This window comes from Triticum aestivum, chromosome 7B (genome assembly GCF_018294505.1).
Source record: "Triticum aestivum cultivar Chinese Spring chromosome 7B, IWGSC CS RefSeq v2.1, whole genome shotgun sequence".
Lineage (NCBI taxonomy): Eukaryota > Viridiplantae > Streptophyta > Magnoliopsida > Poales > Poaceae > Triticum > Triticum aestivum.
The window spans coordinates 719,124,929-719,197,017 of NC_057813.1; the positions used below are offsets into that span (position 1 = coordinate 719,124,929).

A 72,089-nucleotide genomic window follows, 5' to 3' on the forward strand; every position below is an offset into this window, starting at 1 on the left:
AGACAACAAGTACAGCTCATCACAAACAGTGTTGTCACCTCTGAGACGTGTTTCCAACCAACTGCTGAAAGTCCTGATGAGTTCACATGTAATCCAGTCGTCACACTGCTTCGGGTGTTTGGAGCGCAGACTGTTCTTGTGTTCATCGACATAAGGAGTCACCAAGGTAGAGTTCTGTAGAACTGTGAGTTGTGCTTGAGACCAAGAATATCCGTCCCTGCATATTATTGAGTCCCTTCCAAGCGTGCCTTTTCCAGTCAGTCTCCCCTCATATCGGGATTTAGGGAGACCTATCTTCTTAAGGCCAGGAATGAATTCAACACAAAACCCGATGACATCCTCTGTTTGATGGCCCATGGAGATGCTTCCTTCTGGCCTAGCGCGGTTACGGACATATTTCTTTAGGACTCCCATGAACCTCTCAAAGGGGAACATATTGTGTAGAAATACGAGCCCCAAAATGACAATCTCGTCGACTAGATGAACTAGGACATGCGTCATGATATTGAAGAAGGATGGTGGGAACACTAGCTCGAAACTGACAAGACATTGCGCCACATCACTCCTTAGCCTTGGTACAATTTCTGGATCGATCACCTTCTGAGAGATTCCATTGAGGAATGCACATAGCTTCACAATGGCTAATCGGACGTTTTCCGGTAGAAGCCCCCTCAATGCAACCGGAAGCAGTTGCGTCATAATCACGTGGCAGTCATGAGATTTTAGGTTCTGAAACTTTTTCTTTGCCATATTTATTATTGCCTTTATATTCAACGAGAAGCCAGTCGGGAGCTTCATACTTAGCATGCATTCAAAGAATATTTCCTTCTCTTCTTTGGTAAGAGCGTAGCTGGCAGGACCTTCATACTGCATCGGAGGCATGCCGTCTTTTTCGTGCAAACATTGTAGGTCCTCCCATGCCTCAGGTGTATCTTTTGTCTTCCCATACACACCCAAGAAGCCTAGCAGGTTCATGCAAAGGTTCTTCGTCACGTGCATCACGTCGATCGAAGAGCGGACCTATAGGTCTTTCCAGTAGGGTAGGTCCCAAAATATAGATTTCTTCTTCCACATGGGTGCGTGTCCCCCAGCGTCACTTGGAACAGCTAGTCCGCCGGGACCCTTTCCAAAGATTACATGTAAATCATTGACCATAGCAAGTACATGATCACCGGTACGCATGGCGGGCTTCTTCCGGTGATCTACCTCGCCTTTGAAATGCTTGCCTTTCTTTCGACATTGATGGTTGGTCGAAAGAAATCGATGATGGCCCAGGTACACATTCTTCCTGCAGCTTCCCAGGTATATACTTTCGGTGTCAAGTAAACAGTGCGTGCATGCGTGGTATCCCGTGTTTGTCTGTCCTGAAAGGTTACTGAGAGCGGGCCAATCGTTGATGGTCACGAATAGCAATGCCTTTAGATCAAATTCCTCCTGTTTGTGCTCATCCCACGTACGTACACCGTTTCCATTCCACAGCTGTAAAAGTTCTTCAACTAATGGCCTTAGGTACACATCAATGTCATTGCCGGGTTGCTTAGGGCCTTGGATGAGAATTGGCATCATAATGAACTTTCGCTTCATGCACATCCAAGGAGGAAGGTTATACATCCATAGAGTCACGGGCCAGGTGCTGTGATTGCTGCTCTGCTCCCCGAAAGGATTAATGCCATCTGCGCTTAAACTAAACGATATGTTCCTTGGGTCACGTGCAAACTCAGCCCATTACTCTCTCTCGATTTTTCTCCATTGCGACCCGTCAGCGGGTGCTCTCAACTTCCCGTCTTTCTTACGGTCCTCACTGTGCCATCGCATCAACTTGGCATGCTCTCCGTTTCTGAACAGACGTTTCAACCGTGGTATTATAGGAGCATACCACATCACCTTCGCAGGAACCCTCTTCCTGGGGGGCTCGCCGTCAACATCACCAGGGTCATCTCGTCTGATCTTATACCGTAATGCACCGCATACCGGGCATGCGTTCAGATCCTTGTACGCACCGCGGTAGAGGATGCAGTCATCAGGGCATGCATGTATCTTCTGCACCTCCAATCCTAGAGGGCATACGACCTTCTTTGCTGCGTATGTATTGCCGGGCAATTCGTTATCCTTTGGAAGCTTCTTCTTCAATATTTTCAGTTGCTTCTCAAATCCTTTGTCAGGCACCGCATTCTCTGGCTTCCACTGCAGCAATTCCAGTACGGTACCGAGCTTTGTGTTGCCATCTTCGCAATTGGGGTACAACCCTTTTTTGTGATCCTCTAACATGCGATCGAACTTCAGATTCTCCTTTTGACTTTCGCATTGCGTCCTTGCATCGACAATGACCCGGCGGAGATCATCATCATCGGGCACATCATCTGGTTTCTCTTGATGTTGAGTAGCATCACCATATTCAGGGGGCACATAGTTGTCATCGTACTCTTCTTCTTTGCCGTCTTCAACCCCTATTTCTCCGTGCCTCGTCCAAACATTATAGTGTGGCATGAAACCCTTGTACACCAGGTGGGTGTGAAGGATTTTCCGGTCAGAGTAAGACTTCGTATTCCCACATATAGGGCATGGACAACATATAAAACCATTATGCTTGTTTGCCTCAGCCACTTCGAGAAAATCATGCACGCCCTTAATGTACTCGGAGGTGTGTGTGTCACCGTACATCCATTGCCGGTTCATCTGCGTGCATTATATATAATTAAGTGTGTCAAAAATCATTACAGAACATCATGAATAGATAATTAAGTGACCAAATTAATAGAAGTTCATGATCACATTAAAATCAAAGGACTACATAGTTCTCATCTAACAACATAAAGCTCTGCAGAGCATCTAAATTAATTAAACCATACATTGAAACTATGTAAAGCATTTCAATGCGAAAACAAATGCGATCATAATCGCAACCAAGGTAACAACTGATCCAACGACATAATGATACCAAGCCTCAGTATGAATGGCATATTTTCTAATCTTTTTAATCTTCAAGCGCATTGCATCCATCTTGATCTTGTGATCATCGACGACATCCGCAACATGCAACTCCAATATCATCTTCTCCTCCTCAATTTTTCTTATTTTATCCTTCAAGAAATTGTTTTCTTCTTCAACTAAATTTAACCTCTCGATAATAGGGTCGGTTGGAATTTCCGGTTCAACAACCTCCTAGATATATAAAATCTATGTCACATTGGTCGGCATAATTTTCATAAACAATAAATGAACCAATAGTTATGAAAAGATAATATATACCACATCCGAATCATAGACAGGACGAGGGCCGACGGGGGCGGATACCAAAACCATAGCACTATATAAGATGCAATAATAAAAGTAAGAAAATAATACAAGTATCTATCTAAACATACAAGTAAGAATATTTTTCCTTTCAGAAAGAAGATAAGAAAAAGAGGCTCACCACAGTGGTGCCGGCGATGAGATCGGCGCGGGTGATCGACGGCGGTGAAGACGGGGACGGGGCATGATGGACCGCTAAACCTAGACAAATATTGAGGAAAATGGAGCTTGGAGTTCGAGCTTGGAGAGGAGAAAGCTTAAGTAGTGTGGCTCGGGCATTCCATCGAACACCTTGTGTGCATAGGAGGTGAGCTAGAGCACCACCAAGCCCTCTCCCCCTCGGCTGCGAGAAAAAATAGAGCAGTGTGCTCTACTCTTACGCGTGTGGGGTATATATAGGCACCTCATTGGTCCCGATTGGTGGCATGAACCGGGACTAAAGGGCAGCCTTTGGTCGCGGTTCGAGCCACCAACCGGGACCAATGGTGGTGGGCCAGGAGCGAGGCCCATTGGTCCCGGTTCGTCCCACCAACCGGGACCAAAAGGTCCAGACGAACCGGGACTAATGGCCCACGTGGCTCGGCCGCCCCCCGGGGCTCACGAACCGGGTCCAATGCCCCCATGGGTCCCGGTTCTTGACTGAACCGGGACTAATGCGCTGACCCGGCCTGGACCTTTTCCCCATTTTCTACTAGTGGGAGTAATAACTCTAGCTTCGAGGTATTTCATTATTGTAGTCATTTTCATGTTCCAATTTTAGGGTATATGCGTTTGCATGAGAGGCACTGACATCAGTTGACCCCAGTCATACATTGTAGATCCACCCAAGAGCAAAATCATTTCTTAAGGAAGTAGTGGGGAGGAAACAGTTGTGTTGCTAACATCATGGAGCCAGAAACCAAATTAATTCCACTAGATTTATTATAAAACATATTATCGTGCCATATATAGTTGATGTTCTAAATATCAGCATGTGTTTTCTTAAGACATGGTCAAAGTAGTTTGACTTAGTATAATGCTAATTTTTTTATTAAAGTAATCAATAGTTTTCTCGGTAGAGTAAACAAAAGACAAAGAACAGAGAATTAGGGAAAAAAAACTTTGGAGATAACTCTAATTTTACTCCTCTTTACCCCTAGGTGTTTTATTTTCTATGCGGTTAGGCAAGCAATATAATCCCACCCGTGACAATCACACGAACCATTTGATACGGAAAAACACGGCCTAGATCAATGCTCTCATTTACACGTGCACTTGAGTCATTTTTTCATAGAACACCCCCTACGGTGACACTATGTGTTGGACTCTTCATCCTCAATCATCCCCAAACCTGCCCCTCTCTTCCTCCTTTGGAAATTCATAGGACTGAATTGTTTCTGTACGCCAACAATGCAATATGAGATTCATCTACCCACTGCCATGAGGTGGTGTTCCAAACGGTTAGGCTCAGGGACGGCCTAATATAGGGCAATAAGACCTAGTGGCAGAGCTTGAGCCAAAAACATTAGGGGGGGGGGGGGCTTGAGGGGGCCAAACATAATTATTTTCAACTGATTTTGAGGGGAAAATAGGCCTATACAAAGGGATATATGCTTGTTTCTTTTGGGCTGGGGGGGGCATGGCCCAGGTTGGTCCCCATGAAGCTCCGCCGCTGATAATCCTGCCTACCCACCCCTTGTTCGCAGGACTCTAAAATGTACCATGCTTGTACATTAGCGCGATATACAATTTTCAAATTAGCAGGCGAGGTGAATCTTCAAATCTTATTAAACTGAGTTGGTTGAAGCAAATTTAAGAGAGGCTAGTTCAACGATAATCTTGATATGGATGCACGTTTTAGGCAAGTCACACCATTTTTGTAGAAATAATCCATGTAAGAAAACAAATGATCAATACTGCAACTTACTCAAGTTTGTATTTGTAATACCACACAATCTAGACATTGTGTAAGCTCTAGATTTATCTATTTAGTCACATCAAAACTTGTTAGTATTGATCCAAAGAATATCTACCAGGTTACTCGATTCATACACAGTAAACAATTCTGCCAAATTATATAGATACTTAAGGATGCATTGGAAAATTCAAAGATATGCACCCCCGTAAATTTATTTGTGGAGTATGATGATAATATTTGTTTGCATAGATCTTTGGTGAAAACTATTTAACAAGATACTTTGTTAATTATCCAAACTAAATAAAAATAGTTTGGCCAAAAAACTGCAAGTCACTTAGCACTAGAAGAGTATTTATACTAATAAATATCACATTTTTTTTGAGTTTTTATAATTAAATATGTGAGAATTTTCAAATACTTAATTTTGATAGTTATACTTATAAAATAAAATTATTATAGTATATCAAAATATTTTGTGAACGAGAGAAGCCTAATTTTATGAGAAATTCTTATTGTGGAGTAGGAAAGTTCAGTATAAATTAGGAAGAATAGTTCATCATAGTGTCGGAAACTTCATGCTTAATTAAACAACCCATATGTGGGGAAACTGAGAGTATAAAAGTTTGTGAAAGCGAAAGACATTGATGTTCTAATGATAGACCAGCATCTCCCAATTACTTGGAATCAAGTTTTGATCGCACTGAAGGTTCTGTATATAACTACCCCGATCGATATCATCCACCTCAGAAATATCATGCTCCATAGTAATAAATGGATCCTGCCCAACATCATCCCATCTCGTTGAGTCGTCCTAAGATCTGCAGGAATAGAAAAATAGTCGCTATGATTTTCCATCTCACTGTTTTGTTGACTATAACACTAATATAAAGATAATAGAGAGACAAGAGTGACAACTATGGAAGACAGTGTGACTCGTGGAGTTGCTTGCACCATTACTTGAAAACTTCCTAAGTAAATCTCTCCGTACTCAAGCACTTCGAGCAACACTTGGGAGCACAAACAAGATAAATATTCAAACTAAATAAAAATACTTTTTGACATAAAATGCAAGTCACTTAGCAATAGAAAGTTATTTATACTAATAAATACCCCATTTGTAGGAAATATTTATCATAAAATACATGATCATGTTTATATTCTTAATTTGTTAGATTCCGTGCAAAGCACTCGTCGAGAAGATCGAGGGGACAATTAAGAACGTAAAGAAACCACACCAGCTATGATGTAAAAATTTGAATTTTACTTGGTTATGCGAACTGAAATGATGCTTTGCTGGAGTTGTTGTTTGATCTCAGGCTATATTTGAATTAGGAACTTGAAAGGATTAGTACGTGTTGTGCCGCAATAGCTAGTGCATTGTGTAGACACTAGTTGGATATTCACAGTAATATCATAGTTAGTTCTGCTCAGTTTCAAAACAATGTGATTTTGTTTAGTCTAAGGGAGTGTTCCGAAGGGATTTGAGATAATGTCCCTGTCACAAGCTCATTTTCTATGGTATCCAAAATTTCTACTAGGACCCATTGCAAATAAATGTTGTTCTTAACCATGTGTTTAACTCCACAACTTTCTTTTTAAATTTTGGTTGCCATCTCAATCAATACTCCCTGTCTCCTTTGTTCTTAAACTATGTTGGTATTGTGTCATGTTGCAACATACAATACAATAAGAGTATTGAAGTTTGCATTGTCAATATAGCCCTTCATCGTTATGACCCTTAGCGCATCAACTATATTGTTTTCTAAACTTAGTTCATTTGATTCAACAATAAAAGTTGAAGGAAAACAAAGATATATCCTACGATCTACCTTGTCTGCTAATGAAGATGAGTCTGTACATGCACTCGTAATGTGCATGGCACATCAACGATTGGCTAAGAAATGCTTGAACTTCCTTTATTAAGAAAGAAAAGTCATCTTGCCTTCTACTCGAGGTGGTTCAGTGATTATTTGTTAACTACTGAGTATTGATGGTGCCTCCATGGCTCCATATTACCTGAACACGTCAATAATGCAAAACTTTGAACAATACATGTTCCCGCTCCCTCTGTCAATATATTATCATGAAATATGAATGATGCAAAGACTTCGAACAATTTGGAATACTCTTATGTTCCTAAGCTATGTTGGCATTGTCAAAATGCAGCATGCACAATATGTGATATGACTATTGAAGTTTGCATGTGGCTATATAGCCCTTAATTATTTTTCCTAAGATTTCACGATTGGTATAAGATTCCACTGGCAACCGAGTAGCACTAGTGTCTTCTCTTCAGCAGGCCATCTATCTTATCGGGATAACACATATCATTAGCATCAATAATGCAAGCAAGCACTTTTCCCATTCTTCCTATCCTTTCCCAATTCATTTCACGGCGACGTCCACCTCCATCTCCGCCGCTCTCCTCCGCCCCAGGCAGGCCCCAGCTGTACGCTGCGCCGAGAGAGACGAGAAACCCCGGCCGTACGCGTCGCCGTCTCCGACGACCCACCCACCGAATTGATAATGCTAATAACGTCGTCCATCACGGGCTCTGCCGCCGCCACTCGCCAGCCAGCTGCATGCATGGCCGACTGGCTTCTTGTCGGCGCCGCTAGACAAAAGCATGTGCGACATGTACGACTACAAGAGGAGGAGACGTACCTCAACTCACGTCAACTTAATTTCTTCTACCGGCCGTAACCGTAAGTGATGATGAGCAAGTCGTTGGATGACACTACGTCCTGTACAATTTTCCTCCGCACACGGCACACCATACGCGTGGCTTCAGAGATGCTACTAGTGTCTTGAACCATCTAGAAGACGAAGAAGAAGAGGCTAATTCCTGGCGATGTCAAGACAAACGCGGCGTGGAAAAGTAAGAGGTACATCTATCATCTACACTAGAGGCAGATGGAAAACAAACATAAGAAGTTTTAGATCAGTACGTACTACAAAGACAAACGAGTGCAGAAAAATCAAAGGTCGGTCACGGTAGATCATTGCGTGCAGATGCGTATGTAGCTACCACTTTCGGGCGAACGTGTTTGTGGGCGACGTCAACCGGATTCCGATAACCATAAAACACTGGAATATCAAGTCCCCAAAAGTCCGAGCAATTAGATACGCAATCCATTGGCCCATCGACGTCTCAAGGAGCTGAACCTTCGGGGGCAAGCAAGGATCTATCACCCAAGGAGCTACATATTCGAACTTCCGAATTCGAATTCGCACAACCATAAACGCCAGAATAACAAGTCCCCCAAACGACCACACGATGAAAGAATATCGGCACCATCTGTCCGAGTGAATTGCAGAAAACGTCGACATTAAAGGCTAGGGTTGCCGAGACCACACTTCTACGGTTTTGTGTTAAAAAAACATTAATTCTGAGACTTTTTTTTTTGCAAAAAACACTAGTTGCCCGTTTAGGCTGTTTTGAGCACGATTATGATAGGTGGGCCTTGCTGAACATAGTGACGTGGCATGACATAACCGATCACAAATAGATAGAAAGATGATAGACTAAACTGTAAAAGGGCCAAAAAGGGTAAGGTGGTGCTGTTAATTAAAAAAAAAGAGGATAAAGTCTGACTCGTCGTTCATCTCCCTAGCACCCAGCCGAGCGCAGGCCAGACTTGGTGGTGGTAGCCTTAATGCCATCGTTTAATCACTCTCGTTGTGGTTGATACAATATGCATGCTGCTCTTTGTTTATTGGCAGTACATGCGCGCAAGCATGCATCCATGGTACCTTCAATACACATGCATGTGCACACTACATGGTTTAATATGCTGTCTAGCATAGTGCGTATGAGAAATGGGACCTACGGTCTTGTGAATTGCAGCACACGCCAATGATTCTCCATAAACATGCATGGTACAATCACAATCGCTAAGAGCAACTCCAACGCGCCGACACATTTCGTCGGCACGTGTCCATTTGGGTTGCCGCGGACAGAAAAAAGGCACAGCGCGCCGACCCAAACCGACGCACATACGCTTTTCGTCCGCTTGCCGACCCGATCACGGCTCAAATTTGAGTCTCGTTTGCGTCAGCGCGTACAGAAAACGAACGTGTGCGACGCGCGCCTACTCCTCCCCCTGGCCCGCCAGTTGGTGGCACAGCGACCATCATTTCCCTCCACTTTTCCAAAATCCTCCCGTCCGTTCGTGCTCCTCGCCATGGACGACGACGCGCCGACCCTCGATGCCGCCGCCGACCTCGCCTCCGTCGCCTCGTCCGACGTCATCACCTTCGTCGCCTCCGCGAAAGGCAAGCCCCGCGGGGCCCGCAATATCGCGGCCACCCAAGAAGAAAACCTGACGCCCGAGGAGCGGGCCATGCAGTCTGCGAAGAGGAAGGACCGGAGGCACGCGCAGGACGCAAGGGACGAAGCGGCGGCCCTCGCCGCCCTCTTCGCACAAAACCAATGCCCGAGTCGCCGCGGCAACTAGGAGGCACTGATCTACCTAGGGTTAAACCCTGGCCATCACGGGCTCGTCAGCGCCCCGTGGCCGCAGCCAGCACGGGCTCATCCGTGTTTCCTCAGATGGTGCTGCCAGAGTCGCCACGCGCGTCTGCCACACAGCCGATTTCCGGCTTCCACGTTTATCCGCAAATCTCCCGCTTATTTTCGCTCAAAATTATATTTTTCACTAAGAAATAAAGAAGTAAACATAAATAAATATATTTCACTTAGAAACAAATTTCTGGTGATTTCTATTATCAATAATAAGTTATATTTTAGTTTTTCCAAATGAATATACGACACACTTGTTTATTTCCAGCAAAATTATCAAAGACCTATATAAACCACGTAGAAGTTGTTAAGAATGATTCATGCGTATATGCCTCCAGTTCTCACATGTGGTAGGCGGACCCAGATTGAAGATTACCCAATGTCCACATAGAAGAACACATCAAAAAATCAATAACCTATACACTAAATCAATGGATTATCTTAAGCAAGTGTAGATTAGACCCGGTGCCAGTGACATCGAGTAGCTGTACGTAGCTACGCCCCTGGCTACGATACAGAAGATATCATGCAATGTAAGCAGATGCACATGTGCTAATATGCCAAGGTGAGATATACTTCTGCTAAGTATGCCATGGTCCAGCGGGCCCTGCAAATCACTAGAGTGCTTAAAGAGTGGCACAGCGGTTATGACCCAAATCGATGCTGCCACACTTGCATGCATGCACGGCCAGAAATAAAATAAAAGATTGACCCGAATAGTGGCTTGGAGGCTACCTCCACTAAGAGGGTGTTTGGATCACTAGAGACTAGAGACTAGTAGTAGTCATCTTTGGTCAGTAAACCTCCAAACACCCCTGACTAGTGGGTGACTAAAACTAGTTTAGTCCCTAGTCACCCCACCCCCAACTTTTACTGACTAGAGACTAGTAGTAGTCACCTTTAGTCCGTAAACCTCCAAACACCCCTGACTTTTACTGACTAAAGTCCCCCTCTCTCTCCTCTAATTGGTGTTGCACAGGGGACATTTAATACTGAGACATTTAATGCTGACTAGTAGTAGTCACCTTCCAAACAGGGCCTGACTAAAAACTTCTAGTCTGACTACTACTAGTCACATGACTAGAGAGTATCCAAACACCCTCCAAGTCTGGCGGTAAGGTAGCTAGCTATGGCGGCAGGCCTCTGTACCTAGAAAATGCCGTTTTAATGTTGATCAATTGCTATCGCTATTGACTATGGCGGTAGCCTGTCTTAGCATACCGTCAGAAACGACGGTGGTAGGAAAAAGGGTCAAATTTCAAAAAAAAAATCTGAACGGGGTCAGATCCGGATAAACTTGCTTCAAAGGGTCAAAACACGATTTTTTGCCCCGAGCACACGAGCTCCTGGCCGGCGAGCTCAGCATGGACGACGGCTCCACGACGCCCCGCCTCCTCCTCCTCTCTCCCCCGCCTCCACCTTCCTCCCGTTCCCCGGCCTCGGCCTCCCACTCTCTGTCCTCGGGCTCCCCTTGCTTCTCACCTACATTGGCGCCGGCGAGGTGAAGAGGAGCCGTGACGACGGCTTGCGTTGGCGTGGTGAGGAAGGAGCCTCACCGTGGCCACAGCTGCGTTTCGACAAGCCAAATCCACTGAGTGTACTGTTGGAGTGGAGGTGCGGTCCATATGCTTGATTGTGAGCTCCGCCGCTGCTGGTGCCCTCCCTATCTCTCCCATCTATCTCTCCGACGAGCCAAATCATTCTGATGCGTGCTGCCACCTGCAGGAATCGCGCCGTCAAGCTCATCTAGGGCCGCCCGATGCTCAAGCCGCCGCTGCCGGAGCTCCATTGCTCCGCCGTTCTAACCGACAATGTTGCGGTGTCCACGCCGTCCTACCACTCGTCCACGACCACGCCGGAGCTCCCTTGTGCCCCACCGCCAGAGCAAGTAGTAGCTGCGGCTACGCGCACGTGGAGGGAGTGGCCGGCTGCGTTGACCACTGGACCGGAGGCAGATAGAGTGACCGAGGACCCGATTGCTTTTTATTCTGGGCCCTTTTTGCAAAATAAAATTCTATCGGGATGTAATTGCTTTTTTCTTTGCCATGTCACCCTATTCAGTGGGACCCATCTGCCATAATCATACTCAAAACGGGCAAAGCGGGGGACTAGTGTTTTTTGCAAAAAATTAGCCTCGAAATTAATGATTTTTGGCATCAAACCGTAGAAGTATGGTTTCTGCAACCCTATCATTCAATGTCATGTTTTTTGCAATTCACTCCCATCTGTCCGCATCGCGAGAGCCGAGAGCTAGCTCACTGAAAAATCGAATGGACAAGTGTGTGTGCGCGCGCGCGCACGCGAAGAGTCTATCGAACAAGTTGGGAAGCCAAAACATATTCTCATACTATCATTTTGTTAAAACAAATTGATCATATTGAAACCGCAGTCCACAGGCACCTGTATATGAATGAGTGGATGCGGTAATAGAACATCTGTCGACACGCAATCGATTAGTTCAGCCGGCTGGGACCTTCCAGAACAACGGAAAAATTTAAGGTGACTCCACGTGGAGCACCCATGAAAATGTCATGAATTCTGGTAAAAACAAGTCGACAATATAATACATATCTAAATCTTTTTCACAAAGAAAAGTCACCATATCAAAAGAGAGATACGAAATTCGAATGTTCCTGATAATCACAGACACTAGAATAACAATGTCCCAAGTCCACAGCATGAAAGAATATCGCCACCATCTGTCTATGTCACAAGACTAATTAAGGGAGACTGCGATAACCCTCGCAAGAAAAAAAATGGAGACTGGGATAACAATAACAGTAAATCTGCCGTCCAAGTGGGGAAATCCAACACAAAATTTATTGTTCTTTTAGACAAGTTGGCGATATTCAAACCATGGGCCGACACCTATGTATTCTGTTATGTCACGATGATTTGAAAATTCAAATTCGATATGTCAGCGCACCAAGAAAACAAATAGAACTATCCACAGCTCGATCTGCCATTTTGGCTTGAAGCTTTATTTATTTTCCCAAGCCATGCCATGAAAACAAATAGAGCATCTCCACAGCTAGAGTTCATACGTGACTTGTCATGCCATGCCATGTGGACTATCATAGAGATATCACTATCATATGGGATGCTACATAGCATCTCGCGCGCCGATGGGGAAGAGAAGTTGGAACCACAACTGGTGTCACGAAAGCGACTTTCAAGGAGGCCGACAAGCAACACGCACTGGGTGGCTGACTCAGCTGGAGCTCAACTCACACATAATCTTCTTCGCTTGGATGGAGATAAGATCGAGAGCTGGCGCGTACGTGCCACCACAGCTCCACTCCGTCCTCACCCCCAGCCCGGATCCATTATAAATCGATCAGCGTCTCTGCTCTCTCCTCAACGAGGACGAACAACAGTGCAACGAAGAAACACTCTGCTTTGCGTCAAGGAATCAAGAACAGAGAAAGGCGAATCCATGGCTACGTTCGTGACGTCGTCGCCGGCGGTGATTGTTTCGGCTCGCCCAGGGCGGGTAGTAGGGGCTCGGCGGTGCGTGGTGGCGCGAGCGTCCGCAACGATGGCGGCACCGGCGACGGTGGCCGCAGGGAGGACGCACTACGAGGTGCTCGGGCTAGGCGCCGGGGCCAGCAGGGTCGAGATCAAGGCCGCGTACCGGCGTCTTGCCAGGGAAGTGCACCCTGACGCCGTCGGAGGTGGCGGCGACGAGGGGTTCGTCCGGCTGCATGCGGCCTACTCCACGCTCGCCAATCCTGACGAGCGCGCTCGCTACGACCGGGACATGACCTGCCGTGCCGCGGGGATGATGATGCGGCGGGCGGCCGCGGCCGGGCCGGCAGTCCGGAGGAGGACGTGGGAGACCGACCAGTGCTGGTAGGAAGGGCGGACTCACGCGGCTGCCCTCCGGGACCATCGGCCGGTCCGATCAGGCACAACGCGTCATGGAGGCGGCGCTCGCTGGACGGCTGGAGAGAAGATCCCGCCGATTGTCTTGGGCTGGCCGGTCAGAATTGGCCCATATTGGGTGTGTGGACGCGGGAGCTCTATACAGGGCAAGAGTCGTTTTTTAAAGATCTCTTGTGCGTTCGATTAGCAAAATGCAAATATGTAAATGAATTAGTTACATACTGCAAATTAAAGGCCAATGAACATACTAGTTTTTTTTACTAGTTGTACTTCTACCATCCATATCATGCTATTAATCCAAAAAAAAAAATTGTCACTGATTTAGTTCTTTAGGAATAGTAGGAATTAGTTACTTTCTAGTTTTTGCAGGAAATTAATCCTAAAATCTAAAAAGTGGCCGGCCACCAACTAACAGAAACGGGCGGCCGCTTCCTGGCCGCACAATCGCGCCAGCGATCGCGCCCGGATCCGCTAGGTGCTACTTGGTCTGGATTGGCCCCGCGCCGCGGTCGGGGGCGGTTTGTCCATATACGGACGTGGCCAGGCCCACCTCATAGGAATAAACCGACGCCCGTCGTCATTAGGTAGAAGGGATGCATGTCCACGGCGCCCGTTGCGATTTTAGGGCGATTTGACTTTTTAGTTCATGTTCCGTTCAATTTTGCAGAGGTTTGAGATCTGTTCATGATTCTTAGTCATTCTGCAAGTTGTATTAGATGTGCGCAATGTTGTGTGCAATGCATTGGCTGATTTTCCCTGATTTTGTAGTTGGTGTTCAGTAATTTAAGTGGTTAGTTGCACAAAATTCTGCTCAGTTGGCTGCGTCCATATAGTACTTGGCTGTCCATAAGCTCTGCAATTGCAGCAGTTGTTTTGGTCAGTTGGCTCACTGTTTGTACTAGTTGGTTGTCTATACGGTGTTCAGTTGCACAAGTTGCCTGCTCAGTTGGCTGCATCACTTTTACTAGTTGGCTGTTCATATGTTATACACTTTGTGCTAGTTGCTCTACTTAGTTGACTTTGCTGTTTCCCCCCTCTGCTGTGTGTAACTAGGGACTCTTGTCTGTGCAATTTAGCACCAATGCTTGCCAGTTTTCCAATATAGTCTACCCAATCCACCAGCCTTGTGGTGGCTATGGTGGTTCATGTGTTTTCTCCTGCTTTGTGCAACTAAGGCCCCTCGATTGTGCAAATTAGTACCAATGCTTGCCAATTTTTCAATTTAAATTTTCTCAATGTGCAAGTATTTGTTGTGGATGTGGTTGTTTTCATGTGTTTCCCCTCATGTGCAACTAGAGACGCTTATTTTTGCAAATTAGCACTGATGGTTGCTAATTTTTCAATATAGTATACCCAATTATTTTGTTGGATTTTTTGCTTTGCATTTTTTGCTTGTTCCAGTTTGCACAAGTTATCTTACTGAGCTTGTTGCCTTTAGTTAACTATTTTCTGCCTAGTTATTACTTGTCACAGTTGGCAAGTAATACCTAGGGAGAAAATAGTAGTTGGCTTATATGCTGTCCAGTTTGCACAAGGTTTACTGCCCAATTGGCTGCATCATTGTAGTAGTTGGTTGTCCACATGCTTTTTGGTTTTTTGCATTTTGTGTCCTGCTTATATGTAGATGTCTGCAGATCAAAACAACCTTCTATGATTTCTCTAGTTTTTTTCCGCACCTTCTAACTATGTTTTCTTTTGTTGTATTTCCTCCCGCAAGGCAAAAATGGTTATAATAGGAGGAGATGCGGATGGCAACGAAGAAGATGTATTTTTTTCACTTTTTCTGTGTTTTTGAGTTGTTTTCAACTTATGCATGTATGCTAATGTCTTTTTTTTCCTGTTTTCTTTTTGGGTTGCTTAATCAGCGTTCTGGAAGTCAGTCGCTTCGCCGGAACTTGAAGCGTCCTGCTAATCGCCATACACGACCTGCGCGGAGTGTTGAGCAGGGAGAGGATGTTGACGTAAGTGGCATGCTGATGACACAAGCCCATTTTTCGGTTTTGTTTGGGTCATATAACATTTTTTTATTTTTTTCCCATGCTCATGTTTTTTATTTTTTCTTAGGATGCTGATCAGTTCCGTGTTGTAAAGCGGACTAGACGTGCAGCACTTGGAAAGGGAGTTGAGTCATCTTCTAGGGTAAGTAAATTCTCGAATATAAGTGTTTCTCGCTTTTTAGACGCTGATGAAATTATGCAGCAGTTCTCACCACTATTTTTGTTTCTAGTTTGTGAATAACAACCTTGTAGTTGACATCTCTAGTCATCTTGATCTAAATACAGTTGACATTAGTTGGCATTAGTTGGCATCTTGTAGTTGACAAGTTGGCTTCTTTATAGTTGACATCACTGGTCATTTTTTTGTGCAGGCAGCAGTTGTTGTAGGAGCTGTCACATCTTCCGCAACAGATGCTGAGGTATGTGGTTATTTTTGTGTTTATGAGCTATTGAACAGTTCCTTGCAAACTTTTTTTTAGTTGCTGTTATCTTGTTGCAATATCATTTCTTATTGTTGCACATCCGCTAGAACTTTTTGTAGTTGCCAGGTATCGTATATTTTCTTAGTTTTTTTAAGGTTGCACACTGGAAGTCTTTCAGTTGTCCTCATGATCTTTATTACTTGCACAAATACATCATATTAGTTGGCATGATCCATTTTATGAATATGTATCTTTTTGCAATACTGATCCAAATGATGATTGCTAGATTTTTTTTCATTCTTGTTTTTTCTCTTGTTTTTAATGTTTCCTTAATGTTTTTATATTCTCATCAACAGACCAGCGGTGAAGGAGTTGAGGTGGCTGCAGGGGAAGATGTGGAGCGATCATCACAAGCGGGCGGGATAAGGGCATCACCAGCGCGGTTTGCAAATTTCAACGCCTCTCTAACCCCACCACAGAAGTCAGAGCTAGTTTTGAGGTTGTTCGGGGGGCTATTGAACTTATCAGACACACTTCCAGCGGACCTCACTAAGTTCCTGGTGCAGTCCTACCAGCCACAGACCTTTGAAATGGTTTTCCCAGGAAGGGGAAGGATCCGTGTCGATGCTGACAGTGTTCAAAGGCTATTTGATCTTCCTAACAGGGGTCTAAAAGTCGGTTATAAAGTTGACAAGGATACAACTAGGAGATTCAGAGAGACCTTCAACATAACTGGAGCTTCTCATCCCCAGATCAGTACATGGACCAAGATGATTAAGGATATGGGGGGGAAGAACGGATGGCACATTCTTTATGGCCTGGCTTGCGGTTGCCTTCAGCACTTTCTTAGCACGAACCATGGCCTTGAAGCTCAGCCCAAAGTGCTACGGACTCGTGCTAGATCATGAAAACATCAAGAACACAAACATCTGCCTTTTTGTAGCAGAACACATTAATGAAGCTTTCCGGAACATGGACCAGGAGAAGCAAACTGTCTGCTGTTGCTTGTATCACTTGATGGTTAGTGAAAACGACCACTTCCATCTGTTCTTGTTCTTTTTGTGCAGTTATAGTTTGCGGAAATACTCATAATAATAACTGAACTTGGCTTTTCTTTTGTTGGGGCTGGTGAAGATACTATACCTTGATGCGCTTGTCCATGACATCCCACTAAGCAACTGCACGATACGATCGAATGCATGGGATAGTACTCTAATTGCCAAGGTGATCAAGAAGGATACCATCTCTCCTGGTGTGTTCGGCAAATTACAAGTGAGTTCTCTTTGTTTTTTTCCAACAGTTTCTTCCTTTTTATGTTCTTTTGATGTCTGGTCCCTTTTTTTGGAAATTGCACAAAAAACTATCATCAGTTGGCACAACAATGCATGTAGTTGCACAACTTGTAGCTTTAAGTTTGGCATCTGCACACATGTTCATTTTAAATTTGCACACCATCTTTTTTAAGTTGCACAGTTTTACTAATCTTGTTGCATAGATGTGTGGCATAAGTTGGTAGAAACTTTTTTTAGGTGCCATGTGGGTTGCACAGTTCTTTGTGTCTTTGTTCAGTTGCATATATGTATAGTCGAATTGTCTACCCCAGTATCTTGTTGTAGTTGCACAGGTTATAATGTTTGGTTTCGTTCAACACACAAATCTGTTTTGATAACCTTGTTCTTTTCTTTTTCTCTTTTTTTACATCAGCTTAAAGAGGAGTATAGAGGCACAGAGCAGACACCAGTGTTTGGTGGAATTTTGCAAGCTGAAGCATTCGTGGGATCCAAGTTACCAATAACCTACAATCCGCAGGTTAGTGTTTTGCATACAAAAATTTGTACCACTTACCAACATTTTCTTTTGGCTGGGATGTATGTACAGTTGGACATGTATAACTTTTGTAGTTGCGAGAATACAGGATTCAGTTGGCTGTGATGTATGTTCAGTTGCACATATAAGCTTCTGTAGTTGCACATGTTCTTTTGGACAGTCAAAGTGTCGTTTACAACCATTGACATCAACTTGGCAGAATGCATGTTTTTAGTTTGTGCCATAGTGCATGTGTAGTTGGCTAGAATCATGTTTTTAGTTGGCCAGAAAGTGTGTATTAGTCGGTTTTTGCTTATCACATCATGGTCAGTTATAGACACTTTACTTTTTATTTTTTTCTAAATGAATCAGTACTGAATCTTTATTTTATGCAGAAAAAGACAAAGATTGCGAAAGTGGTCAATGACCTGTGCAAGGCTGTAACTGAACAGGTTGGCACCTTCATTGAAGCAGTTGCCAAGATCGATGACGAGGAACCGGATATTGATCCTTACGTACAACAGCCATCAATGCAAACTGGGGCGTCACGCCGTGCTCCAAAAGGAAAGAGATAGAGGTCAACTATACAAGAAGAAGAAGAGTTTGTTAAGGATGAGTCAGAAGAAGATGAGGAAATGGAAGCAGCGATAGATGTTGACGATGACGGGGACACAGACGCAGATGAATTAGAGGAGGAGGACAAGGATGAGGATGACAATGAAGAAGATGCAGAGGAGGAGGAGGAGGAAGAGGAGGAGGAGGAGGAGGACAAACAAGAAGAGGACAAAGGAGAGGAGGAGGAGGAGGAGGAAGAAGATAGTGAGGCAGACGAGGAGGAAGAAGAAAGTGAGGCCGAAGAGGGGGACGGGGACAAAGGTGCAACAGTTGATGGCAGTGAGAGGGGAGAAGACAAAGGCGCGGCAGTTGATGGCAGTGAGAGGGAAGAAGACGATGATGAAGAAGACGAGGACGGTTATGGTGATGATAAAGGGGGGTCCAATGGAGGCAGCGACAGCAGCGATGATGATGATGATGACAACGCCCCTGGTTCTGGTGGTACAGGAGGCAACACATCCAGGAGGACTAACACTTCTGCCACCCCTGCCAGCAGGAGCAATTCATTGAGTAGCAGGAGCACACTACAGATGTTAATCGACAAAACTTGCTGGAAAGACAAGGATTTGTCGAAGTCAAAGAAAAATGACGAAGCAGAGTCTCAGGGCAGCATTGATTTGTTCAAGCTCTGCAACTTGAAGCCAACTTTAGCAACCACCTTTCCTGTGCCAGATTTTAGTGACCAAGATATGTGTGAGAAGATCAACTTTGCCATTGACAAGAGCCTGTTCTTATCAAGTGTTGCTGAAAAGAATCAAGTTGACAAGGAGGAAGCAGGAAAGGGTCTTGACTGGGTTCAGTCAATGGAAAAATACAAGGAATATTTGAAGCAGCTTTCAGACCTAAGCTCCGGCAAGAGTAAGGCAGCATCCATGGCAAAACCTCACGTGGTCCAGAAGCGTAAAGCAGTTCCAATGAAGAAGAATCTGCAGTTGCCTCGAACCAAGGAGAAGATGGTGAGTGCAGATGCTGAAGTAAATATGGTCAAGGAAGTTGTGCTTCAAACTGATATGCCAACTGTAGTGAGCAGAGAGCCAACCACCATCACAGGAGCTCAACAGATCAAGGGGAAGACTCCCCTTTCAATAGTCCCACCAAAACCAGCTAAGCAATAAAAGATTGTCAAGTTTGCCAGGGGCACAAAGGGGGAACAGGCCACAAAAGGTTTGGGGTTCAGAGACGAGAGAGAACTGCGAGCCGCAACCATTGATGCAGGGGTGCCAAGTTCTGCTAGGTTGCTGCCAACTCAGACTTGAAAGATGCCAACTACAGATACCAGTGTGCCAACTGATGTGTCAGCTAGTAGCGTGGTCACAGTCAAAACCACCACAGCTGCTCAGGAAGGCACCACTGCAACGGCAAGCCCCAAGGTGCCTACTCATAGAGATGCTTCAATGCCAAACACAAAAGGAGGTGAGCCAAATACCAAATTGTTGTCCCCAAGAGCCAGCACACAGCAGCCAAGCAAGCCTGCATCACGAAGAGCTGACTTTCAGCAACCATTAACACAAGAGGAGGTGTTCAACATTATAAGTAGGTGCAAGCCTCCAAGGCCGCCAACTACAACACTACTGCGAACCAAGTCAGTGAACGATGCACCCGTGTTTGTGCCACAAGGAGATGCCCTGGTCCTTGAACCCATACGAAGATCAAAGTCTTATCACGGTGACGGGGTCTGCGATGCACCATCTTTTGACCTCGGCATAGATGGTGATGCTCCAGCACCTGATCCAGCAACAGAAACAACGGAAGCCGGTGTGATTCGTATTGATGAGTGTGAGTTGGACCCAGCAGCTGTGAATGAAGGATGCGCTGCTGCTGATGCTGGCAAGGCAATAGCTCAAGAGCTAGATGTTGGATCACCAGAGAATTGCCACACCTCTATATGCGCAGAACTAGAAGCTGGCACGAGCAGTTCTTCGGGACCACCTATTGCACGGAAATAGAGGAGGGTAATAAGGCCTGCAGCATCTCAAAGGTCTCCATTCATTGATTACAACAACAAGAAGACTTTCAACTCCAATGAGGCAGTGAACAAGCTTTACGCTGTCCTCTTGTATTGGGTCAGGCATCATGAAGGAGCAAATGATGAAGCTACCAAATAAACTAACTCCCCACAGCCTACATACATATCTTTTTCAGTTGCACAGGACCAGCCACTTAGTTACACAGAAAGCATAGCATATTGCAGAGAACAGGGCTTTTAGTTGCGCACTGTTCTGTTTTCAATTTCATGCACATTTTTTTTACTGTTGTGACCCTTCGAGCCAACTTGTCTTTTTATTGCTTTCAAAAAAAATTCAGCCCTGAGATAATCAGGTATGGTGCTGTCTACATTTCTTTAAAGGAGTTAGTTGATTCGATGAAGCCGGTTCAATGGCTGTAATTTTTTTTATTGAGACTGGAATCTTACACATCATGGATAACTTACCAGAAGGGTCAAAGAAGGTTGTTATGCCACTGAGGTTTTCTGTAAGTTTTTTCAAAACCTTCTTTACCCTCATCTTTGTTCTGTAGCACTTTTTTGTTGACCAATTGAGGGAGGCCTTTCATCTACTAAGGAGTTTGAGCCATGCTTTATAATCTCTGCAGATGAATTTACAACAAGGGATCCACAACGTGAATGAGATAAACAAGAAGTTTGATTACAAGAACCGTCTCGACAAGAAAGACATGGTGAGTGTTGTGCCCACATGATCCATCTCTTTTAGTTGGCACCCACAGCATGTTCAGCTGCACATGACACATCTGTTAGTTGGTACATACTTGTTGCAACCTGTTTTTAACTTGACCAAGTCTTTTACTGTTTTTTCTTAGCTACAACCTGTATCTGTGTATGAAATCGTTCACACTTGCAGGTCATGCTACCAGTGCTCGAGTGCGCTGATGTAACCGATAAGGAAGGAGGGAGGCATTATTGGGTCTTCAATGTCAACTTGAGGGACGGACGCTTCGAAGTTCTTGACTCAAACAGGACGCTGGACAACATTGAGCTGATGACCACCGCCTCTACCATCGCGGGGGTAGTACGCCAGCTATGGAGGAAGCATTACCCAAAGTTCAGCATCGAGCACTTCTAGATTATTGACAATGACGTACCGAAGCAGCTCGGCAAGTAAGACAATAAGCATGGCTCTCTTCTCAATTTCTTACCATCATTTTGTAGTTTTTAAATTTTTCTACATGTGCAATCTTTAGTTTTTTAAGACACAGTACTAGTGTGCAATCTGTTTATCATTTTTATGAGTTTCTAATGGATTATCTAGCCAATTGCAGAGTGGCACATAAGTAGTTGTACACTGGCACATAAGCAGTTGCACAGTGGCACATAAGCAGTTGCACAGTAGAACATAATGAGTGTGGGCTGTTCGCACTGCTTATTGCTGAGATACGACATTATCACCCCATGGAGGAAATTGCTGAGATACGACAAGGACTAGGTCAGTACTCTTTTTCTTTCTCTGCTCCATGGAGGAAGTTGCTGGTTTGCATAATTTTTAAGCAGATTTTGTAGTTGCACACTAGTAGTAATTCCGTTTGCAAGTCAATATCATCACTTTTGTTGATACATTAGGAGCACTGGACATACAATTGTTCAACAACTAAATATTTAACCAGTTGCCAACAAAGGCAGAAATAGCAACCTTTTTTACACAGTGCACGAACTAATTCAAGGAACATAAATTAGATGAAGAGAAATCATAGATGTTGAATGTGTCCACTTGGTCCCAACATTGCTAAAAAAACATCATTATTTTCCTTTTCTGTCTGAAAGTTACAAATGATGAAACAGAGTCATAGTAGCCTGAGTGGACACACACCAGCAGTGTGATCTGTAGATTGGCACTGGCTGCATTTGTTTTTCTTCTTTGGGTGTAGCTCCAGTTCCGATTTGTACCATCGATTCTTTGCCCTACCCTTTGTAGTAGACCTTGGAGGATCCCTTGGCACAAAATCATCAGAAGCTTGTGCAGGGGATGCAGCCTCCAACGGGGCAGTAGGACCGTCACGATCACCTGTGTAATAATCATATAAAAAATTTAGTACTTTTTTATTGTGCAACCATCACTGATGTTCTCTGCAACCACACAGCCCATGCTGTGCAACTAACTGGTTGTTGTGTGCAAGTTAGGTTAAAAAACACCTGTAGTAGCACGACCCGTCATGATACTTGGATTGTAATCGCCTATGGGCAGAACAGGAAAAACAAGTTAGATTTTTAGCTTCATCCTCAAACTAACACAGCGCATGCAACTAGGCAGCATGTTCTGTGCAACTGGGCACTATGATATGTGCAACTGAAGTCACACACCCTAGTTTTGTTGGGAGTTGGGGAAGGTATTTTACCTGGGTGATGAGCCCCCTGAGTCCTGCCTGTAGGTCCATTGGGAGTAGCATGCAGGGCACTTCTAGTTGGGCCAGGCGGGGGAGGAGGTCTTTGAGAGTTGGCATCACCTATAGCCAGAACAGGATAAACAAGTTAGTTGTGTTATCTTTGGTGCTCGAACTAACACAGCGTGCGCAACTAGGTAGCCTGATTTTTGTGCAACTAAGCACCATGTTGTGTGCAACTGGAGTTACAGACCTAGTTTGATGGGGAGTTGGGGCAGGTAATTACCTGGATGATGAGCCCCCTGAGTGCTGCCTGTAGGGCCATTGAGAGGAGCACGCCGGGGAGGAGGTGGCAGAGGATGCCGTGTACAACCAGGAGGTGGAGGAGGTCCTTGAGGGTTGGCATCACCTATACCCAGAATGGGAAAAATAAGTTAGTTGTGTTATCTTGATGCCTGGACTAACACAGCATGCGCAACTAGGCAGCCTCTTCTGTGCAACTGGCCACCATGATGTGTGCAACTAGGCACAATGATGTATGTAACTGAAGTTACACACCTAGTTAGATCAGGAGTTGGGGCAGGTAATTACCTGGATAATGAGCCCCCTGATTGCTGCCTGGAGGTGGAGGAGGTCCTCGAGGGTTGCCATCATCTGATGGCCCCGTGGCAGCAGTCGGTTTTTTCTTTTTCTTGGACTTGTTCAGGTGGCCGATCTCGGTACGTGCTGCGCGCATATGCTTGTACACAATAGCTTGTGCTAGATCAGAACCACTCGCAAACTTTGCTAGTTTCTGAAAATCGTATATCATGTTCCTCTCCCTTATCTGCTTCTTTGATTGAGGAGGCATTTCATCCGGTTGCTCATAACCAGTCCCTGACGCACTAGGTACAGCAGTAGGTGTCCACCGTCTTAGCAGGTACCTTTCCGGTATGACATCAACTCCAATATGGGTGAACACCTTGAGGATGTGGCACCAGAGGATGCCGTCCTTGTCCATTTTACAACACTCACAGAAATAGGAACCCTCCTCCACCCTTGCCTGCACCAAGTAGTTTCGAGAACCATATTTGGCAACAAATTCCTGGTTCGGTCTGAGCTCAAATATATCAGCACCAACTTGGAATGCATTATAACGTCCAATCAGCTCAAACTCTTCTTTGAACTTGCGGTAAAGGTCCCTAGTAATAGGTTTTGTAAGCTTGCTTCTCTATTGGGAAGTTGGACCACAGCTCAATCTCAAGGTGTTCTGTCCTGTAATCATTGCAGCCTTCCTTGCAAGGATGTGGTTCTGGATTTTTTTCATATTGCTTGACCAAGTTCAGCATTGAGTTGTGTGGGTTTACATATCTTTTCAGGACGGCGTTGAACCCCTCACTATGCTGTGTAGACTGTAGGAACGGGAAGAACCTGTGTTTGAAGTAGTACGGCACCCAAGTTGACCTGTATTCGTACAACTTCTCACAGTGCGTGTGTGTCATAGCCTCGTACTTCACCATTAACCCAGTCCAATTCTGCTCAAACTCGTATATAGTGAAGCTGAATTCAACACACTTGTTGAAATCATCAGAGAGTCCTGGATTCCGGCATAGCAGCCAACCAACTTTTTCCTGAGCCTTTTTCATGATGTGCCATCGACAACAGCGGTGCATGGTGATTGGAAAGATGCTCTGTATTGACTGCCTCATTGCACCATCCTGATCGGTGATGAAGTTGTCAGGAAGTTTGCCATCCATAGCCTCTAGGAATGCTCCAAAGACCCAATCAAAGCTCGATGCCAACTCCTGCCTCACAAACGCGTAACCCAGAATGAAAGATTGGCCATGTCGGTTTATTCCTATGAAGGGCGCGAACGACATATTGTACATGTTGGTCATGTAGGTGGTGTCAAATGATATGCAATCATGGTATGCCTCCGCATAAGCTTTTCGAGCTAAGCCATCCACCCAAAATATGTTGACAACTCCGTCCTCTTGATCATATTTCACCTTATAGAAGAAGTCTGGATCGGTTTTTTGTATATCCTTGAAGTGTGCAATTGTCTCAATCAGATCACCCTCCTTTGTGTCATCTCTATGAAAACTTGTACAAAGATTTGTTATTGCCTTTGGTCCAAATGGCAGCATCATCTCAGATCCATAAAACTCTGCCATTACATGCATCATACGTCCTGCATAATACAAAAACAAACAGTATATCTTTTTTTAGTTGCACGAATGCGCACATCTAGCTGCACAGTAATAGGACATGTGTTGGCACAGAAGATAATCGCAGAAAATGGATACCTAGCTGCACCTTTTTAAAAACACTTTTGCACTTTTTGCATACAGGACATTGTGTAGTTGCACAGTAAAGACAATCTAGTTGCACAACAAGCACCAAAAGTGATATACAAAACAGCATGGGAAGTTGGACACCAGTTGCACAGTTAAGTCATTTCAGTTGCACATTAGTACCATAACAGTTGCACACTGGACTGCCTAGAGGAAAACTTAATTCTTTAAGGGATGGATCATGTGCACGAATGCACACATCCAGTTGCACGGTAATAGGACATGTGTTGGCACAGAAGATAATCGCAGGAAATGGACACCTAGCTGCACCTTTTTAAAAACACTTTTGCACTTTTTGCATACAGGGCATTGTGTAGTTGCACAGTAAAGACAATCTAGTTGCACAACAAGCACCAAAAGTGATATACAAACAACATGGGAAGTTGAACACCAGTTGCACAGTTAAGTCATTTCAGTTGCACAGTAGTACCATAACAGTTGCACATTGGACTGCCTAGAGGAAAACTTAATTCTTTAAGGGATATAGAAAAACACCACAGCTGTAGTCAAGTTGCAGTTATGCAAGATGCACAGAAACTCCTTTTCATCAGGTGAGATGCCTTGGTGGGATCTCAAGTATTTGGACAATGAAGGTTTGTTCACGAGCGGATGATTGTGGTCACAAACAAAGTGTGTCACCTCCCACCGCCCATCTATCAACTTCACCAACATTTTTGCTTTGCACCGAGTCTGCTTTATTGTCTCGCGTTTGTGCTTCTTCTTATTCTTAGTAGTACGAGCCTCCTCTTCAGCAAATGTTGGAGGTTCTTCTTCCATCTCCTCATAACTGTCAACAGATTTTGGATCTGGAATAGTGTCCAGGACAGGAGGAGCCTCAGCTCCTCCATCATCAGCTTTGGTCTTCTTGAACTTGTTGCAGCAAAACTATTGTTTTATCAATTCATTGGTGCGGGGTGTCCGTCCAGATGTGTTCATCTTGATAGAGAAATCCATCCGTAGTGCGTAGCTATTGTAGTGATCCGTAGCAATTTGAAGGCTGTCAAACCTCATGCCAACATAGGGTTCCATAGGTTGAGAACCAGCCTCATCCTCTCCTTCTTCTTGCACAGCTCCGTCAACAGCCCCAGCTCCTAGCTCAGTCCTGGTTGGACCAGGAATATTTGCCTCGGTTCCCGTGTCATCTAGAGTATGGCTCTCTGACTGCAAAGACACCACTACAGGGGCACCGCGGATTGATGGCTGGCCAGCCACATTGTCATGGCCCATAGGGTTTCCACCACGACTTGCCTACGTGTAGTAAATAGATCGCCCATTTTCTGTCCAATTTCCTTGTGGTATGTTGGGTAGCTGCTGATCCATATCATGAGGAAGCTCATTAAGATCAGGAGGCAACTCATTGAGATCAAGCATTTTTTTCCTTTTTTTGGATGCTGCCACACACTCACTACACATATAAAAAAGAAGAAAGTGATGTCATCAGTTGTTAATCATAGAAAAGAGTGTTTCAAACAACCTAAAAACTTAGTAAATAGATAGTTGCACACCATTTTATGACAATCTTAGTCCCGAAAGCAACATGTCTATAGCAGAATCTTTTATTATAACATGCATGCATTTTTTTGTTTTTGCACAGAGTTTTTATGTTAGTTGCACAGTTTGCAGTAAATAGTTGGTAAGAACTTGACTTCTTTTTACTACAGAGTTTTCTGACTTTTTTTCCTCTGCTTTTGTTGCAATGATCCACAGGGTTTCCGTTGGCAAGGAGCTTATTCAGATTTTTCTGCACATAATTGGGACACAATTTGATGCTACTTTTGCAGATGCAAAATCCAGGTGAAAGAAGAAAGAAGAATTTGATGACGGTCTATAGATATATGTTTTTCGTCGCCATTTCTGTTTCTACTTCCAGTATATTTGAATATATTTTTACACTATAGCTTTGCAATAGGTGTGCTACCAGAATATATGTGTGGGACAAGCATATATGCGTGACTACTTTAATGTGGTTTTATGGCTTCAATAACCTTGTTTATTTATCTGTTGCACATATTGATGCAGAAGTTGTCGTACTGCAGTTTTTTGGTTTTGGCTAGAATAGATCTTTGAGTTGGCCAGGATGCATATATCAGTTGGCCAGCATGCAAGTTTAGTTGGACAGTCAATGTGTTCAGTTTTGCTAGAATAGATGTTTCAATTTCCCAGGATGCATATATCAGTTGGACAGCATGCATGTTCAGTTGCACAGTCCATGTATTCAGTTGGATAGAATAGATGTTTCAATTTCCTAGGATGCATATATCAGTTGGCCAGCATGCATTTTCAGTTGCACAGCCAATGTGTTCAGTTGGCTAAAATAGATGTTTGAATTTTCATGGATCCATATATCATTTTCGCCAGGATGCATGTTCTGTTGCACAGCCAATGTATTTAGATCGCTAGAATAGACATTTTAGTTGGCCAGGATGCATATATCAGCTTGGCCAGGATGCATGTTCTGTTGCACAGTCAATGTGTTTAGCTGGCTAGAATAGACGTTTTAGTTGGCCAGGATGCATATATCAGTTGGCCAGCATGCATGTTCCGTTGCATAGTCAATGTGTTCAGCTGGCTAGAATAGACGTTTCAGTTGGCCATGATCCATATATCCAGTTGGCAAGCATGCATGTTCAGTTGGCTAGAATCATGTATTAGTTGGTCAGAAAATATGTCTTAGTTGACTTGTTGAACACATAAAAGGGGCAGGGGAAACTTGCTTGGCATGCATGTTTAGAAAAACACGTTCAGTTTCGATCTGGGAACCCTAAGTTAGTGTGCAGATGCACACATGGGGGGATGGGGGTGGGGCTGGTGTGATGTTCACAATAGGGTGATGTTTCAGATCTACTCTTTTTTTGAAGCGGATTCTCCATGGATTTGCTGATGGATCCATGGAGGAGGGTGTTTTATAGATGCAGTACAAGAAAGGGGAGAACTGAAGAGGGGTAGAGAGGAAGTACTTGCTTGATGTTTGTTGCCTGGTATGGGTCTGATCACCCTGCCTTTTAGATCAATTTGTTGAAGCAGATTCGTCTATCTTTCTGCTCCCATGGCGGCTATACAGGAGGAGGAGGAAGGAGCTTTGGATCCCTTTCTTTCATGCAGGTCAAAAAAGCAGCGTGGGATTGCCTGGGCGAGCGGGTGTGGGAGGGGTTGGGACGTGGGGGCGAGCGAGTTTGTGGACAGCTGGCCACGTGGGGGGATCGCTTTTTGTTCGGGATTGGGCGCTGGAATCGCTCGGTTTGGTGGCAGCTCGATCCTGCTTTTTCTGTACCGTACGAGGGACAGGAAGTTGCCTTTTATGGTCGGCCGTTCGATCGTGCTAGTGGGCAGCAGGCCGCCACTAGACGCGTCCGAAATTAATTACTAGAGTACAACAAATTTATGTCGGTCATGTCTTGAAGGCTGACATGATATCTATGTGTTGAGATACTAAGCTCATTTGATTTGAAGCCTCATGCTACATCGGGGAGGCTTGCTTAGAAGGGATGTGTCGCTCGTTGAGAGCAAAGCACATCTACTGCTTTCGTTTCTAAATACAAGTCTTTTTAGAGATTGGACTATAAAAATTACAGTCGGATGTATGCAGACACTTTTTAAGTATAGATTCACTCATTTTGTTCTATATATAGTCTATAATAAAATTTCTTAAAAACTTATATTTAGGAACGGAGAGAGTACATAGCTAAAATACGTTGGTCGGTTTTCCTAGTTTTGAGAAGGCTCTAGACGGTACTGTGCAGTTTATATTTTTTGTCGGTTTTAATAGTTTTTTCTTTTTCTTATTTTCCTTTTCAGTTTCTTTCTTCTTCTTTTTTCTACTGTAACTTTTTACATTTTTATTCATGAACATTTGAATAAAATGTGAACATTTCTAAAAGTTTATTAACATTGTTTAAAATTAAAATTTAAGATTTTTTAAAATTCATGATTGTTTTTGACAATTTGTGATTTTTTTAATTCATAATATTTTTTAAAATCCAAGAGAGATACATCCATTTACTAAATAATCACAAATACAATAAGTCTACCATTTGTATTAATTTAAAGGTTGCGTCCACACAAATCTTGCCTGCTAGACCATGTGCTAAATTATTCAGCTAATTCTAAGTAATACATCTGTTCAAGAATCCGTCCGATCAACAAGTTAACTTGCCGATTAATCCCTACTCATAGGGTCACCGTGTAAGCGATAAACTGTTAAATCATCTGATTAATTGATTAGTTAGCTGATTAACTGCCAGATTAACCTATTAATTTCCTGCTCGTCAGCCAACCGAGCATCTACCAGAACATTTTTATTTAGGCTACTACTTTTAATTTATTTATTTAGGTTATTATTTAATTTATTGTTAATTAAGATTATTATTTTTATCCAGGTTACTTTTAAATTAATGTTTTATTTAGGTTAATGTTCATTTGGGTTACATTACTTTTTTTTGCGGAAAGGTTATATTACTAATAAAACATAGGGCGGCCAGAATGTAAGATGAGGTTCTCGGAGTCTTTAGTAGGTACAGTTAGGTAGTGTTGTAAAAGATCATATAGTATTTTCATAGTATGAAATTGGAGGGGATGGCCCTCTTTCGCTAAAAGGAAGCACTTGTTGTCTAAATGCATAAGAAGAAAAAATGAGTGGTACTAATACTGATAGTGCCAGGTCATTCATCTTATCAGGATATCACATATCATTAGCATCAATAATGCATGCAAGCCAGCACTTTTCCCATACATATCATTTCCCTGTTCATTTCACGGCGACGTCCACGTCCACGTCCTCCGCTCCCCTCCGGCCCAGCTCCGCCACCCACGTGTCTGCGGCGCCGAGACAGACGAGGCCGCCCGGCCGTACGTCCCCGTCGGACGTCACCATGGGCCCACCCAATTGATAACGCCGTCAATCACGAGCTCTATAGCCAGCTGCATGCATGGGCGCATGGCAGGCTGGCTTCTAGTCCGAGATAGGCAGCGCATGCATAACACGTATGACCACAGGAGGGCATCTTCTCTGAACACGTACGATACGAGTAGCTTCGGAGAAGTACTAGCGTGCTTCTAGAACCTTCCAGAACACGAAGAAAAACAGGCTAATCAATTATTGGTGACGACGAGACCAACGCGGTGCAGAAAATTCAGGGGTACTGTGTCATCAAGACTAGACACAGAACGAAAACAAAAACGTACAAACACGAACGAGCGCAGGAAAATTCAGAGATCGATCACGGTAGATATCACTTTCAGGCGGACTAGTAAGTGGGCGACGTGCACCGGATTCAGATGACCACAAACACCATGGATTATCCCATCACTAAAAGTCCAAACAGTGAAAAAAAATATGTGATCACACAATGGATTAGCCCATCATCACCACAGGCACTTGTATATACATGATTGCAAGCCGCAATAGCACATCTGTCAACAGGCAATCGATTAGCTCAGCCGGCGAGGAGGGACCTTCCAGAACAACGGAAAAAAACTATGGTCAATCCACGTGGGGCGTCCAAGAAAATGTCATGAATTCTTTTTAAAACAAGTCGACAATATGAAACGAGAGGTCCGAACTTTGAAATTTGAATGTTCCAGATAACCACAAACGCTAGAATAACTCAAGAACAGAGATCGGAGAACCGATGGCTGCTGCGTTTGCGTCGACGGCGGCGGTGTTGAGGTCTGCTCGCCCGGGACGGGTGCCCATCGCTCGGCGGTGCGTGGTGGCGCGGGCGTCCGCGACGATGGCGGCACCGGCGGGGCTGGCGGCGGGAAGGACGCACTACGATGTGCTCGGCGTAAGCGCGGGGGCGAGCAGGGGCGAGATCAAGGCCGCTTACCGGCGCCTGGCGAGGGTGGTGCACCCGGACACCGGCGGCGGCGGCGGAGACGAGGGGTTCATCCGGCTGCACGCAGCCTACGCCACGCTCGCCGACCCCGATGAGCGCGCGCGGTACGACCGGGACGTGACCAGCCGCGCCGCGGGGATGATGATGCGGCGGGCGTCGGCGACGACCGGGCCGGCGTTCCGGCGGCGGACGTGGGAGACGGACCAGTGCTGGTAGGACGTACGGCCGGGCAAACGCGGCTGCCTTCTGTGGGCTCTGAAGCTCTTAGCCCCTGACCGGCGGCCCCCCGGTTTGCTCAGGCACGGCGCTGGAGAGAATGTTCTGCCGACTATTGTGCTCCGTAAGATCAGGATTGGACGGCTACAGCACGCGGGAGCTCTGTACACAGCATGACAGCAAGAGGCGTTTTTTAGAGATCTCTTGTGCTTTCGGTCAGAAAAATGCAAATGTGTAAATTAATTAATTAACTACTGTAAATTAACAGCCAAGGAATATATGGTAGTAGCTCTCTTTGTAATAGAAGAAACTAGTTAACTCTATGTCGGTCGTTTCTTCGAAAGTTGTCTCTTCTGTTCTACAGTTATAATCAATTAACAGGGTACAAAAGTGTAAAAAGAAAATTGGTCCATGTCAGTCACTTCTTCTTCTTCTTCTTGTTTATGACAAATGGATGCGAGAGACACCTTCGACTCCGAGATTGGATCTAGCATCGGGCTGTACTTTTCTGAATGCTGTTTTGTGAGTCCTGTCATCGTTTTATCTCTCTACAGAAATCTGTGACTAATAATATACTGAAATTTTAAGGAGGCTCCTAAAACTTCCGGAACAAGCTCCTATACGACCAGGTGTCACGGACTGGGCCTTGGCCGTGAGAAGAGGCAGTGTGGAGGCCATGTGGGTCCCATCTAGGTGGGTCCAAGTCCATAATGAACCTCCACACTAGAAAATATTTGTGTAATGATTCGCCATTGAAAATATCATTTTTCTGCAAAGGCAAAAACACTAGAAAACATGAACTCACATTTCGCATCGATGAATATGTTACTCTAATAAATATAATATAAGCCCTAACAAGAAAAGTATAATATAGAAGGTGCCAAAAATATGTATAAATGATGTACATATACCACGAGCATAACAAAAATTATAGACACATTTGAGATGTATCACTAGACAAAGTTACCCAACTCGAGCACTTGGAAGCTCACGCATCATTAATATCCAAATTAAATAAAAGTACATATGCCAAAAAAATACAAATCAGTTACTACTAGAAACTATTTATACTAATAAATATCATATTGTAATAATTTTTTATAATTAAATACATGGGCATGTTTACATTCTTAATTTTGCTACTTTTAGTTGAAAAAGTATTTAATATTGTATATCAAAACATTTTTTTCAATGAGAACATAGTTTAGCAAAACACAAGGGCGAGTAAGAAATTTTAGTATAAAGATTGGATGTCTGCCACGGAAATTGAGCTACGTTGGATATGCCCCGGTGATGTGCGCAAAATGAAACGAGATTTCCATATCCAACATCGAGACATGTGCGGGCGGAAATTTGAGTTACCATATACATGACTTAAGCTAATCCAGTTTTCATTTACATACCAAAGAAAATCTATTAAACAAATCTACGGCGTGCGGGAGTGACTCGAAGTGGTAGTGTCTGCTGCTACAACAAAGAATTTGTGACTTCCGTCAGAAAAGTTAATTCATTTGTTCTGCATTTTATTTGTATCGGTCTTTTAATTTCTTTTTTCTTAGGTTTTCAAATATTCGTTTTGTTAGACTTTTGCCTAGCACATCGAGGCGATGGTTAAGGACATAAAAGATAACTCAAGAACAAACATATATGTTAAAATTCAAAGTCTAATTTTTGCTAGGTCATTGTTGCAAACAAATGTTATTCTTAAACATGTTTTTAATCGTCATGCCATAACTATGTCTATTAATTCTGGCCGCCACCTCAATCAATACCACTTTGTCCTTAACCCGTGTTGGTATTAACTACGCATATCACCAACCCTCAAGAGTTTAGACATGACAGAGCATTTGTAAGGGCATAAAAAATTCTATGTGAACTGATTCTCGTGTGACGATAAGCAACCGGCTACAAGTTTTGCATGATTTCTCCTGATACCATACTCTACTAGTAGCCGTTTAGACATACTATCTTAGATCATTTGGACGCAGAAGAAAACGGGTAATTGGGCATCACGATCAAAGGGCATAAAAATCAAGAGAGATGTACGTATTAGAATCTAGATGAAGATACGTGCAGAAATATCAGATATTGGATTGCACTGAAGTAGCCATTATTGACAATTTTATAGTATGTAGAAGAATAAGTAATTGTATATCCCCGCAAAAAAATAAGTAAATGTATATAACACAAAACCAGGCCTTCCATCGTGACAAGCACAGCGCAGAAAAATCGGAGGTGATGGCCAATTATTACACAGCCTTCACTTTCAGACGGACCAGTTAGTGGGCGACAGGCACCGGGTTCAAAACTTCAGGTAACCACAAACAAAAAAACATTAAGTCCCTTGAAAGTCCAAATGACATCAGCATCGATCTATCACCGTCGCATGCAGAACAGGAGCTACCACGCCTCAGCCGGGACCTTGGACAAGAATGAAAAATCTATCGTCCAAGTGAGACATTAAAAAAAACTGGGATCAAATCCAGACTCAACAAAATTCAGGCACCAATCCAATAAGGGGTGAATGGAACGAATTTGCTTCAAATTGGTTGAAATGCTGAATTATTAAGTGAATGTCTATATCACATCTAGATGTGAGATAATATCTCACATCTAAGTTTTTGGAGTGCAGTTTTTTATAGCTCGGTCTACGTGGTACCCCCTATCGCAGCCATCTATTCTGGGCTCAGTTCCATGTGGATATGTGCATGGATGTAAAATTAGCAGCTGGCACCAGGCGCTAAATACTAATCTTCTGCCGCTAGGGGTAGTAGCGAACTGCATCCGATGTGCGTTCCATCTGTCCGTCTCCCGTCCCATCAGACTGAGACAACGAGTGTAGACCCATCACGTGTGAGCAACGTTCCATGTTTTTACCTTTGCATGCCACAAATTTATTTATTTATTGCATGCAGCGCATCTCTCTCTCCTCTCTCTGAACTTTACATGCATCTCTCTCTCATTTTCTTATCTCTTTTGGTAAAGTTTGCTCTCTAATATTTGCATCCATGCATGCAACACTCGTTTTTATTTCAGTTCTTCTCTTTTTCTTTATTTCAGTTCCTGATAGGTGACATTCATTTAAATATTCGCCAACAGTTAAAAGAAGGGCTAGCTGAGTGTGCAGACTAGCTGTTTGATGGCTGGACGTTTTAATAAATTGCGTCAGGTAGGGTCACATCAAATTGTCTGCCAGCAACATGTGCCAGGAGTCGGCTGTGCAGGCTTTGTCACTGTTCGCCTGACAGGACAACTCCTCCCTAATTAAACTTAAGCACACAGATGCACTGCAATTGATGCTCTGAGCTGCACGTATCACAATGCAGATGGACAGTGCAGATAGCAGGTACCCTGAAGCTCGTCCTACAGAAGAACTTTGCGAAGTTTTTGTCCAGCCGACCGCTTGTTTCTTTTATTTGTTTGTTCTTTCTTTCATCGGGCTGGCCGATTGGAGCGCTAATTTTTTTTACAAGTGACGCACTACCCCAATCGGAGCGCTACCAAAAAACTGTAATAACGCACTAACCAACACATGAATCGAACTGGAGACCTGGGAACAACGGCTTCTACCACTCCAAACATTAGATGCTGCCGATTTTAATGAAACGGGGAATGTTTAAGAACACAGTACAGCCAGGAGATTAGAAGACATTTTGGAAATTAATTGAAACCTTTTTCCAAATTACGAACAATTTTCAATTGTCGAATATTTTTTTTAACACAAACAATTTTAAAATTTCAAAAAGTATTTTTCAAATGTGAGTAAACTTTGTAATTCCGAACATTTTTTAAATAGGAACAAAACTTGGTATTCTGAACAATTTCTTCAAAAACATATTTTGAAAACGTGATTTTTTTTAAAAGAAACTTTACACATTTCAAAAAAATCATGGCATAATCTAGAATTTTTTTATGCAATGGAATAATGTTTGCATAATTATTTTTAAAAGTTTCATACCATTTAGGAAAAAATGATCAGTAGGAATTTGAGAAAAATGTTTACCATATATTAAAAAAATGCCAGGGCTTGTATTTGAAAAAAAAATATCCATCATGTATTTTTTGAAAATGTTCAATGTGTGTTTAAAATGTTTTCGTGTATACAAAAAAAATATACATAAAAAGTGGACATGTATTTGCAAAAAAATACAACTATATAGGGGTACTAGGTTATGAACAAGTTGCGTGTTGAGAGTGGACATGCAACTATGTCGGGCATGAGTTGTGTTTGGCTTGGACATGCAACTGGGTCGGGTGGGTTTACATGTTGGGGTTGGACATGGAACTAGATAGGGCCGGGCAAGTTGTGTGTTGCAAAACAAAGCACAAAGCCTAGTTGCGGGTCAAAGGGTGGGCTTGCAACTGGGAGAACTACGACCTGAGTTGCAAGTTCAGGATGGACTTACAACTGGAAAACTACAAACTACGAGACCAGTTGCAAGTCAAGGGTTGACTTGCAACTACGATAAAATGAATTATGGTTCCAGTTGCAAATCAAAGATGGACTTACAACTAGGATGAAAGACGAAAACACATGCCTTGTTGCGAGTCAAGCGTGGGCTCTCAACTGGGATAAAATAATATATGTGCCTAATTACGAATTGAGCGTGGACTTGTAACTGGGAGAACAACAAACTATGGGGCCAGTTGCGAGTTGAGGGTGGACCTGCAACTAGGACAAAAAAGGTCGGAGCCCAGTTGCGAGTCAAGGGTGGACTTGCAACTAAATGTCGCGCCCTAGTTGCTGGTCGAGGGTGGACTTGCAACTAAAAGAAGTATATAAAACAATGATACAAGTTGCAAGTTGAGGATAAACTTGCAACTGAGATGAAAAACAAAAGACTTCTCAACTACGAGACAAGGGTGGATTTGCAACTGGGACAACAACAAACTATGTGCCCAGTTACGAGTTGAGGGTGAACTTGCAATTGGGACAAAAAAAGGTCGAAACCCAGTTGTGAGTCAAGGGTGGACTTGCAATTGAGACAAAAAAATGTCGCGTCCTATTTGCGAGTCGAGATCGGACTAACAATTAGGATGAAACAAGTGTTGGACCCCCATTCCGAGTCAGAGGGTGGACATGCAACTAACACAAAAAGGTCGGCCCCCAGTTGCGAGTCAAGGATGGACTTGCAACTAAGACAAAAAAGGTTTGGCCCAGTTGCGGGTCGGTGGTAGACTTGCAACTGGGACAAAAAAGGTTGACCCGTGAGTCAAGATTGAACTATCAACTGAAAAAAAGACCGAGCCCTAGTTGTGAGTCGAGGGTGGATTTGCAACTGGGACAACAACAAACTATGGGCCCAGTTATGAGTTGAGGGTGAACTTGCAATCGAGACAAAAAAAAGGTCGGAACCCAGTTGTGAGTCAAGGATGGACTTGCAACTGAGATAAAAAAATGTCGCGTCCTATTTGCGAGTCGAGGGTGGACTTGCAACTAGGATGAAACAAGTGTTGGACCCCCATTGCGAGTCGGGGGTGGACATGCAACTAACACAAAAAGGTCGGACCCTAGTTGCTAGTCAAGGGTGGACTTGCAACTAAGACAAAAAAGGTTGAGCCCAGTTGCGGGTCGGTGGTAGACTTGCAACTGGGACAAAAAAGGTTGACCCTAGTGAGTCAAGATTGAACTATCAACTGAAAAAAAGAGTGAGCCCTAGTTGTGAGTCGATGGTGGATTAGCATTTGGGACAAAAAAAGGTCGCATCCCAGTTGCGAATCAAGGGTTGACTTGCAACTAAGATAAAAAAACGTCAAAGCCCGGTTGCGAGTCAAGAGTGGGATTGCAATTGGGGCAAAAAAACGCGCAGGCCACATTAGCGAGTCGAGGGTGGTCTTGCAACTGGGACAAGAAAAAAGACAATCCCTCTGTTTGGTGGTGAACAGTCAACTAACAGCAATGAAAAAAATTCATGAATTTAAAAATGAAAAATAAAAAAATGAAATGAAAAAAAGAAAACACAATTCCAGAATTTGAAACTTTACAAATTTGAAACAAAATAAATGAGAAAAAAATATAAAAGAAAAAAAAGGGAAAGGGAAAAAGAAACAAGAAAGTAAAAAAAATTACTCGTGGCTGCAGCCCACGTTGAGGTAACCCACGAGGCTGTGAAAAAAAAAGATTGGCCTACACGCCACTACAGGGGCTCCTCACGCGAGCAACGTGTGTCGAAACAACACCAAAAGAAAAAAAGTTTGCTAAAAAACTAACGGAAATGTTAACGCCCACACGTGTGGGCGTTCACCATTCAGACCACACGCAAGCATCTCCGTTGGCAACTTTGTGCACGAATCTTGGAACAAACCGGCCGGTTTTCTGCGCCACGTAGGACGAGGCGCGTGTGTGGTGTGCGAGTCGGGTCGCCCGCACGTTGGTTGCATCCCGCGGTCAGCCGTTGCCACCCGGAGGCGTGCGGTGTAAACATTATGTGCCCGCACGCCACGCTCCGACCGCGGTTGACGTCAAACACGTCGCACACCTCTGCCCCCTCTCCATCACGGTTCCATTTACTCAGCCGCACCGCAGTTACTGGCACAACCCACTCGCATTTCAAACCACTGGAGGAGAAGGCGAGGGGAGAAGGCGACGGCGGAGGCGGAAGAATCGACGGTGTTCGCGGCCGTCGGTGGTGCTCGCCGAAACGGAGCGGCTGCGCCGGAGCGCCTGCGGGTTGAAGGTAATGCTCGCTACAACTCTCGCAACCCCTTCCTGCATTTCCCCCCCTTCCCTCCCTGTTTGATTCCTCGATCGAGATTCGTAGAGATTCAGGCGATTCTGCGATGCGTCGGCTTCCCGCCGGCGCCGAAATCGTCTGCTAGCCGTTTTTGGTGGCACTGGTGTCGTGGTTCTAAGCCTGACAGTAGAGTGGGGGGTAGGTATGGAGAGGCCAGGTCCTAGCTACGGAGAAGTCGTAAGCACAAAGGATGTACGAGTTCAGGCCCTTCTCGGAAGAAGTAACAGCCCTACGTCTCGGAGCCCGGAGGCGGTCGAGTGGATTATGAATGTATGGATTACAAGGTGCCGAACCCTTCTGCCTGTGGAGGGGGGTGGCTTATATAGAGTGCGCCAGGACCCCAGCCAGCCCACGTAGGAGAAGGTTTAAGGTGAGTTAAGTCTGAGGCGTTACTGGTAACGCCCCACATAAAGTGCCTTTACTATCATAAAGTCTACTTAATTACAGACCGTTGCGGTGCAGAGTGCCTCTTGACCTCCTGGTGGTCGAGTGAGTCTTCGTGGTCGAGTCCTTCAAGCCAGTCGAGTGTGTCCTCGTTGGTCGAGTGAGTCCTCGTTGGTCGACTGGAAGGCGACCTCTTCTAGGGATGTCTAGGGTAAGTTACTTGGGACAGGTCCGTGACCCTACCCTAGGTACTTAACCCCATCATTAGCCCCCGAATGGATTGAGGCTTTGAGTGAAGAAGGAGTTGATGTCGTTTCCGATTAATCTTTGCGCCCTAGTTGCGCGCTGTTCTGGGTCAAAGAATCTCTTCGTTGACGGGGAGCAATTCGTCTTCGGTCGACTCGATCCATTCTATTTTTGCGTCGAGTGATCTTTCGAGCTTCGACGATCTCCGAGCGACGGATCGCCGGAAACACCGCGTCTGACAGACTGATTTGTTGCTCGCGGATTCCGCGGGGTGCGAAATTTGGGGGCGCGCGCGAAGCGGGGCAGACCGTGGCGTTCGGATGGGACGGGGCATAGACGCCTCGATCTCCGCGCCGCCTTTTTCGCCACGTATCCAGTCCTCATAACTGCTCCCAGATATGATTAGATCGACCGGGCCCACATGTCAGTCACTCGGAAGAGACCTTATAAATGCGCCCGGTGGGGATTTCTGTGCTGCGCCTCAGCATTCTCCTTCTCTCCCTCTGCCTCCTTCCTCTCTGCTCAGCGCGCTCGCTCTCACCTCCGCACCACTTTCCTTCGCGCATTTCGCCGGCGACCATGGCCAAGGAGAAGACGGCGGCGCTGGAGCGTGCCAAGAAGGCGTCGGCATCGGAGAGGGCGAAGGGGAGATCCACCACCCGCAGGGGGTCCTCGTCCAGATCCCGCCTGCCGAAAGGCTGGGTCCAAGGAGACTGGATCCAGTCGACCATCACGGAGAAGGACCTCCTCGACATGGCCAACGAGGGCTTGATCCCTCACGGAGCTGCGAGGTTGCCGGGGAAGGAGTGGCAGCCACAACCAGAAGAGGGTGAGTGCGTGCTCCTGGCCACTCATGTTGACCGAGGGTTTTCCTTGCCACCCAGCATTTTCTTCCGTGGCTTCTTGAATTTCTTTGGAGCGCAGCTCCACCACTTTACCCCAAACTCCATTGCCTATCTTGCTGCATTCGTGTCCATGTGTGAGGGTTTCTTGGGCTGCCGACCGCACTGGGGTTTGTTCAAACGCATCTTCACGTGTCGCTCTCAGACCGTGAAGAAGGCTAGCCCAGGTGACGAGAAGACCCGAGTCGTCCAAATGTGTGGGGGCCTGGGGATTCAGGTGAGGAACAATAGTACCTTCCCGCCCATGAGTTTTCCCGAGTCCGTCAGAGGCTGGCAGTCGACTTGGTTCTACTGCCAGGTCCAGTCGACGCCAGGGCAGTCGAGTGGACTCCCTCCGTTTACCATGGACCGAGTGAACAAGCCCTCCCCTCTGAAGCTGATTCCGGAGGAGAAAGCCGACGTGAAGATGTTGATGGAGCGCGTGGTGCAGCTGGTTCGGGACGGTGTGACAGGCATGGACCTCCTGGAGGTTTTCCTCAAGCGCCGCATCCAGCCTCTCCAGTTCAGGAGCCACTGCATGTGGTTGTACTGCGGGCCCGAAGACGAGACTAGAGTCCATCCAGAAGAAGTCGACGATGTCACACTGGAGAGATGGATGGCAGCCGTTACCGGAAACAGGGATAACCCGCGCGGAGCCAGAAGAATTCCTCCACTCGACCACGACAGCATCCCAAACAAGGTACACTTGCTCTGCTTTCCATTGTGTCTTTGTCGTATTCACTCCTGCTAACCCTGTCGACTGGTCGACTGATCCTTGTTTCTGCGACTGCTAGGCCTTCACCGAGCTGTACTCGATGCCCAATGGGGCACAAGCTTCGACTGAGGAAGGCGAGGCGAGTGGGGGCGAGGCGAGCGGGGGCGAGGCGAGCGGGGGCGAGAGCCAGGAAGAGGAGGAATGGGACTCGGATGCCGCAGGGGGTGATGACGACGATGATGATGATGAAGATGATGAAGATGACATCGAGGACGAGGAAGAAGAGGAAGAGGAGGTCGTTCCACCGCGCTCAGAAAGGCGGTCGAAGCTTGTCCACGACCCTTCGACCGAACGTGGTAAGGGGGTTGCGACCGCCACCCAGTCGACCAAGCGCCCCCGGACCACCTCTCCGGCGCCGACTGAAAAGGCGCCGAAGCAGCCCAGGGCGGCTTCATCGAAGCCGACCAAGCTCCTGCCGAAGATGAAGGTGTCCATCCCCACCATTTCAGGGTAATTGTGTTGCTCATATTTTCTTATCTTTGTGCAAACTTTATCTCTGGTCGACACTGAGGTTAGTCGACTGATCCTTTGGAGTTGCAGTGCTGCTACTTCTGAGACCTCGGCCCGGGCCGATGACCACGAGATGGAGGATGCCGCAACTTCGAATCCAGGTGCTGTGTTCTTAATACCATTCTTAGTCGACTGACTCGCGATCTCTGATCCCGACCCTTCTCTGCAGCTCCACCCAACACTGTTATCGATCTTCCTGATGATGATGAGGATGAAGAGCCGCTGAAGCACAGGAGGAGTCGAAAAGCGTCCGCCAGCAAGGTGCCTCAGGATGTGTCAGCGCCTGAAATTCTGACTGTGGAGGGAGAGAACACCACTCGACACACGGTGACCTTCGCGACTCCACTGACGAGTGCTCAGCAGCCCTCCCTCTTCACGACTCACCACGTCCCAGAGGACCAAGCTGGTGCGGCGAAGGAGGCGATACGCCAGGCGGGACTCATGATGGAGCAGCTGAAGACCATCCGGGATGCGAGCCAGGCAGCTTATGACGCCAGCTCTGCCCTCCAAAGCAATGTCCAGGTCAGTCGACTGCTGTTTGTTCTGTTGGATATGCTACCAAAAACTTTTCTTTTCCGGGATTTATATTAGTCACCCACTGGGTGTGTCGAATAAACTCCGTGTTAGCGGGGGCACGCTGAGTGCACCCGCTGGGTGTAGTCCCCAAGGCTAAGGTCGACTGCTGGCAGTCGGCCTTAGGCTTTATGATGTCAATCTTTCTGTCAGTCGACTGGTCGACTGGATTTCGCAAACCGGTGGGGGCACGCTGAGTGCACCCACTGGGTGTAGTCTCCAAGGCTAAGGTCGACTGCTGGCAGTCGGCCTTAGGCTTTATGATGTCAATCTTTCTGTCAGTCGACTGGTCGACTGGATTTCGCAAACCGGTGGGGGCACGCTGAGTGCACCCACTGGGTGTAGTCCCCGAGACTGTGGTCGACTGCTTGCAGTTGGTCACAGTCTTAGAGAATGCGTCTCGCACACTGTTTTTTTTTTTTGAGGTCGACTGGTCGACTTTGTCTTCAACAGGATTAGTGGGGGCACGCTGAGTGCACCCACTGGGTGTAGTCCCCGAGACTACGGTCGAATGCTTGTGTTCGGCTGTAGTCTTAGAAACGTGTGTTTTTCCCTTTTCACTCGGAAGTGAATTATTTTTGACATTTAGTCGATTGGTTCTTCGCAGAACTCTTGTGATCTTGTGACTCGCTACTCAGAACTGGAACAGAAGCATACTCAAGTCGAGCTGAGCTTGAAGCTGGTTCAGGAGAAGCTGACAAAGGCAAAGGAGGAGACTGAAGGTATGTTTGGTGAGACCCTGACGACTGCTTTTCCTCTTGCTTGTTTCAACATCTGATCTTGCTGTGTCTTGCAGGTAAGGTAAGGGAGGCCCAGCAGAAGAAAGACCTTGAGCTAGCTGAGAAGATCAAGCTTGCTAACGAGAAGTTAGCTTCAGTCACCAAGCTCGAACAAGACAATACCAATTTGAAAACTGCTCTTGGGATTGCCAATAAGGAAGTCAGTCGACTGAGAACTGACAAAGCTGCCTTGACCGACCAAGTCAGCAAATTGACTGAGAAGAAAACTAAACTGGAGGCCTTCCTGAGTGGCCTTGCCAAGAAGCTGTTTCTTATGCTTGAAGGTAAACCTCCATGTTTGGCAAATATTTTCAACTGTGGCCTTTTCCATTCGACTATCTCCTTGACTTAGTGATCACCCTTGCAGAATTTTGTCAAAACTTTGAAGAAGAAACCAGCCGACTGGAGCCAAACCTTGACCCCGTCAATTCTCCGGTGAATGACGAAGTTGCCATGGATGTTTTCCGACTGGAGTCTCGTGTTGCAGCTGTCGTGGACTATCTCGCAAGGCTGAAGGCCGCCACTTCTCGCATCGACTCGACGCTCTGGCCTGAGGAGACACTTCAGAATGACCTTGAGTCGCTGATGGCCCGCTTGAACACGATCCCTGGTCGAGTGCAAGAGTGGAAGAAGTCCTCGGCTCGGTGTGGTGCAGATGTCGCTCTGTGTCTGGCCCGAGTCCACTGCAAAGATGCACGAGAGGAGAAGCTGGCGGCCCTTCGGGTGGCCAATACCAAGAAGCACGACTTCAGGTCCTTTATGGAGACTTTCCTTGCAGCTGCCACTCGGATCGCCGACGGAATTGACCTTGATGAATTCGTTGCACCTTCCAGCCCTCCGCAGGAGGGGTAAAAAACTTCTTCTGGCTCGACTCTTTAAATTTGCCTCGGTATGCCGAGTGGAATTGTAACCGACAAACTTTAACAGGCTTGACGCCTGAGCACTTTCGGTTCCTTTAAATATCGATTCAAGCTTGAATTTGGCGCTTGGATATGATTGCCTTTGGCTCAAAATGTCTTATGCAGATTCAAAGCAAGGTGCCTGTGCTTAGGCGAGCGCTTGGACTGCAGCTGAGCCTCCGAGTGAGAGGGTCGCTCTTCACTCGGTAGGATTTTTGTAACTTAGGCGAGCACGAGGCTGCAGCTAAGCCTCCGAGTGGAAGGCTAGCTTACCACTCGGTAGGATTTTTATAACTTAGGCGAGCACGAGGTCGCAGCTAAGCCTCCGAGTGGAAGGCTGGCTTACCACTCGGTAGGAATTTGATAAACTTAGGCGAGCACGAAGCTGCAGCTAAGCCTCCGAGTGGAAGGCTGGCTTACCACTCGGTAGGATTTTGATAAACTTAGGCGAGTGCTTGGACTGCAGCTAAGCCCCCGAGTGAGAGGATCGCTCGTCACTCGGTAGGATTTTTATAACTTAGGCGAGCACGAAGCTGCAGCTAAGCCTCCGAGTGGAAGGCTGGCTTACCACTCGGTAGGATTTTGATAAACTTAGGCGAGTGCTTGGACTGCAGCTAAGCCCCCGAGTGAGAGGATCGCTCGTCACTCGGTAGGATTTTTATAACTTAGGCGAGCACGAAGCTGCAGCTAAGCCTCCGAGTGGAAGGCTGGCTTACCACTCGGTAGGATTTTGATAAACTTAGGCGAAACGGATTCGCAGCTAAGCCTCCGAGTGGAAGGCTGGCTTGCCACTCGGTAGGATTTTTACAAACTTAGGCGAAACGGATTCGCGGCTAAGCCACCCACTGAGGGGGAGTTTTTATATGGACAAAGATAAAAAGTGATGACACTATTATTTCTAAACCCATGAACTACAGAAGTATTTTATTGCAACTCATCCGAGTGATAAAACTTAAGTGTAAAATGGGCGGAGTAGCTCCGCGTTCCAAGCTCGGGGCTCGTCGATATTATGCTCGACGTTGTAAAGACGGTACGCCCCGTTGTGGAGAACCTTAGTGACGATGAAGGGGCCTTCCCAAGAAGGAGCAAGCTTGTGTGGTTTGTGCTGATCCACTCGGAGAACCAGATCCCCTTCCTGGAAGGCTCGACCTCTCACATTTCGGGCGTGAAAACGGCGCAGATCTTGTTGGTAGATGGTCGAGCGGATCAGAGCCATCTCCCTTTCTTCCTCCAAAAGGTCGACTGCGTCCTGTCGCGCTTGTTCAGCTTCTGCTTCGTTATAGATTTTGACTCGAGGAGCATTATGCAGAAGGTCACTCGGCAAGACTGCTTCAGCTCCATAGACCAAGAAGAATGGAGTTCTTCCGGTCGACCGGTTGGGCGTGGTCCGCAGTCCCCAGAGTACAGATGGAAGTTCGTCGACCCAAGCTCCAGCCGCGTGTTTGAGATCACGCATCAGTCGCGGCTTCAGTCCCTTGAGAATCAGTCCATTAGCTCGCTCTGCTTGTCCATTCGACTGCGGATGGGCGACTGATGCGTAGTCGACCCGTGTGCCCTGGGAGTTGCAGAAGGTTCTGAATTCTTCTGAGTCAAAGTTTGACCCATTATCCGTAATGATGCTGTGCGGGACTCCATATCTGAATATTAGTTCCCTGATGAAGCTAACAGCAGTACCGGTGTCGAGGCTCTTGATTGGCTTAGCCTCGATCCATTTGGTGAACTTGTCGACTGCCACCAGTACATGTGTGAAGCCACTTCGTCCTGTTCTCAAAGGGCCGACCATGTCCAGCCCCCAAACCGCAAAAGGCCAGACAAGTGGGATGGTCTTCAAAGCTGACGCAGGCTTGTGCGACATATTCGAGTAGAACTGACATCCCTCGCACTTATCCACTATCTCCCTTGCCATCTCATTCGCCTTAGGCCAGTAAAATCCGGCTCGGTATGCCTTGGCCACGATGGTCCGAGAGGACGCATGGTGACCGCAGGTCCCTGAGTGAATATCATTGAGGATGAGTCGACCTTCTTCTGGCGTTATGCACTTCTGGCCGACTCCAGTCGCACTTTCTCTGTATAATTGTCCTTTGATTACGGTAAAGGCTTTAGATCGACGGACGATCTGTCGAGCCTCTTCCTCATTCTCCGGAAGCTCTTTCCTCAAGATATATGCGACGTACGGAATCGTCCAGTCGGGAACGACCACCAAAGCCTCCATGACCAAGTCGACCACTGCTGGGACTTCCACTTCAGTCGGATCTGTGGCGCTCTTAGGCTGCGGAGTTTCTTCTGTGAAAGGGTCTTCTTTGACCGACGGAGTATGTATATGCTCCAAGAACACGCCACTCGGAATGGCTTCTCTCTTGGAACCTATCTTTGCTAGATCATCAGCTGCTTGATTCTTCAATCGGGGTATATGATGGAGCTCCAACCCCTCGAACTTTTTCTCCAGCTTCCTCACTGCATTACAGTATCCAGTCATGGCTGGGCTTCTCACGTCCCACTCTTTCATCACCTGATTGACCACTAAATCCGAGTCGCCATAGACCATTAGGCGACGGACGCCGAGTGAAATGGCCATGCGCAACCCATACAGGAGGGCCTCATATTCTGCCTCATTGTTGGAGGAATCAAAGTGAATCTAGAGCACATATCTGAGCTTATCTCCTCTGGGGGAAACCAGGACAACCCCAGCACCGGAACCATTCAACATCTTAGAACCATCGAAAAACATGGTCCAATGCTCCGAGTGAACTTCAGTCGACTGCTGCTGTTCGATCCACTCGGCGAGGAAATCTGCTATTGCCTGGGACTTAATGGCTTTCTTTGCCTCAAACTTGATATCAAGGGGAAGAAGTTCAATCGCCCATTTGGCCACTCGACCAGTTGCATCTCTGTTGTGCAAAATCTCTGATAGTGGAGCGTCGCTGACGACTGTGATTGAATGGTCAGAGAAATAATGAGCAACCTTCTTTGTGGTCATGTATATTCCATACACAAGCTTCTGATAATGAGGATATCTCTGCTTGGATGGAGTCAAGACTTCAGACAAATAATACACTGGGCGCTGAACTTTGAGAGCTTTTCCTTCTTCTTCCCGCTCGACCGTTAGCACAGTACTGACGACTTGTCCTGTGGCTGCGATGTAGAGCAACAGAGGCTCTTTGCTGATTGGAGCAGCAAGCACCGGCTGGGTGGAGAGCGGAGCTTTTAGCTCGGCAAACGCTGCATCAGCTTCTGGAGTCCACTCGAACTTGTCAGCCTTTTTCATCAGTCGGTAAAGAGGCAGTGCCTTTTCACCGAGTCGTGAGATGAATCGACTTAATGCGGCCAAGCATCCAGTAAGCTTCTGGACATCGTGCACTCGCACAGGGCGTTTCATTCGGAGAATAGTGCCGATCTTTTCTGGGTTGGCGTCGATTCCCCGTTCGGAAACGAGAAAACCGAGTAACTTGCCACCAGGAACTCCAAATGTGCACTTTGATGGATTGAGCTTGATATCATACCTTCTGAGGTTGGCAAATGTTTCAGCAAGGTCAGCGAGCAGGTCGGAACCTTTTCGCGACTTGACAACAATATCATCCATATAAGCTTCCACATTCCGACTGATTTGAGTGAGGAGACACTTCTGGATCATTCGCATAAATGTGGCTCCGGCATTCTTGAGACCGAATGGCATGGTGATATAGCAGAAGCACCCGAATGGAGTGATGAAAGCTGTTTTTACTTCATCGGGCCCATACAGACGGATCTGGTGGTACCCGGAGTAAGCATCTAAAAAAGACAACCTCTCGCATCCCGCGGTCGAGTCAACAATTTGATCTATGCGAGGGAGAGGAAAGTGATCTTTCGGGCAGGCCCGGTTGATGTGCTTGAAATCAATGCACATTCGGAGCGATTTGTCCTTCTTAGGAACCATGATGACATTAGCGAGCCACTCGGAGTGGAATATCTCTCGGATAAATCCTGCCGCCAACAGTCGAGCCACTTCTTCACCGATGGCCTTTCTCTTCTGGACGGCGGACCGCCGAAGATGTTCTTTGACTGGTTTTGCAGACTTGTCGACTCTTAGGCGATGCTCAGCCAGTCCCCTGGGAACACCTGGCATGTCAGCGGGCTTCCATGCAAAAATGTCCCAGTTCTCACGGAGGAACTGGATGAGCGCTTCTTCCTATTTTGGGTCGAGTGTTGTGGAGATGCGGGTCGGAGCTGCTTCAGGGTCGGTCGGGTGGATGTGAACAGGCTTTGTCTCACCGGACGACTGGAATGCAGATTCTGTGGCGGGCTTCTTGGATCGCAGCAAGTCACTCGGATCTGCGCTTTGCTTGTATTCTTCAAACTCGACCGCTGTCACTTGGGAATCGGCAATTTTGGAGCCCTTCTGAAAGCACTCTTCTGCCTTTTTCCTATCACCGGTGACAGTGATCACACCTTTGGGACCGGGCATCTTCAATTTGAGGTACACGTAACATGGTCGAGCCATGAACCGTGCATAGGCTGGCCTCCCCAAAATGGCATGATATGCACTTTGAAAATCCACGACCTCAAACGTCAATTTTTCTTTGCGAAAATGCTTTGAATCGCCAAACACTACGTCCAAAGCTATCTGGCCGAGTGACTCGGCCTTCTTCCCTGGTATGACTCCATGAAAGCTCATGCTACTAGTGCTCAGTCGGGACATCGGAATGCCCATACCTTTCAATGTGTCTGCATATAATAAGTTCAGCCCACTTCCACCATCCATCAGCACCTTTGTCAGTCGAGTGCCTTCGACAACTGGATCGACCACCAAAGCTTGCCTCCCAGGGGTGGCAATATGAGTCGGGTGATCAGATTGGTCGAATGTGATGGGTGTTTGAGACCACTTCAGATAACTTGCCTTTGCTGGGGCAACCATGTTAACCTCTCGGTTAATCACTTTCAGTCGACTTCTGCTTTCCACATCTGCGAAGATCATCAGAGTGGAGTTGATATGCGGGTATCCTCCCTCACTGTCCTCTTTGTCTTCGGCTTTGTCTGACTCCTTCTCCTTGTCCTTAGACTGTTTTCCCTGAAACTGCTGGATCAGGAGTCGACATTGGCGAGTGGTGTGCTTTGGGTAAATGATATTCCCCTCTTCATCTTTCTTCGTGTGGATGTGGCACGGCATATCCATCACGTCGTTCCCTTCTTTATCCTTCACCTTCTTGGGGTTCCAGGATCCTTTTGGTTTCCCCTTAGACTTTCCTTGAGTCACGGCCAGAGCCTCTCCAGGAGCTGCCGGTTCGGCCTTCCGCTTCTGTTTCCAACTGGTGTTTCCTTTTTCCGACTGACTCGTCTTGTGCTTGCCGCTTCGGAGTCGGTCTTCTTCTTCACCGTTGGCGTACTTGGTAGCAATCTCCATCATCCGACTCAAGGTCATGTCACCGGTTCGACCAAATTTCAAACTCAGTTCTCTGTTCTTGACACCATCTTTAAAGGCGCATACTGCCTGATGGTCAGAGACATTTTCCACAGTGTGGTGCAAAGTGATCCACCTCTGAATATACTCTCTGAGAGTCTCATTGGTTTTCTGCACGCAGACTTGCAACTCTGTCAATCCCGCTGGTCGCTTGCAAGTCCCTTCAAACGTTCTGACAAACACTCGGGACAGATCTTCCCAAGTGTAAATGCTGCTAGGAGGTAATTGAGTCAACCATGCCCTGGCAGAACCTTCCAACATGAGGGGCAAATGCTTCATGGCCACCTCGTCGTTCCCACCACCGATCTGAACTGCCACTCGGTAGTCTTCAAGCCAAGTTTCAGGCTTGGACTCACCGGTGAACTTGCTGACTCCTGTTGCCAGCCTGAAATTGGGGGGGATAACTGCGGCTCTGATAGCTCTGCTGAAACATTCAGGACCAGAAACATGTACTCGACTGCTCGTGGGCGCATCTCTGTCGAGTGCGCCTCGATGGGCTCTGTTCCGGTCGACCAACCCTTGCACGATAATGGATCGCGCGTCGAAGCCTGGCTCTCTATGGTCAACTGGAACCCTACGCCCTGTACTGTACTGACGCCTATCATCTGGCCGCCGAGGAGCGTAAGACCCACCCCTCGGAGGGGAATAGGGCACTCGACGCCTATCATCTCGGTCGAGTCCGTCGCCATATTGATCTCGCCGATTCTCACGCCCTTCGCGCCGCGGAGGCGATCTGGGGCTGTGAGCCGACTGAACCGTATTCACAGTGACAGATCGACTGTGAATTCTGTTGCGCGACTGAGATACGGCCGAATTCTGATCTCCTGCTGCCCGGAGTAGATCCCTGATCTGCAGCAAACCTCTGCCAGCCTCTGACTGCGAAGGCTGAATGGACTCTGCTATACGGGTCGCAGCTGCTAAATTCTGAATTGGGGTTCGATATACCTGAGTCGGCGGGAAGAGTTGACGTCGACTGGTGTCGGGAACTCGTTGCCGCGCGCGCTCGTCGAGTGCTCGCTGAAGGTTCTCCAGTCGAGTGCGCTCGGCCAAATTGGCCAGACGCGCCTCCTCCAAGGCACGAGCCTCGGGGGTTTCTCCTGCGATGGGAATACGCAGGGGATCCTCGTTCCTGCGGCGAAGCTCTTCTCTTTGCAGAGAGTCGAGCGGCTCGGGCTGGTACTCTTCGTAGCCTCGAGCAGGGTCGCTGCAATCGCCTGCTCCACCACCGCGGGCGAAGCCAGGAGGGCTGTGGGGCCCGTCGACCATCAAGATTTCCGCCGCTGGATCACTGCTTCCGCACTCGGATGCAGTCTCTCCGGAGCCAGTCGACTGATCGAACAAGCCGTAGAGAGATTCGTTGGGCTCGATTGCCGCAACTTGTGTAGTGGTCGACTGGCGAGCCACCGCGTGACTCACCCATCGCTGAAGCCTCGACCGGCCCGAGCGCTTGCGCTGGCGGGAGACCGGGAGGGTGGAAGACGGAGGAGCCGACCGGTACTGGGTCGATGGCTGCCGCAGCAGAACACCGCGGACACATGCGCGGAAATGCGTCGCACCGCGGACGGGGAGCGCATCCACGTCGAGTGGAGCCTCCTGAAGCCATGCGGAGTCGTCGGCGATGAAGGTGAGTGCGCCGAGACGGATCTCTTGGCCCTCGACCAAAAATCCAGCAGACACCATGATGAAAATACTCAGAAGAATCGCAACTTCTCCGAAAAATCGCTAAAACACCTGCCCCACGGTGGGCGCCAACTGTCGTGGTTCTAAGCCTGACAGTAGAGTGGGGGGTAGGTATGGAGAGGCCAGGTCCTAGCTACGGAGAAGTCGTAAGCACAAAGGATGTACGAGTTCAGGCCCTTCTCGGAAGAAGTAACAGCCCTACGTCTCGGAGCCCGGAGGCGGTCGAGTGGATTATGAATGTATGGATTACAAGGTGCCGAACCCTTCTGCCTGTGGAGGGGGGTGGCTTATATAGAGTGCGCCAGGACCCCAGCCAGCCCACGTAGGAGAAGGTTTAAGGTGAGTTAAGTCTGAGGCGTTACTGGTAACGCCCCACATAAAGTGCCTTTACTATCATAAAGTCTACTTAATTACAGACCGTTGCGGTGCAGAGTGCCTCTTGACCTCCTGGTGGTCGAGTGAGTCTTCGTGGTCGAGTCCTTCAAGCCAGTCGAGTGTGTCCTCGTTGGTCGAGTGAGTCCTCGTTGGTCGACTGGAAGGCGACCTCTTCTAGGGATGTCTAGGGTAAGTTACTTGGGACAGGTCCGTGACCCTACCCTAGGTACTTAACCCCATCAACTGGGCAGTTTCGTCGCCGCCGCGGTGGTGGCATCGTCGGTGTGGTTATGCTTGTTCGGAGGCACGCACTAGTCTTGCCTCTGGATTGGGCAGGTGTCTCCCGGGTTGTTTGATGCGCATTGGTTCAAATTTGTGTTTGCAGTCAGTTCGGGGGTGAACTTTGAGGGTGAATTTGAGGTCGTGCTAGTTGCCATTGAACCCTAGATCTAGTTAGTTGGGTTTTGAAACTGTAGTATGAGGCGAACTTGGTAGTTTTGATTAACTATCATAATTGTGTGGCAACTAACTCCCTGAACAAATGTGATAGTTGCCACAAACGTGTTTTCCTTTGCGGCAACAAATTACTGAAATGACTGTGATAGTTGTCACATATAAGCTTTCGCATGGGGCAACTTTTTTTATTGAATGACTGTGATAGTTGCCACATATAACTGAAATGAGTGTGATAGTTGCCACATATAAGCTTTCGCATGGGGCAACCTTTTTTATTGAATGACTGTGATAGTTGCCACACACACGCTCTTCCATGTGGCAACTGAATTTGCTGAATTACTGTGATAGTAGCCACTAACATGCTTTTTCATTGTGGCATCAAATTTTTCTGAATGATTTGTGGTAGTTACCACATTTTGATAGTCGCCACAATCTGTAGTCAATGCAGTTTCAGCAGCCAACTGCACTGGACGGCAACTAATGTGCACTTCAAGTGTGCCTGTTGCCACTTGGATAGTATATTCATGTGGCAAATGGAATGTGAACACACTGTCTGTTGCCATTCTGCAGATACGACAGTGTGGCAAATTGGCTGCATAATGTGGCAACCAAATTTGCATATCAATTCTGTCAGATGTCATACTATGTTATTTTTTCTGCATTCACTAGTTGACATTTTCTGTAAGGTGGCAACTGCTTACCTCTTGCATTTACATTTCCACCATGACAATTTGGTCTGTCCCTATCTCAGCAGAATGGCTCGTGGCGATCATCAAAACGATGATGATGATTTCATGGATCCACCACAGCGTAATCGGGCAACTGGACGGATAAAAAAGGGTGATGAGGTAAATGTTCACACATCCCCCCTCAATCCTGCTTTATGTTACCGGTTGACACCTCGAGCTTGCAGTCGTCTGACACTGACTAAAATTTTATGCCATTGCAAAACATGGCAACAACTGATCACTTATTGTCTGTTTTTTGCAGAAGAAGAAACGTATTCGCAACAGAGCCTCCCAAGAACGTCTGACTGCGTTGACTGACAAATTCACTGACGATCAGAAGGGGGCTGCTGCTGAGATGGGTATGCAGTCTATGATGGCTGTCCGGTGCACGAATCTTGTCAACCCTGTATGCGACTGGCTTGCTGAGATCTACGAGCCCGCCTCCAGGGAGTTCGTGATTCCGGGACGTGGAAGACTTCTGTTGAACAAGGAATCCGTGTTCTGCACTCTGGGCGTGCCTCGTGGACATATCAAAGTCCCGTACGAGGTCAACAATGAGATCGAGGAAGCGTTGTTCCCCCGTTTGTTTCCTGGGTCGGAATCCATGCCGAACACGTCTGCAGTGGCAGATTCGCTGCAGGCCATGACGACGCATGGAGATGTTTTCAAGATGAAGCTACTCATGTACCTCATCTCAGCTATTTTCGCGCCGATCACCTCTCTTCGCCCAAGCAACAAATGCTTCCCCATCCTGGTGAATGATCCATCTTTACTACTTTATTTTTCTTCAATCTTTCGGCTCTGATGTCATGTGTAAAGTTAGTGACTACAAGTGTTTTCGATTTTTTTTCCATTTGATTTCTGATGTGGCATTTTTTTGCCCTGAAATTTTGTGTGGTGCAGGCGGATCTGAAAAATGTGAAGAACATGAATTGGTGCAAGTTTATTGCCGACTTCCTCCACGATGCATTCTCAAGCAAGATGTACCAAAAGGGTTGTCGACTGCATTTAATGGTAATTTTTTACCAGTTCTTTCTGTGAACACTGTTTTATAACACACTTTTATTCATGCATGTCAACCTAATCATAACTGTCACAATATGGCAACTGTCATAATGACAATATGGCAACTGCCATCATATTAGTATGGCAACTGTTATCAGACTATGATGGCAACTGCCATCTTAGCAATAATGGCAATTGCCATCACACCATGATGGCAAGTAGGACATACAGAAGGCAACTTCTTTCTTTATTCCGTTCTTTTCCATGCACATCAACTTGATCATCATGGGAACATACATTATCTTGTTTTTTTAACTACAAAGTACCCATGATGGCAACTGATATTTCTTTCTTTTTAAAATTGTTTTGCATCAGCTCATGTACGTCGACTGTCTTGATCTGTCCACCGTGGATTTCACTGGGACTGGAGGCCCGCCGCCTGCACACAAGTTTGCTGTTTCTGCATGGACTATCAACACTGTCAAGGCTGTGCTTGCCGCAAACAAGGCTACTGACACCACATATGGAAAACTGCAGGTTAGTTCTGGTTTCTTTGTCCACACGGCATGCTTACAATTTGGCATGTGGCAACCGTCTGTGGTTCATAAGAGATGACTACCTTTGTTATCCATGGCTGTCTGAGTACTGTATCCATATTTCACTCCACATGGCAACTCTTTTTCATTTGTGCTGAGACTTACATTCTCTCTCTTACGTCCTAGCTTTTTTTGTTCTTTCCAGCTGATGGCCAAGCATGCTATAGACTACAGCGTGTTTGGGGGGCCTCAAAACTTTGGAAAGTGGATGGACGTGTACTCAGCTCCGTCTTGCCCTGTCGAGGTAATCAAAAGATCAACATCTATGGTTTGCCATGGAGTATTTTTTGATGTCGTGCAAGTGATTGCAATATGGGTGGTTGTTGATGCTTCTTTGTTTCGTGCACAGGCGAGGGCACCTGTTGAGCATCTAATTGGGCAGTTTGCATCCGGAATGACCGGCTTGCTCGGGAAGTTGGTTGAGGGGTGGACGTCTCTCAGTGGCTCTAACAGTGACGCGGTTGCGAGGCAGTTCACTTCATTTGTCCCAGAACGTACACATCGGCCAACCAGTTGCCGTGGCCGGTATGACTACAACAGCTCACAAGAGCTCAGTGACACACAAGATGATCCAGATGGAGACGCTGGCCTCAGCAAGGATGACGATGATGACATGGAGAACGTGCAACAGGACACCAATGATGATGAACATGCTGAAGTTCGCGCAGGTGGTAACAAGGACAAGGATGCAACAGATGTCCCCCCACCGGAGAAAGTCAAAGAACATATGGCTGCGAGAGGCGAGGGGGTGTTGCCATCAAGGAGGGGGAGGGCTCCAGGAGATGTTGGGCAGGGTTCTCGTGGCAAGAGGTCTAGGACCGATCCCGTAGCTGCCAGGAGGAGGTTAGACTTTAATTTTAGTTTTTTGCTGTGTCTATTTTCTTGGAACAGTCTCATCCATTTCTTGCACTTGTTTTTTGTCAAGCGCGGTAATGAGTTTGTTGTCTGACAATTGCCACCTTTTTTTCCCTCCAACTCACACGTGCAGCGAGCTGACCGCTGGTGGACGAGCAGTTACGAAGAAACAGGCGCCAACGCCAACCCGTGTTTTTGCTCGGTTGAACAAAGGTGCCCCCATTGCCGGTGACACCCCTTCCACCAGGTCTTCTCCTCCTACGACGACGACCAACACCGGGGATCCTGTCGTGTTGCCAGACCTGAGGAAGCCAGTCAAGAAGTAGGTTTTTTCCATGCGCTTTCATTGATATTGCGCTATATTTTTTTGATTTTCCAATGCATCCGTTTAGCTTGTCACATGGTCATCTGTCATCGTCCCCCATGCGGCAACTGTTGTTTTTCCAAAAGATTTGTTCCTTCATTTTAAAGTGTATGGCAACTCATATTGTTTTTTCATGGCAACTGGCATCTAAGCCAAATGGCAACTCTTATTGTACCTAATGGCAACTGCCATCTTTTACCGTTGGCTTGTGAGCTCATCCCACACCTAGGTTTGAATTTGCATTCATGGCAGATCAGACATTCTTCTCATTCTTCAAGGTGGCTAACATCCCAACTGCTGCTGGATGGCAACTGCTAATTATCACACATGGCCACTCACATCCCCCTTACATGGCAACTACCAGCTTTTCCACTTGTTTTCCATTTTTTAAAGATTTCTACCATGGCAAACATATTTTTGTTCATTTTTCAATACCTTTTTCATGTGCTTTATTTTTTTTGCAGGGTGAAGAAGACTACCATGCGCGGGGCCAAGCATACCAGTAAGGACCCGCTCGAACGCCTACATTCAAAGTTGTCAACAAGGGGCAACTCAGATGTACATGAGGCACCAGGCGACAATACTGCTGCTGCACCGTTGATCGCTCCCACCAACTCTGATGCAAGTGGCCGACCATCTCCGCCGGTTGCAGATGTGCAGGCTAGAACAACAGGCATCCGTACATCAGGGAGTGACGAGTTGGTATCTGCCAGGACAGCTGAAATATTGCCAACTCTACTGGCATTGAAGGATGCTGCTGTGAGCCATGCCACCCCATCAGCAAGCGTTGAAGTGGACGCTCCCGAGACGAACCTAAGCAAAGAAGATTCTCGCTCATCTGACACTGATTCCAAGCGTGTGCGTGGTGGCACTCTTGTGTCCACGACAAAAGCGGCTGAGGCGGTAGTTCACAAGGATATGCCATCTACAGGTGAGAGTCCTGGCACAACAGCTCCAGCTCCTGTCGGCGCAGATACTGCTAAGGCGACTGTTTCGCGTGCTGGTCTTCCACCTAGGCGTCGTAGCCCCCACAAACAACCAACAAACATACCCAACGCATCGACTGCAGCTAGGAGCAGGAGAGACGACTCTGGTTATGTTCCTGCGTCCACACTGTTCCCGCCACCTGCCAAAAGTAATGTGATGGAGAAACCGGAAGACCGGAGCACAACTGATGCATGTGTCAAGCCGGGCACGAGTGACGCATGTGAACGCCCGGAGCAGACTGCGCCTTTACCCGCAGTGGAAATCCCCAGCATAAATCTGCGCACTTCCAGGCTCCCAGTCAATGTCGGTGTCCCCTACAGCCCAAACAAGAAGATTGTCAAGAAAGCTGCGGCTGATACCGCTGACAACACGCCCCGCCCTGCAAATAAGCCTGATCATTCTGTAGCGGCCGATTCAGATATGTTTGTCGATCTTTCACCCTTGGATTCTTCCCCGCAAATTGTTCGTGGTCCGGCCAGTAGGAATGAGAGGCACCCAATGGCCTTTACCCCACCGAGCTTCAGCCTTGGCATCAGTCAAGATCAACCTGTGGTGCAAGATCCTATGCCAGTTACCTTTGCTTTCCTAGGAGGCATGCCCGCAATGATGGCGCAGCCAATGGTCGAGGGCAGGAAGGCTGTCAAGTTTGCAGAGCCAATTGTGCAAGGTACACTTGTCATGTCCTTATGATTTTCTTGCATACATCTTTGTAGTTTGACTTTTGTCCCAATCATATTATTTTGGGGGGTTCTCACTTGTGATGGCAACTGACATGTGATGACATGGCAACTGGATTTGATGCACCATGTCACATACATTTTTTTGCTGCCATGCTGCATTTAACATTTGGGCAACCACGTGGCAACTGAAGTTGATTCAACATGGCAACTGTAGTTGCTGTCACATGGCAAATACAGTGCATTACACATGGCAACTGGATTTGCCACACCATGTCAACTGCATTTTTTGTTTCCATGCTGCATTTTTTCATACGGCAATCACATGGCAAGTGCAGCTGACACAACATGGCAACTGTAGTTGCTGTGATATAGCAACTACAGTCCAACTAGATGGTAACTACAGTGCAACTACATGGCAACTGTAGTTGCTATGACATGGCCACTGTAGTTGGACCACGCATGGCAACTGCCCCACTTTTTCTGCCCACAATCTCACATCATGCACCCTATCTCCTCACAATCCATCTGTTTTTGATTTTCTAGGTATCCTAACACACTTTTTATTTTTTTTATCATTGCAGCCACCCCTGAGGAGATTTCACCGTCACTTGACGAAGCTTACCGCATGATCGAGGAGGCAGCATTGCATAGGAGGTCCTCACGAGGGCAAAGGCAATCAAGTTCCAACGTGCCTACAGATACGGTATCTGAGGATACCATTAGGAGTGCCACTCCTAGTTCTGTGAGGCAGCAGAGGGTAGTTCACCCACCTCCCGCGGAAGACTACGGGCCCGAATTCAGGGCCACTAAGGAACAGACCCAGCTGTACGATATCGTCAAGCGGTTTGGAAATGCGAGGGCCAGCAGCAAGCACATGAAGGAGCTGAAAGCGTAAATGACCACACCCCATAATCTCTCATTTTGCTTTGCTTTTTTTTACCATTCATCTTCTTTGTACTTCCTATACACGATCCGCTTACGTTTTAGTTCTTTCATATATTCTTTACTTAGTAGGCATGATCCTTCCATGTTATATCGTTTTCATACAGCTCATGTTTGGACAGAACCAAAGTCATTCAATGCGGAGCGACGTACCTCGACCTGGGTGATCTTGCCGAGTCCGTGAGGCCAAACGGTAAAATGTCAACGAATGTAGTTGCATGCGGGATCGACTACATCAACAATCATATGGATGTGTGTGCCGGCAAGATAATCATGCATTATAGTGTGACCTGCAAAATATGGGATGGTGACTTCCACCATAAAATTCCGAGGAAGAATTTTGCTCAACACGGTGAATTCAAGCTCACATTGAAGAAATATGTGAGTACTCCTCCCCTTTCTGCACTGTTTTTTCACATGGTGTGGTTTTTTTCCATCATCTGCACTTGTGTTTATGTGGCAGATGTTTTGATCTGGCAACAGCTGCCGTGCACACTGTCATCTTGATTTTTGCATCCCGTGCAAACTATGTGGCAACTTGATAGTAAAATACACGGCACATTTTGTTCGTACATGGACGGCAACTTTCTTTCAACTACCCCCACCCATAACCAAACATTCTACGTGATTCTAATTTTTTTGTCCCTCTGCTATTCTTTATGTGAACTCTGCTTCTCATTTCTTCACTTTTAAATGCAGGTCATGTTCCCCATGTTCCAGGAGCTTGCACCACATGACCAACAAGACAAGTGCGGTCACCACTATGCCATCTGTCTTGACCTGAAGAACCAACATTTTGAGGTGCTTGATTCAATCCGTTCGGAAGCTGATGTAGACCTTACTACGCATGCCGAATTCTTCATCAACAACCTCAAAGAGACATGGAACCGTCACTACGAACATTCAAAGGTCCAGATCAGGCATTTCCCGACTGAGTATGTGGCGACTGCGAAGCAAGGGAACATGTAATTTGTTAACCCCCTCCTTCATGTGCCATTTACATCAATCCAACCCCTCTTTTGTTGCCACATCTGAATTGAAGTCTATCTTTTGCTACGTCTGTCCTTTTTGCGTGTTCACCTTACTCTTTTTCTCGTGCAGGACGTACTGTGGCTTTCACGCGCTGGAATACTTTGCAAAGTGGGAAGGCAAAATTGTCCCTGCTATCACAGCTGCAACGGTCGTTGAGCTCCAGAAAATCCACACATGGAACTGGTTGACGAATGAAGATTTCAACAAGCGGTCCGGAGCACGCGAGTTTGTGGAGGAAGCTGTCATGAAAGTCATCAAGAGGTACAAGTGATCACGTGGCGATACACACCGGACGCATACCTTACATTCTGTTGCCGAGGAATGTAAGGTACTATCTCTTTTGTTCTCGTCAAAAACTATGTTCGTGTGCTATGTTATGACTGCAACCCCGCGTAGGCTACTATGTAGTGGTGGTGTGTGAGCGGCATTTGAATAGTTTCTGTAATATATGTGTGGATGTGAACCTACTTAGGCGTGACAGCAGATATGTTTTTTATGTTTATCATTATTACTGTGGTTTCATCGTTTGTTACTGTTTCCAATGCGTCACGATGTTTTAAAACATGGCAAATGTAGTTCATCAGACATGGTTAGCGAACGTCATTGTCGTTGTTCATTTGGACGTCTTGCTTCTTCTATTTCATCACTAACTTCACCGGCTAGCATGGTAGGTTTGATCATGTAGCCACAATCTTTGCTGAGGTTTATGCACGTTACGCCTTTTCCAACTTGTTTCCTATACATTGCACACAATACACTATGTGTCTCTAAACCGTATCGTATTGTCATGGAAGTATATGCCATGCAGAGTCATTACAAATACCATGGCATATTTTCAGTACAGCTAACATGACAGATACAGTACAAACAACATGGCAGATCCAGCATAATTAACATAGCAGATACAGTACAACTAACATGGCAGATCCAGTATAACTGAAATGGCAGATGCAGTACAACTAGCATGACATATTTAGTATAAAATAGCATGGCATATTTAGTATAAAATAGCGTGGCATATTTAGTATAAAATAGCATGGCAGAGTAATCACACATAACATGGCAGATTAACTACACATAACATGGCAGATTAAGTACCCATAACATGGCAATTGCATTTATCCACTCAATGAATTTTCCTTCCACTTACGATGCCCCTCAAGAGTCATTCTCGCAATCTTAAAAAAAATTCTCATCATCTAGGGTACAAAACAAAATGTCCACAAGGACCATGTCACATCGCCCCAATTTTTGCTCATGGATTGCCCCCCCTTTCTTCGTTTTCTTGTGTTTTGCTTGAATCTCTAATCCCGACTTGTACCTTATCTCTTTTGGACGACCCTTTGTGATGGAACGGGGTGGGTTCCTGACCTGGGTCTGCGTGCTTGCTGTTCCAGATCCTATCTTTGAGTTTTCAGATGATGGCCCCGTGGATGAAGGCACACTTGATGTGCGGGGGAACCGGTCTAAGGCTTCCTCAGCTTTCCTCTTCTTGATCTCATCAAGCTCTCTTTTCAGTGCCTTCATGTGTTTTTCCGCGACTCTCGCTGTCTCATCACTCTTGCACGCTTCATCAATTAGCTCCGCATAGTTCTTTGTCAGCACAACGTGCCTCACGGCTTCCATGGTTGACTCAGGTCTCTCGTCATGCACATCCAGAACTGCGTGTGTTGTCTGTGGTGCCAACGCGTCGTCAGCGTCCCAAGTCCATCGCCGCCTTATGAAATGGCGGGGCATCCGTGTCACAGCGTTCATGTCCATTACTTTTAGTATGTGACAACACACAATGCCGTCCCGTTTGAACTTGCAGCATTGGTAGTAGTACTCGCCTTCGCCTATCGAGGCTTTGACGAAGTAGTTCCTTCCTTTGTCCGGGTCTTCAGGTTCTGAATCTGACATGCCCAAAATAGAACACACCTTGAACGTATGTTCGTCCACCTGGAAAGCCGTGAACATGCTGGAACGCTTTATTTCTTCCTGGAATCTATAAGTTTTGTGTGTTTTCTGTTAAACTATCGTGCTTTTTTCTTGTACCACCTTATGTTGTCATGTAAATAGAAATACATTTTTGATTGAACATGGAAAACATAGTTCATTGAACATGGCAAATATAGTACGTTGAACATGGCAAATGCAGTACATTAGACATGGCAAATGCAGTACACTAGATATGGCAAATGCAGTACACTAGACATGGCAAATGCAGTACACTAGACATGGCAACTGGAGCACACTGGACATGGCAATTGTAGTACATTTTCAACTGGACATCGTCATTTTCCACACCAACATTCCCCAATGGAAGCACATTGCATAAAACATGGCAACTGCCCTTTTATTTAAACATGGCATCTACAGTTGGCTAAACATGGCAGTTGCATTTGAACAAACATGGCAGATTCACTTTATTAAACATGGCAACTGCATTTCAGCATATGTGTCGCCAATATAACATTTTTCCAGTTGACATTGGCACTTGCATGCCAACATGCCCCAATGGAAGCACAGTGCATTAAACATGGCAACTGCACTTCATTCAACAAGGAAAATGCACCCGAGCAAGCATGGCAAAACAGAATTTTTATTGAACATGGCAACTGCAGCTGAGTAAGCATGGCAAACAGTATTTCATTTAACATGGCAACTGCATATCATGGCAACTGCATTGCACTCTATAAGGCACCTACTGCCTATGTGCTTTTTCTGCAAATAAGACTGTAACGCAACTGACTTACTTGTTAAAGATCTTGTTGGTGTATATCTTGCTCATTTGCCTCTCCATCGGTAAATACGTTAGTAATTTTGGCTGCTTTAGTGTTGTGGTCGCTTCTTGCTATAGCTCAGATCCCAGAATTTTTTATTGCAAAGCTGTGTACTGCTTGGCAAACTGTAGCAATGAGTTGCCAGGGCTGACGTACCTCTTCAAAACAGCATTGAACCCCTCGCTGCGCTGCGTAGTCTGCAGAAATGGAAAGAAGCACTGCATGAAGTAGGCCGGCACCCAGTACATTTGCTTCTCCCACAGGCTAGCAAGCGTCTCGTTGTCTTGGACTTGATGTGTTTCAATCATGGCCATCCAACTCCTTTCAAACTCCTCCACCGTCAAGCTGTGGTCCACGCACAGCTCGAATGCCTTGTGCAGCTCTGGACGGTCAGCAAAGAATGGTCCTAGCGTCTCCTCAGTCTTCTTTATAATGTGCCACCTGCAGTGCCTGTGCACTACCAACAGAAAGACCTCCTCTATGCCTGCACGCATGCTGAAATCTTGGTCTGTTATTATGTTCATCGGAGCAAGTCCATCCATGCACTTCAAGAAGGTCTTGAACAGCCAAACATACCCATCCGTGTCTTCATTCCGGACGAGCCCGCAGCCGAACTGCAACGACTGATTATGGTTATTTATTCCTATGAACGGAGCGCATGGCATCTTGTACATATTGGTGAGGTACGTCGCATCGAATGAAATGCAATCTCGGAAATGTTTGTAGGCTCTCCTTGCATCACCATCCACCCAATACATGTTCCTGACACGGTCCTTATCATCCAACCTTATCCTGTAGAAGAAATCTGGATCTTCTTTCGCTTTCTCATCGAAGTAGGCAATTGTGGCCTCTATGTCTGCCAACTTGCTCTCTCTACGGTACTTGGCCTGTAGGTTTGGGACGTCAGCTGGTATGTACGGCATGCTACTCAGTTTCCCCTTTTTGCTGTGGATGAGAGATAGTATCTGTACCATTCTTGATGGATCGACGTTACAATCATGTAGCAGCTTTACGAATTGCCTTTCGACGGGGGTGAACCCTCTGTGGGCGGTCAGAAATTTTACCAGGTCGAACTTCTTTATGAGTTGGTGATTGTGCTCGTCAAAATATTCAGTGACCACCCACTGTGTACCATCTATGTTCAGCTTACACCGTACAGGGCATTCAGTCTTGAGAATGATACCTCTCTTTCGTTCCGGAACGACAGGCGCAACACTTTTCCCCTTCTTGTTCCTTCGTGCCTTGTGGCACCTCATCTCACCTCTGCTGTATTCGTTAGTTTTCTTAATTTTTCTATGGTATTCGGTGTTGACCGCAAATCCATGGAACTTTGCATATGTCTGGTAGAATTCCTTTGCTTCTTCGAATGATTCAAATCTCTGCCCAACGTACGGTGGCTGAGGTACCATGATCTCTGATTGCCCACCATCTTCATCCCCTTGTGCGTCGTCGTCAGTTTCATCATTCACTTCAGCATCGGCGGCAGTTCCATCTACTTGAGTGTTGGCAGTGCTTGTGTTCAAAGGGGTGCTTGTCGGCATTGCTGGAATGATTGCCATTCCCGACTCTGACTCGAAATTGTTTGCGGCATGATTGTCTGCTGGCTGGTGGAACGCGTCTTCAGTGCGCTCAGAGCTCCCCGCAGTAGATGTCCCCGTGCCGCTGTTCACTGCAGTTGTAGGCCCTGTAATAGAAAAAACAGGTACGAGAGTAAGATTTTTGTTTGAATAACATGTGTATCGCAACGGATCACACCATCTTCGAGTGAGTTGGCATGACATCATTTCAAACAGCAAGCCGTGAGGCTGCGCGTGGACATGTATGGCAGCTGTAACTGTCCAGTCATGGCAGCTACTGTTCAACAAACATGGCAACTACTGTTTTGCCTACAAATAACTACAAATAACAAACGTAGTGCTGTTTTTGTGGTTCAGTTTTTCTCCTTGCCTTGTTGTGCTGCATTTGACCATCTTGTGTGGTCTGTGACACCAAAATGACATGCTCCACCTGCAGTTTGTGAAGCTTGCCACGAGACGTTTGTCGGGTTACCACCAGCGCAATAACCTGCAACCATAGTAGTGGTTGGTCAATTCATGGCAAATGTAGTTTGTGCTAGCACGGCATCTGCAGTTGCCCCTGATGTAGCAACTGCAGTTTTACTGGCATGGCAACTGTAGTTGCATCGGTATGGCAACCGCAGTTGTTCCTTCATGGCAACTACAGTTGCCATGGCATGGCAACCGCATTTGTTCCTCCATGGCAACTGCAGGTGTTTATGGATGGCAACAACAGTTGCCCAGGGATGACAAGTGTAGTTTTTAATTCATGGCAATTGTAGATGTCCAGTCATGGTAATTGTAGATGTCAACTATGCTCCTTCTGCTAATTGAGCGTCCGCAACTTCACTTTTTTTATGAACTCACCTGTGTATGACGTCGATGGCAGGTACATGGGAGCTGCCTGAAGCCACGTGCTGCATGAACGCTCTGCATTTTCACCCGTGATAACTCGTGAGTCATTTTGCTAGTTTTTTTTTTGCATGTTCATTTTTCATGTCCACAGCAGTATGTGCTCTTTTTCGTTTTGCATTACCTTGATTAGCCATACTAGCTAGTTGAAGTTGGCTGCCCGCACATTTTTCAGTGTTAGCGCCTTGTGACTGAACTTGCCACGGGGGCCCCCTAAGAGTGTTTTGGTCATAAGAACCTGCGAAAAAATGAGAGTGTACGACATAAGTAGAATGTCATCTTCATCGTTGCGAAGATGGCAACTGTTCTCTTCTTTTGTTATCACGCATCATACCTACGCCTGCATACTGTTCTAGTAGTGGCAGCAACGGCCCCGCAGAGATGAGTTGACTGTACTCTGATGCATCCCAAGGGGGCGTTTCCGGCCTTTGAGAACCCCAAGCATCAGCACCATCTTCGTGATTCATTCTTTCCGTGTCTCGCTTCTTTCCGATGTGCTCTCAATCACTGCATGAACAAGAAGGCATCAACAATCCACAAGAATTGTATTCTTCTGCTGCTTGCACATAGAAGATAGGGATGGCAAGCAACAGGTCAAAATAGGTGGCAGCTACTGACAACGAAAGGTGGCAACTGTCGTTATACACAAGTGGCAATTAATTTTTCGCAACCCCTTCATTCCAAAAATTGTCCTTCCTGTCCTTTTTTAGGGATTCATACTCATCCATTTCATACGCAACTACCTGCGTCAATTAAACTAGGAACTTAAGCTGATCTCAACACGTAGATCACAAAACTACTGGATCTCAGAACTACTGGTGTTGCCACCCCCCTATAGCATGGATCCAGTACAAGATCGGGGAGATTTTCAGCCTGAAGGATGAGAAGGATGAGATAGGGAGATTTTCACCTGATTTTAGCTGATCGTCTCTAAAGGGCTGGGTTGGAGTGGGGGGCTGGGGGTGGGGAGGGTTGGGGTGTGGTTTGTGGTGGGTTTGCCCTACGGATCTGCTCTGGTTGCCATGGCAACCAGAGAAGGCCGGCGACGGAGGTAGGGGTTCGAGAGGTGGGGGACGATGGCGGCAGTCGAGAGAGGCGATCGAGCGGAGGACGTGAACGGCTCGGTCGTGCGGGCAGCGGGTCGTGTGGCCCGGACGGTGCGCTCCCAAGAAAGGCACCCTCGTGGTGGTGCTCACGAACCAGTACGTGGTCGCGCACTACGACCTGCACGACGCGGACGCCGGCGCCGGGGACGCCTACTCGGTGACACTGAGCGTGAGTGTCCCGGCCAGTGCTACGGTTACAACCCAATATTACATGTACTGATTTTATGCTTCACTGAAAGAGGGTCAGGTTTTCTGACCTTTTTGCTCATATGTTCATGTATTTGCATGCAAAGGAAAGCGTAAATTTTCTTCTTTTGCCACTTGTGATTATGCCAGAATTGGATGCATGCCACAAGTTCTCACCGCAACGCGCGGGGTATCTTCTAGTTATTAATGATCGAGAGTCGCTTTCCGCACTGTTGGGGAAGAGAAGAGGAGGTGGAGCGGCAACCGGGCCACGACGGCACTATGAGAAGCCACTAGTGGCTTACTCAGCAGCAGGAGCTCACACATAATCTCTTCTTCTTCGCTGGATGAAAATCAAATCTCTTTGCGGAGATAAGATCCAGGGCCGGGTGTACGATCGGCACCACCCCCAGTCCGGAGCCCCTATAAATCCACCGGCGTCTCCGCTCCGGCTCCCCTCGACGACGACGGACAACAGAGCAGCACAGTACTACTCTGCTTTGGATCAAGAACAGACGACGGTCATCGATGGCTGCGTTTGCTGCCGTGACCATGCCACTCCCAGGTCGCGTCTCCGGATCACGGTGGCGCGTGGTGGCGCGGGCTTCTGCGACGATGGCGGCACCGGCGGGGAGGACGCACTACGAGGTGCTCGGGGTGGGCGCGTGGGCCAGCAGTGGGGAGATCAAGGCAGCGTACCGGCGCCTGGCGAGGGAGGTGCACCCGGACGCCGTCGGAGGAGTCGACGGCGAGGGGTTCATCCGGCTGCGCGCGGCCTACGCCACGCTGGCCAACCCCGACGAGCGCGCGCTACGACCGGGACGTGGCTGGCCGCGCCGCGGCAGGCTGGGACGGCGGGGCCTGCGTTCCGGCAGAGGACGCGGGAGACGGATCAGTGCTGGTAGGACGGCCGGACACACGCATGCCCTGCTTTCCCGTTCCCCAGGCCGCCGGCCATTTGGTGCGGCATGTAAATCAATTCAGGCCTAATCCTTAAAGGAATATATACACTAGCTCTTTGGTTCGACAAGGAATTAATGAGTACTGCAATCATGCATGTCAGATCATTTTTGAGAGATTGTCACATCAGGATAATTTCGGCAGCGTGAAAAAAGAATATTGTCATATTATTTTTGCGAGAGAAAGAACATTGTAATCATGTGACCAAATTATTTCCCTGAGGAGGAGTAAATCGTTACAGGCGAGCAAGAAACTGCCAAAATCCACATCGAAAAAAGACAATCATAGTAATTACAAGGTGAAAAAACCCGAAGAATAAACAATTGGATGGGCTTCCTTCGATTTCTTCCAAGTATGAACTTCCTTACTGATAGGGTGATTCGGTGCTGCTGCTCGAATAAAATTATTTGATAAAACCCGAATTGAAACAACCGTACAGTATGGTGAGTGTATATTTTTTCCTTTAGAAACCGGATGTATCACATAGCAATCAAGATTAATTCAGCAGTAGGTAGATCGTCTAGTCTTCGCCTGTTTTTTCAACAAGATTTCCAATGTAACAGAACCAGAACGATCCTGAGCTACTGCCTGCTGTATAGTATCATTCAGTCCAATTTCTTTCCAAACCTCCTCTGCATGCTTACAACTGAACAGGGTATGTTGGATGTGAGTAAAGTCTATTTCAAACCTTGAACTAGTAGAGCACGTCGGAAAAGAACCCTGAACTCTAAATCCCTGAAGTTGATACCCCGTATTCATTGATCCCGATCAATTTTGACCCTAGACCTGTTTGGTACACCGAGAAAAGGCCGATCCCAACCGAGATCACAAGCTACTCTCACTGACATCCCTGGCCCACATGTCATATCCATCTTCCCCAAAATTTTCCGCTTTAGCTGCCATACGTCCTCCTGTTGCTATATGCGTGTTCCCGAGCGGCTTGTTAAACTTGACAGAGGAGCTTGCGCCAGCGTTGACTCCTGCAATACGAAAACCACAGGCTGCAACCACGCCGTTTTGGCGTCGGCAGGATCCACGGCGTCGTCAGTCGTGATGCCTGAACTTCTCTCTGCCGCAACTATGAGGATGGTGCTCTCCCCGGCATGCGTACTTTTGCCCCATGGACGTCGGGACGTCGAGGCAGCACGCGTTTGCCAAGGGGTGGCGTGTTTGAGAAATCAATCAGCCAGCTTCGGTTGCTAGCTAGCCTCGCCGTACTTGCTCCATAGAGGATTTTGATCAGCCCTGCATTTGCGCATCTTGCTGTGTCTGGTCAGTTTGCAAACTAACTGCGTTAAGTTTCGTACATGTGTGATCCTCGGAAAGAATTCGCCGGCTCGCGTCAGCGTGCCCGCATTCTCTAGTCCGGGACGGGCCTGTGGTGTTCTCGCCGGGCTGCATGGTTGCTTTGTCGTCGTCGTCAGGCAGGGGTAGCACTAGCAGCCGTTGACACCACACTAGTAAGCAATGTGAGAAAAGACATGGAGGAAAGTGCGATGATTAAGAGCGGGAAGCCTTCGTGTGGCAACATGCGACGACATCGAGAAGGTCAGCCTCCCAAGCGCCAGAGCAGCAGAACTAACGGGAGCAGGCTGTTGTGCAGCAGCTCATCGGAGACGAACAGGGGAGGTCCGAGCTCTTGCTCCCGCGCTTCGACGGCTGGGTCGTGATCGGGACAAGGAGTCGCCGTGCCAAGCATCTCCTTTGTAAGCCGCCGCCTGAAGACAGAGTGAGTGGATCTGAAGTGAATTTGTGTGAGAGAGAGACAAGGGAAGTAGATGAATATTACACGTGGGACCACATAGTCAGTGAGAGTAATCCGGCCGGATTCTCCACTTCCGGATACAACAAACAAGATTTTACTCTGGCAAGGTTATGATTGACCGGGATCACTGAATACAGGGTATCGATTTCAGGGATTGAGAGGTCAGGGTTCATTTCCCATCCGATGTATGAGTTCAAGGTTCAAGACAGACTTTACTCGTTGGATGTCTTCATGCCCAATTCTGCACCTTGAGCATTGGGGTAAGACTGGGATGTGCCGTCCGGCTACACCCAAGCACACCTTTAAGGACCTTCCACCCGAAGTGTTTAATCTTGCCTGGTAATTGAAGTTGCCAGAGGTTTTTCCATGTGGGGTTTATGTGCACATTGTCTTGTCCGTCCGCCCTACTCATCTGATGCCCGAACTGATGGTGTAACTCGACATGGTAAGCTGACCGAGCCGAGTAGGTTCCTGATCTGGTATGATGCCAAGCTACAAAGTCGTCTATCGCCTCAGTCCAGAGAGGAATTTGTAAGATTCTGAATAGTAAGCGTTCCGAAGAGTAAGCTAAGGGATAAAGTATCAACATGCATGTCTCCTTCCAACATTCAAAAAAAAAAGTTTGCCCAAATCTCAAGGTTACTTAAAAAGACTATTTTCATACATTCACGACCAACATATTCTAATATCTATTCTCCCAATGCGTCAAATAAGATATCAGGACAATCTAATCTTTTTGTAAACTTTTTTAGGGGATGTACCGAAACAAAACTCATAAATAATCTACCAAATCATGTTGATATTTTAAGGATGCATGGGAAAAAGATACTTACAAATACATAAGCGTAAATTTATTTGTGGAGCGTTGTGATAATATTAGTATGGTAAGATCCCTGGTCAAATCCATTGGGACAATACTTTAGCAAATATCCAAACTAAATCAGGAGCCGTGTGGACGCACCGGCGCCGGGTACTTATTTGACGCATTGGGAGAATAGATATTAGAATAATAGTACAGGACAAACCTTGTGCGCGCCTACTTGCAGAGACAACGCAGAGCACCGCCCTCAAGAGTCTGGACGTAAGAGGGATTTCTGACGGCATAAAATTCAACGTGGGTGTACACGGATGTGATGATAAGAAGTCTGTCAAACAAGTTAGGCAAACACTAGCATCTTGGACCCTCTGGATGCAGAAGAAAACGGGTACTTGGTCATCACGGTCAAAGGGCAGTAAAATCAGGAGGGTTGTATTAGAATCTAGCTGAACACGGTGCAGAAAATTCAGAGATTTGCTTACACAGAAGTAGCGATCATCGGTGATTTTATAATGTATTGTATTCCCCCTAAAACTGTATACAGAACAAAAACAGGTCCTTGGTCGTGACTAGCGCAGGGCAGAAAAATCAGAGGTCACGATGGATCACTACATAAAGCGTACCTAGCTTTCACTTTCAGACAGACTAGTTAGGGGCGGCAGTCACCAGATTCAGATAACCATAAACACAAAAATAATAAGTCCCTTGAAAGTCCACACGATAATAGAATGTGTCACATATTATTGTCGCAATGCAGAACATGAGCTTGAACACGGTTACATACTAAGTATCATGGCAATGATCATTAACAATAAACATAATTGCTACAAAAGGAGCGTATGGGATTAACGAACCACCACACATGATGCCGTCCTAGACAACCGTTTGTGATACACTACCAGGCTGCAAACATTTTCAGCGGAAAAGACGTTTGTGATGGATCATCCTATCTAAGAAAATTCCTTGGGACGAATCGCGTGTGTTGCACAATACAAACGCAATCATTTTCTTTAACAAAATTGTGTGGGTTGTTCAACACATCTCACATGATTTCTTGGAATGCATCATGTGTGTTGCGCAGTATTAACATAAATGTTTTCTTTAGAAAAAATAGGATGTTCGGCACATCTCACACGGCTTGCCCCGTCTGATTGTTTGTGATAGCTGTCCCAATCGGACACATGCACTTTCGCGCTTATCGTGTGTGATCGGAGGACCTATCACAGATGATTAATCTAGGTTGTGTCCAATGAAGCTCCCTATTGCCAACCTTCGCAAGGTGGCAGTTTAGAATTGCGTCAGCGAAAGGGGGTCCAAACCATTTCTATAGGACGGCTATGCACTAATAACTCATGCATGTTTTTTTTGTAAGCCCTAGAATCATCTTTTTAGTCACATCAGAACTTGGTAGTCATCAAGAATATCTACCAAGTTACTTGATTCATGCACAATAAACAAGCTCCACAAATTATGGAGATATTTAATGATGCATGGGAAAAAGATACATTACAAATACACTAGTGTAAATTTGTCTATGTATCGTTGTGATAATATTGTTTTTCTAAGATCCTTGCTAAAATCCATTTTAAGAAAAAATAAACTAGCAAATATCCAAACAAAATAATATTTGCTTGCCAAATGCTGCAAGTTACTTAGCACTACAATTTTTTAACAATAAATACTATAATTGTATGAATTTGTCATTATAAAATACATGAACATGTTTGTATATTCTAAATGTTTCGGATTATACTTAAAATTAGCATTATAATAGAATATATATAATTAGATTTTATTTAGCAGACTAGAAAAGCTTAATATAAGTATGAGAAATAATTTCAATACAAAAAGAAGATGTGTGTAGGGATGATTTATTTTGATATTTTAATATATATATATATGTATATGACTGTTACGGTGATTGTCGATTTTAGGAGCCGGCCATCCACCCAAATCTAACGGTGAGAAAATAGGAGTTATGAGGAGTTATAAAACTAAAATTACAAGATATTACAAAAAAAATTAATGGGACCGGTTAGTTTTTCCAAGGGTAGATCCGTCATTTTCTATGGAAAAATCTTTATTAAATTTGGTTACTCCATTAAATTTGGAGGTGCTTCGGATAATAGTGGAGGTGATAATGTAGCAGCAGAATATTCGGGAGGGGCGATAGAGACGCGAGTGATAAGGGTTCATCTATTGACGACCAAATTTTTTGATTCCTCCATTAAATTCATAAATGTTTGACCGAAATTCACGCGATAAAGGTTGATACATTAATCAGACTGTAGGAGCCACGACGACCAAATTTTTGGCCCGTCTGTTTCTAGTCTGGCACTGGCTAAGGCGCCTGCTAGGCGTCATCCGGAGTTATCAGCCGCCTTATCTACCGTCCGATGTGATTAATCGAGGCCATCAGTTTGTATCCCCAGATTGCAGCGCGCCCGCAGCCCCGCAGCATTAGCAGAGACAAAACCGCTCCATAGCAGACGCTACCGTACATCAGAGCGAGCAGCGGTCGCTGTCGGCCACTTGCAGCACCGTCGGTGTCGCGGTGGAGCTGCAATGGAACATCGTCAGAGGTCGCCACTGCTGTGATGGAGCATTGCATGGCCGACGGTGCCATGGTGGAGCTGCAATGAAAATCACCGAGGGGCGTCACTGCTACAGCGGAGCATCGCCGGACCGCCGACGTCGTGGTGCTGCGATGAAGGTTCTGTAACACCGGTGATGAAGTTGTTTTGTAGCAGGCGTTGGCCCACTGCCATACCCCGGCGGAGGTTGAGCTGTAATGGAACGTCGCCGGAGGTCGCCGCAGCTGTAATGGATCATCGCTTGGCCGACGACGTCGTAGTGGAGCTGCAATGAAACAGCACCGGGGGTCATCGCTGCTACGGTGGAGCATTGCCGGACCGCCGGCGTCATGGTGCTGCGATGAAGCTTCTATGATTTGTGATGCAGCAAGCGCTGGCCCGCTGCCATACCCCGGCAGAGGTTGAGTTGCCGCCGGTGGCTGTAGGCGCCCTTGATACAGCCGGTTGCGCAACCCCCTCACCAAGTTGCGTTGCAGCAAGCGTCGCCGGCGAGGACGCCCCATTGCTCACAGTGACGACGGATGCAACAGCGATGCCGGTGTCGTCCTCTATTACTGCAGCAACGGTGTTGTTGCCAAAGCGGGCTCCGCAACAGCGGCAGTGGTGGCAGCAGATCCTTGCGGTGTGGTGGTCGGAGACAAGTGCAACGGAGGTGGTGGTGTGGTGTGGTGTGACGAGTGATGATGGAGAAAACTAACGGTAGGAGGAAGAAGAAAACTGCTGGTGGCGAGGGGATTTGTGTGGACGGGCTTCACGGGGTAAAAGGATAAGGCTGGATGTCTATCGCGGTGGCTGGGCCCAAACAGAGACACGCCATAAGGCTGGATGTCTATCGCGGTGGCTGGGCTCAAACAGAGACACGCGTTGTCTTATGGAGGAGGGTGATGACGCGAAAGATCAGTCGGGCAAAAAGAAGTGTTTTCCACGGGCTAATGCGATCTCTTTGGCCGTAATATTTTTTTAACACACAAGTGTTCATACATATGCTCATATCATCTTGAGATTTTGCGAATCACCAAAGGCGCCTCGTCATCAATGAGAATGTCTCTTCCACTGGAAACGCATCGTAAGAAATTCTGAAATAAATTTAGAAATAATATGAGCAGCAGGACTTACCCTGATGGCCTGGGAATACCAATGTCCATCTAACCATCCAACCACATTTTGTTTCGCTTTGGCCAAGATAATTGACTGCTAACTTTCAACTTTATTTTACTGGGCCCATGAATTTTTCATTATTCTAGAAAATACGAGTTCAAATATTTGTAAGACTAATATGATCACAATTGATGTTTCGTTGCAAACCAGTTAAGAACAAAATGGTACGTGTTAAAAAAATTAGTTACCACCCGCATGGATAGTC

At 46.4% G+C, this 72,089-nt stretch overlaps 2 protein-coding genes and 1 long non-coding RNA gene across 3 annotated transcripts; all 3 read left to right on the forward strand.

Moving 5' to 3' along the window:
* The first annotated feature begins 13,032 nt into the window (after positions 1-13,032).
* On the forward strand, positions 13,033-13,858 carry LOC123159044 (chaperone protein dnaJ 11, chloroplastic). The gene has a single exon (XM_044576848.1). The coding sequence runs from the start codon at positions 13,150-13,152 to the stop codon at positions 13,567-13,569; it is 420 nt and encodes a 139-aa protein (XP_044432783.1). The 5' UTR covers positions 13,033-13,149; the 3' UTR covers positions 13,570-13,858.
* A 16,696-nt stretch (positions 13,859-30,554) lies between these two features.
* Positions 30,555-31,225, forward strand: LOC123162942 (chaperone protein dnaJ 11, chloroplastic-like). Its single transcript, XM_044580710.1, has one exon. The coding sequence runs from the start codon at positions 30,731-30,733 to the stop codon at positions 31,151-31,153; it is 423 nt and encodes a 140-aa protein (XP_044436645.1). The 5' UTR covers positions 30,555-30,730; the 3' UTR covers positions 31,154-31,225.
* A 9,920-nt stretch (positions 31,226-41,145) lies between these two features.
* Positions 41,146-42,108, forward strand: LOC123156293 (uncharacterized). The gene is made up of 3 exons (XR_006477945.1): positions 41,146-41,205; positions 41,864-41,978; positions 42,053-42,108. It is a non-coding gene; the product is annotated as an uncharacterized lncRNA (long non-coding RNA).
* Positions 42,109-72,089: the final 29,981 nt, after the last annotated feature.

Excerpts from the sequence above, each read along its gene's own strand:
- LOC123159044 (XM_044576848.1), top strand. The coding sequence starts at position 13,150 with ATGGCTACGTTCGTGACGTCGTCGCCGGCGGTGATTGTTTCGGCTCGC.
- LOC123162942 (XM_044580710.1), top strand. The coding sequence starts at position 30,731 with ATGGCTGCTGCGTTTGCGTCGACGGCGGCGGTGTTGAGGTCTGCTCGC.